Raw genomic sequence first — 72,089 nt, 5'->3', positions numbered from 1 at the left:
AGGGGACTCTTCTAATAGCTTACGACTATTAAACTGCGAGTCCAGCGCAGATAGGAGATCATCAGCTCGGCGAAAACTATCTCTAGCCACTCCGAAACAGCTAATCAGTCCCATCAGGCCGCCTTTAGTTTGGCGCATGAACGATTTCATCTCGTTCGCAACCTCGACACAAGCGTCACAACAAAACTGCAAATTGGGCCCCTTTGAAAGGTCATCACTTGTCCGGCCAGTAAAACCGGCGCACTTGGTGTGCACCATATTTTCACACAGCCAGCAAGTCATATTAGACTGGTCAGCCCTGATTACGAGGCTGCATTTTTGCAGAAGCAGACTAAATTTTTATTATTCATTTTATTTATTTACCACTGTACCAAGAAAGCGAAATTGAAATTTATAAGCGAGCAGTTATAAGTACCGCAAGAGCGCAGAAACTGCACGCTTAGAACTTTCAAAAGCAAAGAGAGCAAGAGAGCGGGAGCGTAAATAAGTTAAAGTGCATGCACAAAAGAGAAACAGCGTGGATATAAATAGGATAGAAAACACAGATAAGAATTACGAAAAACTAAAACAATTTATTAGTATCAATACAAAGTGCACTCGCGAAGCGAACGGAGTTTAAATTTATGTTTAAATAACCGAAAGAAAATTTAATGTGGTTTTTATAAAACCCACCGATGGGAATAAACGAAAACAAAATACAAAATTCGAAGCGCAGAAAAAAAACACGACCGTTCACTTTAAAAGTCAAAGACGATCCCATTCGCTTGACATATGTAGCACTTTGAAGATGGTGTTTCACTTAAGGCATTGCAAACACTGCCATCAACCATAGTGACTTGAAGAATATGAATATGAATATGATCTGAATCTCTATTGAGCAATTGAGATTTCAAAGCACAAACCAATATGACGAACACAACAAAACACAAAATATGCACTTTCAAAAAAGACCGTATAAATCAGAAAGTTGCAAAAAGTTGCAGCTCATATTTATAACATAAACTAAGAAAACATTCACTAGTATTTATAAATTAGTTTCATTAAAGGGTGAGACGGGATTCACAACTTTTTCTTTATCTGAAAAATACACCACTCGACAGGTCACTGATAAAACACTAATTTTAAAACAATAACACAACACATAATGACATCAAAATTACTCAGTTTTATAGTACATACCTTTATTTTCAATATTAATTTTATATGTCGATGATTGGACGCGATTTAGTAGTAGAAATTAATTTTTTAGTGGAAGCTATTTTTATACCCGTTACTCGTAGAGTAAAAGGGTATATTGTATTCGTGCAAAAGTATGTAACAGCTAGAAGGAAGCGTTTCCGACCCTATAAAGTATATATATTCTTGATCAGGGTCACTAGCCGAGTCGATATAGCCATGTCCGTCTGTCTGTCCGTCTGTCTGTCCGTCTGTCTGTCCGTATGAACGCTGAGATCTCGGAAACTATAAAAGCTAGAAGATTGGCATTTGGCATGCAGATTCTAGGAGTTCCTACGCAGCGCAAGTTTGTTTCAAAAAGGTGCCACGCCCCCTTTAACGCCCACAGTCGCTTATATACGATTTTAAAAAGTTAAAAATTTCGGAAAAGTAAAAATGCAGTTTTATTGTGTTTATCAATACCTATCGAAATGTTGAAGAAATTTTTGAAATCGGACCATTCGTTAAAAAGTTATGCGTGATCAAAGTTTCTATCTCCATCTCCCTCGCACTCCCTTCACCTGAGTAACGGGTATCTGATAGTCGGGGCACCCGACTATAGCGTTCTCTCTTGTTCAAGCTGCGTTTGCTATAACGTGCGCGTGTTTTTATACCCTTGCAGAGGGTATTATAATTTTGGTCAGAAGTTTGTAACGCAGTGAAGGAGACGTTTCCGACCCCATAAAGTATATATATTCTTGATCAGGATCAATAGAGGATTCGATATAGCCATGTCCGTCAGTCCGTCTGTCCGTCTGTTTCAATACCGTTTTCGAGCTCAGTTTAAAAGCTAGCGATCTGAAAATTTCACAGTCGTCCTAAAACATGTGTACGCAGATATAGTTTGAAAACCGCCCCGAGCGGATGTCTATATGCTATAGCTCCCATAGGAACAATCGAATATAACTTGCAAGAATGGAAGTCTATATCCTATAGCTCCCATAGGAACAATAGGGTAAAATCGGTTAAAATTTAATGATTTTTAGGATATTTCGCACAGTATATAAGGAATTGACATTAATCTTTCCATATCGTATTTTTTTGATGCATACCTTGATTTGGATAAAAGCGCGTGACGATCGGACGTCTATATCCTATAGCACCCATAGGAACAATAGGGTAAAATCGGTTAAAATTTCATGATTTTTAGGATATTTCGCGCAGTATATAAGCTATTGACATGAATCTTTTCAAATCGAATTTTTTTATGCATACCTTGATTAGGGTAAAAGCGCGTGATGATAGGACGTCTATATCCTATACCTTCCATAGAAACAATATACCTTATTCCATTCGCTACTTTTTTATTTTTAGCAATTTCGGCAAAGTCTGCAAGGGTATTAAAACTTCGGCTTGCCGAAGTTAGCTACCGTCCTCGTTTTGTCTCACTTCTCTCGCTATTCGTAGCGCGTACGAATTAGAGAGACCAAAAATGAAATTACCGTACGATTTTTTGCTCTGTTAAGCCTAGTAATCAGATCGACAAACGAGTACGCTAGCGTAAAAACTTTAATCTTTACAGTGTGGCTTGGCGATGAGTCAGAACGTAGTTCTACCCGCTAGACGATACACCTGTCCAATCATCGACATATAAAATTAATATTGAAAATAAAGGTATGTACTATAAAACTGAGTAATTTTTATGTCATTATGTGTTGTGTTATTGTTTTAAAATTAGTGTTTTAAAAGTGACCTGTCGAGTGGTGTATTTTTCAGATAAAGAAAAAGTTGTGAATCCCGTCTCACCCTTTAATGAAACTAATTTATAAATACTAGTGAATGTTTTCTTAGTCTATGTTATAAATATGAGCTGCAACTTTTTGCAACTTTCTGATTTATACGGTCTTTTTTGAAAGTGCATATTTTGTGTTTTGTTGTGTTCGTCATATTGGTTTGTGCTTTGAAATCTCAATTGATTAATAGAGATTCAGATCATATTCATATTCATATTCTTCAAGTCACTATGGTTGATGGCAGTGTTTGCAATGCCTTAAGTGAAACACCATCTTCAAAGTGCTACATATGTCAAGCGAAACCTACGGAAATGAACGACATTAAGAAACGCCTACAAAAAGAAATCAGAACCGATCGATACGAATTTGGATTGTCTCCATTACATGCCTATATTCGTTTCTTTGAATATTTTCTTCACGTTTCCTATAAACTCGAAATTAGACAGTGGCAAGTAAGAGGTGAAGAAAATAAAACACTACTTCAGAAAAGAAAACAAATTATTCAATCTGAATTTCGAGAAAAGTTGGGTCTTATTGTCGATAAACCAAAATCAGGTGGCAGTGGAAATTCAAATTCCCACTTATCTGCAGAAATAACTGGCATTGAACAAAATTTGATTGAAAATTGTGCAACATTACTGCAATCCTTGTCCTCCGGATATAAAATTAACATAGAAAAATTTCGAAAATTAGCGCTAGATATAGCAAAAGAACTGACATCAAAATATTCCTGGTTTTATTAGCCTTCCTCAGTGCATAAAATATTAATACATGCTCTAGATGTTATTCAATATGCTTTAGTTTCAATTGGAGAGCTGTCAGAAGAAGCTGAGGAGTCAAGAAACAAGGACGTTAAGATGTATCGACTCAATCATACACGTAAAACCTCACGTCTTGCCACTAATAAAGACCTTATAAATCGGTTGTTATTAACTTCATATCCTTTCATAACTGGGCAACGTAATTTACCCAACAAGTGTAAAACGATTCTTTCGAAACGTGTTTTTGATTTGTTAGAATAAAGATATATATAAAAAAAAGGGCCGAAGAAAAGTTAACGCCAGCTGTTTGCCTCTCGCTCTCTCTCATGACTGGCGTACGGTTTTCGTCGATCTGAGTACTAGGCTTATGAAATCAATCACTGTGCGACGGGCCCGCCAAGGAGTATCACCTAGCAGAAACTACGTTATGCCTTAAAGCCTAGTATCCACTTCGACGTAAACCGTACGCCAGTCATGAGAGAGAGCGAGAGGCAAACAGCTGGCGTTCACTTTTCGTCGGGCCTTTTTTTCACGTCGGTCTCCTGATCGACGAAAAAAATACCAGAAAATTCCATAGCGTTGCCAGTCTGCGGAAATAAACTTTGGGTGAACCCTAGCGAAAAGATTAAAAAATTTAATCTTTTGGCGTGCGCTTCTCACTGAACATTATAAGAAATGAAGTGAAAAACTCAAAAAACTCACAAAAGTCGAGTTGTTTACATGTGAGGACAAAATAACATTAATACTATCTGGGGTGCCTCTTGTCAGAGCAAAATGTTTTTTAGGTCCAGAATGTACGAAAAAACACAATAAAAGTGCAGCTATGAACTTTAAATTAGCAAATAATTATCAGTAAATTAAAAAAAAGAACTGTTAATTTTAAATTGTATTGTTTTTTAATTTCTTTGTACAGCGGTAGACTTTTCTTGCCAAGGTATTTGATAATATCTTTTAAAGGCTCTTTCCCGCAAATACGATATTTGAATTTTAACTGTTTGTCAACAAACCCAGCTGATTGACAGTACGACCGTAGCACGCTTAAATCTGATAAGCTCTCGAAATTTTGGTCACACTGGAAAGATTAAAGTTTCTATGGTAGCGTACTCGTTTGTCGATCTGAGTACTAGGCTTTATCGACAAGCCATCCTTATTGCAGGCTCCCGATGTACGGTCAGGAAGTCGTCGTCAAGGTGTATCGTCTAGCGGGTAGAACTAGGTTCTGCCTCATAGCCAAGCCACCTTCATCAGCCAGACTGCACCCGAAGCCTCCTTGAGTTCGATTTAACCACTATCTTGCACCGTTGGATCACAGCCGTGTAGCCTTAGCCTTGTATAACATTTATTGGTTGCATGGAAACGAGCATTAGTCACATTGGTGGCTTAAAAAGGAAAAGACCCATGTTGCACAGAATCTTATAGGCCGATTAGTTTGCTGTCCACTTTCTCCAAGATTTTTGAGCGGATAGACTTCTAGCTATTAACGCCAAACCACCAGTTTGGTTTCCGTAGTCGCCATAGTGCTATCGAGCAAGTGCACAGAGTAATTAACCATGTTCTGGGGGCTTTCGAAGACCACAAATACTGCTCAGCCGTTTTTCTCGACGTTCGACAGGCTTTTGACAGGGTTTGGAACGAAGGACTGTTCTACAAGCTAATCCCGCTTTTGCCTGTAAGGCTCTGGAATCTCATTGTATCGTTCTTATTCGTGGACACCGTTCTGGACTTCGCCCAATTCGTGCTGGTGTCCCGCAGGGAAGCGTCCTTGGTCCGGTCCTGTATGCAATTTACACTTCGGATCTTACAAACCCAGTTGCTCGTGGTACACTCCTGGCCACATATGCAGATGACACTGCATTTCTTGCAGCTGGTAGCACCACTACGTCTGCGTCCCGACGTGTCCAGACATTCTTAGACGAATTTGAGTGTTGGGCCTCTCGATGGAACATTGCGCTTAATGTTGACAAAACGCAGCATGCCACTTTTGCTCTCCGCAGTAGCCGTTCGCGTAGCCTTTACATTGATGGGAATAGGCTCAGGCACGAAGATAAGGTAACGTACCTCGGAGTTACCTTATACCGTCGCCTTTGTTGGAAGGGACAAATTGACAAATTGACAAGAACAAAACTTGACAAAATCCTTTGTCCAGGTAGCGGACTTATGGATTCTCGGCCGTGACAGACAAGGTCGTCTTCTGTAATAACACATCTTGATTAACTTTTGACCGGCTATGACCACACCTGATTTGCTCAAGAATGGAGCGCCCGCTACCCGCTTTTTTTGGGATCTTTAGAAATAATTCGACTGTGTTACCTGAAGAATTTAGTATAAAAGTACTCTGCAATTTTTTAAAACGATTCGTCCAGTACATTTAGCAAGAAAGTGTACACCGACTTTGAAAATGGCAACTTTTCAGAAGAGCGTTTTAAAGTTGTGTACACCCAATAGCTTAACTACTTTCAACTGCCCATAGCTTTGGAAGTTTTATTCGGTTCGAAATTATAACACAATATTCGTAAAATGTGCATTAAAAAAAAATAAATAAATACTGCACCCCCAAAAATTAACAAATTGAATTTCAGAAAACTGCTATATTTTTGTTGTATTGTTTTTCAATTGCTTTGCATACTGCAAGAATCATCTTATCAAGATACTTAAGAAAATTTTAAAGGAAACATTCCTACAAATAAGTTTTTACACTTTTAACTGCTTCTCAGTTGACAGTAACTGATGAGGCAAAACTGACCCTGAAAAAGTTGCTTTTGTATTAATTAAAATGATTTTAATCTTAATTTTATATCTCTTAGAACCTATGTATGTTAACCTAAGGGGCGAAAAACGGGTCAAATTTGCAAGAGCGAATGAAAGCTTTATATTTATGTACATTTATTAATAGAAATTTAAATTAAAATAAAAGCTCAAAGTGTTGTGCAGATAATTTTAACACATTATTACCTTTAAATCCAGACAAACACATTGGCATACAAACCAATGCTTAATTTTTTGGGATCGCCACTATAACTTCAGCTTAACATAATAAAGACGTTCACAAAATAGACACAAAAATGTATAATTTCAAAGAAATGTAATAAGTAAGTCGACTTACAGAAAATACCCGGCACTTCAAAATTCCATTCAAATAATTTCAATTTGGAAATATGATTAATAAACTGACGTCTTTAAAGTAGTTTTGGTTGTATATTCGCGATGCGCGCAGTTGCGCTTTTGCAAATTCACAAGTTTAAATGTGTTTCTTTAAAGTCCCGTTAGATTTCTAGAAAAATCTGGCTTGCCATTATGAAGCTTGGACATTTAAGACACAATTTGTTTATTTATCGCCTATTTTTGGTTTTGTCGATTTTTTGATTTGATGGAAAACCAAAGTTAGCTTCATACATGTCTCTTAGCAAAGCTTGTGCAGAGGATCCGGCAGAGCAAATGAAACCTCTGTACGTATTCTTACCAATTTAATTCATTTCCAATTCTGGAGAATTTAATGTCTTTGACTTTCAAAGTGAACGGTCGTGTTTTTTTTTTCTGCGCTTCGAATTTTGCATTTTGTTTTCGTTTATTCCCATCGGTGGGTTTTATAAAAACCACATTAAATTTTCTTTCGGTTATTTAAACATAAATTTAAACTCCGTTCGCTTCGCGAGTGCACTTTGTATTGATACTAATAAATTGTTTTAGTTTTTCGTAATTCTTATCAGTGTTTTCTATCCTATTTATATCCACGCTGTTTCTCTTTTGTGCATGCACTTTAACTTATTTACGCTCCCGCTCTCTTGCTCTCTTTGCTTTTGAAAGTTCTAAGCGTGCAGTTTCTGCGCTCTTGCGGTACTTATAACTGCTCGCTTATAAATTTCAATTTCGCTTTCTTGGTACAGTGGTAAATAAATAAAATGAATAATAAAAATTTAGTCTGCTTCTGCAAAAAATGCAGCCTCGTAATCAGGGCTGACCAGTCTAATATGACTTGCTGGCTGTGTGAAAATATGGTGCACACCAAGTGCGCCGGTTTTACTGGCCGGACAAGTGATGACCTTTCAAAGGGGCCCAATTTGCAGTTTTGTTGTGACGCTTGTGTCGAGGTTGCGAACGAGATGAAATCGTTCATGCGCCAAACTAAAGGCGGCCTGATGGGACTGATTAGCTGTTTCGGAGTGGCTAGAGATAGTTTTCGCCGAGCTGATGATCTCCTATCTGCGCTGGACTCGCAGTTTAATAGTCGTAAGCTATTAGAAGAGTCCCCTAAGCGCAAAAAGGCCGCTGGTGGTAAGGAGCAAAAGGGGAACACCCCGCAACCGAAATCAAAAGAACAACAGAGCATTCCGGCGGATCAGCAGCTGATTTCAGCAAACCCTCAAATGTTGCTAAGATCAGCAGCTAAAAAAGATTCGGTATCCGAACAATCCGTTACAGAATGCATGCAACCAGGGACTTCTAAGAATTCCGATTTGTCCGTAGTGGTTTCACAATTAGTGGATCCACCTATCTCTCAGAATGTAGTATCACCACCACATGGGACTACTGAGTCCGGACAACCGGCTCAAGTTGGTTTTGCAGAAACAATGTCTGCTCCACCAAAATCCCTTTTAGTGGTTCCACTAAAGAAACAAATTTTCGTTTCTCGGCTTTCCCCTGATCAAACATCTTCTGATGTATTGTCTTATATACAAGACAAAACTAAAGCCGATTGTAATAGTGTAAAGTTGGAAAAGTTTAAGTTTTCTTATGCTAGAGACATTTCATCTTTCAAGATAACTGTCCCTAACGAGCTTTTTGAAGCCATATGCTCGGGCGACTTTTGACCGGATGATATGGTTGTAAAAGAGTTCGAGGCTAAGATAAAGAAGAAGGGGCCCGTAGGAGTAAAACTTCCTAGTCGAGGCCAAACCAGTGTACCAATTTTAAAAAACTAACTTCTAACCTCCTTCTTTCCTATCAGAATGCAAGAGGTTTGCGTAGCAAACTCACTAAATTGTATTCTGATAGCCTTTCCTTTGCATCTCATATTATTGTGTTCACAGAAACCTGGTTAAAGCCGGAGATCTTTAGCTCCGAAGTTTTTCCAGGTAAGTACACAATATATAGGCATGACCGTCCCTCTAGACGGGGAGGTGGAGTCTTAATTGGAGTTGATTCAAACTTCCCGTCTGAGGAGTTATTTTTTGATGAATTCAATACCATTGAATTTATTTGTGTAAAGTTATCGCTTCCTGGTAACTTTATATACATAACTTGCTCTTATATTCCGCCGTTGTCTGAACTTCCTGATTATTTAAATCACCTATCCGTTATTAAGTCCGTTGCAAATAAGCTTTCCGATAGGGATCAGTTGATAGTTCTAGGTGATTTTAATATACCTGGAGTTACTTGGTCCACTGAGGATGGATCGAATGTCTTACTACCTATAGCACAACATGATTTTATTGATGGCCTGCTTGACATATCTCTATCTCAAGTAAACCATGTTCGAAATTCATTAGGTCGCCTACTTGATTTGTGTTCTGTATCAAATCCTGAAGGTGTGTTTCTGTCCAGAGTAGCACCACTCACGCAACCTGAAGATCCATATCACCCAACAATCGAACTTTCATTTGATACGGGTAGAGTTATAGAAGAAAAATCAGAAAAATCCAAACGAATACATTGTTTTCGCAAGGCAGACTTTCTGAGGCTTAATAATTTTATTTCTGGCTTTAATTGGTCTGATCTTTACTTATGCAATAATATGTCCGATGCAGTTAATGTTTTTTATACTGCAATAAACTCATTTTTTAATTCCTGTGTTCCGTGGTACTATCCGTCAACTTCCAATAAATCACCTTGGTTTAGCAAAGAGTTGACACACTTAAGAAATGTAAAGTCCAGACTTTTTAGGAAATATAAAAATACCGGTTCTCAATCTGTTTTTACTAGATATTTAAGTGCTCGGTCAAGATTTACCGTGCTTAATGCTCAGTGTTATAATAGTTACTTAAACCGTTGTAAGGTCCAGTTCTCTCAGGACCCGAAACAGTTTTATAATTTTGTTAACACCAAGCGTAAATCTAATTCTTTTCCTTCCTCGCTGTCGTTCGAAAACATGACGGCAACCACAGATCAGGCAATAGCCGATTTATTTGCCCAATTTTTTCAAACGACTTACTCTACTTTAGATTATTCATCACAGCCTTATTCTTACACCATGTCCAAGTCAAACCTCATATTCTGTCCCACTTTAACAGAAAGCTCTCTTCTTTTGGATCTTCTTCGTATTAAGCCTGTTTATTCGCCAGGGTCGATGGTATTCCTGGGTGCGTGCTTAGGTATTGCGCTAAGGCCCTGTGCAAACCTCTTCACAAGTTGTTTACTTTATCTCTAGAAACCTCCCAATTCCCAAATATTTGGAAGGAATCATTTGTTATTCCTCTTCTCAAAAAAGGTAACAAGTTAGAAGCCCGTAACTACAGAGGTATTTCTAAGTTGTCAGCTATTCCTAAGCTTTTTGAAAAAATTATTACTCCTCATTTGCAGCACCTTTGCAGATCAATCATTTCTCCGTGTCAACACGGATTTATAAAACGTAGATGCACAACCACAAACCTTCTAGAGCTCACTTCATTTGTGATAAAAGGCTTTAATAGTAGTTTTCAAACAGACGTCATTTACACTGACTTTAGTAAAGCATTTGACTCTGTAAATCACTTACATCTCATTCAAAAACTTGACCTTTTAGGTTTTCCAGTTGATCTGCTTAAATGGATTTCAAGTTATCTAAATGACAGGTCACAAAGGGTCCTTTTTAAAAATTCAATTTCTAAAATTCTCCGTGTTACCTCCGGTGTCCCACAAGGGAGCCATCTGGGTCCGTTACTTTTTACATTATTTATTAACGATCTTCCATCAATTATAAGTCATTCTCGCGTACTTATGTACGCAGATGATGTTAAGTTGTGCCTGCAGTATAAGGACATTTCCTGCCATTTAGACTTGCAATCCGATCTAGATAATTTTCAGAACTGGTGCCGAGATAATTTACTAAATTTAAACGGTTCCAAGTGCAAGCTGATGACTTTTTATCGGGCCAATCCGATATACGCGACTTACACGTTAATTGGCAGCTCTTTGGATAGAATAACTCTTGTAAACGATCTTGGCGTTCTCTTGGACCCTAAACTAAAATTTCCTAATCACATTTCGTCCATGGTTAATAAAGCCAGAGGAGTGCTTGGATTTATTAAAAGGTGGTCAAAAGAATTCGATGATCCTTATTTGACTAAAACTTTATTTATTTCGCTAGTCCGTCCGATTCTGGAGTATGGGTCTCCCGTCTGAAGCCCACAGCACGGAATATATATTGGTCGTATTGAATCTGTACAAAAAAACTTCCTTCTTTTTGCTTTACGGCGCCTAAACTGGGATGCAAACCTTATCTTACCTTATTATTCTAGTAGACTTCTTTTGATTAATTTACCATCCCTAGCCAACCATAGAACGATGCTTGGTACTATCTTTATTTTTAACCTTATACATGGTGATATTGACTGCCCCGACTTGTTAAGTCGGCTAAACTTTTCTGTGCCAAGTAGATTAACTAGAAATTAATTTTAAATCATTGTAGATCTAACTATGCCTTGCATGAGCCTTTCAGAGTATTATGTTCTGACTATAATAGACTATTTCCTGTAATATCAAATCTTGACTCTCTGCCGCTCCTAAAACGATTGATACTTGCTTCATTGGCATAAGATTGATCTAACTATTACTTTTTTCCCCGGACCTTTACCTTTATTTTCCTATCTCGCGTCTATCTTATCGCGAATCGTGTCGTACGATACACGGCTGCGCCCCTCGGTCGGTTGGGCGGGTAAGTGGGCCGTGGGACTCCGCGCGAAAAAAAAAAAAATAAATAAAAATAAATTATTCATAAGTTTGGAGTCCACAGTGTGGTGTGCTCAACTTTCACGGGGATATAAACAGTCCAGAGTTACTGGGTCGTATAAACTTCTTTGTGACTAATAGAAAAATAGAAATATATTTTCGGATAATAAAATATATGACAATTCTTCTAATTGATTCCTGGTTACATTAAATTCAATCATTTCACCAAAATTCCCAACATTCTTGCTGAGCACAACGCTTACCCACTCCCTCTTTATCAAGAGTGGGGGTACAGTATTTAAATTTGTTTTTTTTTTTGCATTTTTTTCTGCATGCACAACACTTGCAGAATATTGTGTTAAAATTTAAGATTGATCCGAGTAAAACTTCCGAAGTAATAGACAGTTGAACGTAGGTAAGCTATCGCGTTTTATATTCGATTTTTTTTTTAAAAGGCTCTTCTGAAAAGTTGCCTGAACGAATCGTTTTGCAATTTTGCACAGTACTTCTTTACTAAAATCCTCGATTACGTTGTTGATTTTTTTTTTGTTTTTGGGAAAATTTATTATTTTTACAACAACAAATAACTCAGATTTCAAAAGGTTAAAAAATAAAAACTAGACAGCGTTACTTGGGAAAGTTTGTCCTTTAAATAATGACATTTTTTAATTCAGTTGATTCTATGATTAGTTTCGATGTAAACCGCAAATTACCCTTTTTTCAAGGTGCCGCCAAAGATAGCCTATATGTCACTATATTCAAATATTGTTTAAATGTTGTAATATCACATGGGAAAACAAAAATTTTTCTGAGACTATTACGAATAGCCAATCAAAATTCGTTATAAATGTCAGATTTTTGCAGCGAATTAACTATACATCCCTCTTAAGAATTCTATATATGTAGATTACACGAGGAAAGGTCCAACCCGGTCGAAACTTGAATTTGGAAAATCAAAAAAAGTAATAATAAAATCGTGACGAAATTCCAATTAAATAATATAAGTAAATTCGTCAGATTTTTATAAAGATAAAACCGTATTTCAACAACAAAGTTATAATTTCATTTCCCTTTTTCCCGGTTCTTCCTAAGCTATATAATATACCGGGCAAATCTGTCCCGTTCCGACTTATATCTTAGCTGCAACAGAAAGAATGCCTTTTGCAAGGTTACATCCAATAAGCTTTGGAAGGAGTTTGCGTAGAAACGTAAATACGGACAGGTGGATCGGGTGATGCTGAATATATATACTTTATGAGTTGCGTTGCGTTGCCAAATTTTTAATGAAAGGGTATAAAAATACAAAAAACATTTTAATTGCCTATATTAACTGAGTAAAGAAAATAAAAAAGAAAGACTTCCAGCGATCGTATCTTTAGCTCTTATTAAAGAAAATTATTTTCCAAATTAATGTCCGTATATCTATAAATCCGATTCGAATAAAAGTGCATTTAATTATTCGCCTACTCTCCAAATGCCTCGGAAAACAAAAGAAGCCGGTACTATTGCAAGGACCGTGAAAAACTCCGGTACTGAATAATATTTTTACACCTTGCAGAGCGTATATAAAACTGGTCAGAAGTTTGTAGCGCAGTGAAGGAGACATTTCCGACTCTAGAAAGAAAATATATTCTTGATCAGCATGACTAGACGAGTTTAGTTTTTACAGCGTCCGTCCTCTAGAGTTTATATACCGTTTGCGAGCTTAAAATCTTACAATTTGTAACTTTATAGCTATAGCTTAGGTCCTAAGAACTATCAGTTAAATTAGGTTTTTTTAGTGTTTTTTTTAACGGCTTGAGTACTTCGTCAAAGCGCTCACCTTTTCGATAGCCTCCAATTGAAAAATTTTTTACAATTCGATATATTTAAAAACTAACGTACATCTGTTGTACCCTTTTATTCAAATTTCTTTAGTTTTATCCGAATCCTATAATGTTCGTAAAGTTAACAGTGTAAATTTTAAAATTATAACTTTTTTTATCCACAAGGTGGGTTGATTTTAAATACATCCCTACTAATCTTGATCTTTTCAAAAATTGTCATTAATTAGCAGTAAGCTATTCGTGATCGAATAAAATTTGTCACTCCTATAATTCTTTTTCCAAAATATACTATTTCTTCTGCTAACTTGATATAGCTTGTAGCTCTTGTTTTAATATTTTTGTTTTCTAATTTTAAACTTTTTCAAAACCTTTTTTTACAGGAAATTAGTCCTCAATTACTCGTCAAAATGTACTGCAAGTATGTAAAACATCGACGCCAACAGAGCTCTGCTGTAGATTTTATATATGGTTGTCATACATATATCTCGTCAAAATAACATTTTATGTATAATTGCATAAAAATAAGGTTTGGGTCAAATATAGTTTTAAGAGTCTGAAACCTGAATCACTTGTGAATTTGAATGGCATATTAAATCAACAGCGATTTTGTCTTAAATGACGCTAAGAAATCGTGTTGATCGGATTACTATTTATTAAAGGTGTTATAGAACAATCATGAATGAATTTGATAGATTTCGTATGTTTTAAAAATTGTACGTATACTTTAAAGAACAAATTTCACATACTAATGTGTTCTGTTTTTAGTTCTGCGTTATTATAACTTCTGTTGGCGAGTAGTCAAATTTTGATTTTACCTCTATCTACTTTTTTCGATTTTTGGGCAATTCATCGCCTCACGATGTTTTTTATGTTATTTGCCATTCCGCTAGAGCTCTTGAATTAAATTGTGGCGCCATCTATTGCCAATACATTTTTTTGTATCTATTGCTGCAGCCATCTTTTGACTTTTATTACGTATATCGACTTTTATTTTTAACGATGATAGTTAATCTCCGGCAATTAAAAATAAATTCGGTGAAATTTGTTTAAAACGAGGACGGAAGCTAACTTCGGCAAGCCGAAGTTTTAATACCCTTGCAGACTTTGCCGAAATTGCTAAAAATGAAAAAGTAGCGAAAGGAATAAGGTATATTGTTCCTATGGGAGCTATAGGATATTGACGTCCGTTCGTCACGCGCTATTACCCTAATCAAGTTAAGCATAAAAAATACGATTTGGAAAGATTCATGTCAATTGCTTATATACTGTGCGAAAAATCATTAAATTTTAACCGATTTCACCATATTATACTTTATTATATGGGAGTTATAGGATATAGATATCCGATCGGGGCGGTTTTCAAACTTGATCTGCGTACACATGTTTTAGGACGACTGTGAAAGTTTCCGATCGCTAGTTTTAAACTGAGCTCTCAAACGGTATTGAAACAGACGGACAGACGGACATGGCTATATCGAATCCTCTATTGATCCTGATCAAGAATATATATACTTTATGGGGTCGGAAACGTCTCCTTCACTGCGTTACAAACTTCTGACCAAAATTATAATACCCTCTGCAAGGGTATAAAAATGAAATAAGAGGATAAAAATAATTTTTATTTTTGAAAATAAATCTGCTTATTTAGAATCCTCCGTTTTTAATCTATAATTTTTTATAATAAGTTAATTTACATTAAAATTCATTTAATGTTATTTAATTAATCTTAGCCTCAAACTGTTTGCTAAGAAAAATATTCGGATTTTCATTTAATACAGCTGGAAATTTTGCCATAGTCGTTTGCTTAAAAATATATAAAAACGGAACACAACTTCGACAAGCCTATGTTTTAATATCAGTGAAGATTTGTCAAAAATAAAAACAAATTTCGTCTTCTCACTATAAGGAGAGCTCATATTACGCCGCTATCAGAAGCTACAACTAATGCATTCTACCTATTTTATGGTTTTTAAAAAGGGATTTGCGGAAGCAATGGGTTTCGCCAAGGTGTACAGTTTATTTGTCCTGTATCCCAGATTTCGGCCAACAAAAAAGACCTGTGCTTTTTCTATATCTAAAAAACCGGACCTGCATACGCACAGATAGGGTAACGGAATTTCGTTAACCTCTGTGATTTAAAAATAGAAACTGTCTTGATGGGAGAGACGGAGAGAGAGGAAGAGAAAGTCTCTCTTCGAAATATTTGAGCATTTAAACTTGTGAGGGATTCCTGTAATAAGGAAAACAACCTTCACGTTTGAGTTCTGTATTAAAACTGACTTTATTTTTCTAAGTCTTCGCTTACGTAACTAACATGAAATTCTTATAATATCCTTATCTATGGTCTACACAGAGACCACATCAGCTCAGGCTTACAGCCTTATCAACGGTCTCCCGCAAGGCGAGAACTATATTTATGGTCAGGCTCAAGTGGCCTGTACTTAAGATTACAATTGTTCGGCTCTTGTCCCTTGTAGGTTCTGCCAAGGGCCGGCAAGTTGAGGTGTACAGGTTATTAATACATCAATTCTTTTCGTTAACAATGCAAACATAAAATTAGTGGACTGTATTTTTTAATTCGATATATTTATTTATTTGATTTTAACTTATTATAAGATACCTTGCAACGGTCCGGTGAAAGTAATGGCTTGCAATCGTTGCCTCGTAGTACATTTTCTTATGGCATATATTACCATTGTTTGGGGGAAGTCAACAAAAATGCCACGTATATTATGTAATAATAACGCTTTTTAATTTTATCAGTTTATGTACGTGTCGTGTTTATTCTGCCAGTCGAATCAGCACTGCTGCAGCCGAAAGCCTGGCTTCATATTTTAATTCGGGTTTTATAAATGTAGTCGCTGAATAGGTAGCGCGACAGCTTAGCGAGATAAGGCAAATATAAAGAGGAGAGCGCAAGAGCGCTACAGGTTCAGCCGTACACCTATGCGCACTAGACTAGGCGCTGGCGGGCTGCTCCGAACATACTCCCCCCGTTGGAGGAAGTAGGGCTCCAACTGAATGGGAATCGATGGGCAGAACGGCTAACTTGGCGACGGCTCTCTTGACTAGACCCGTAGCTGTACGGACCATTGCTACTCTGACGACGCCGTCCTCGCCTGGAACGACTCCTTGGATGCACCCCAGCTGCCATTTCAAGGGTGGAAGGTTGTCCTCCTTCAGCAACACGATGCTTCCGACATTGATGTTGGATCTTTCGATGCGCCACTTACTCCTTTCTTGGAGCAAGGATAAATACTCGCTGCTCCACCGCTTCCAGAATTGCTGCTGCATCTGTGTCACCCTATGCCATCTGCTGAGGCGGCCTTCTCGGAGATGCGTGATATCAGGCTCAGGAAACCTTGTGTAGCTGGGGCCTTTCAGGAAATGGGCCAGCGTTAGCACCTCAAGACTTTCAGCGTTTTCTGAAATTGGACAGAGTGGACGGGAGTTAAGGATGGCAGAAATCTCATAAGCTAGAGTTCTCAATTCATCGAGGCCCAAGATGGAAGCACCGACGACTCTATAAAAGTGAAATTTGGCCGATTTAACAGCCGCCTCCCATAAACCACCGAAATGTGGGGCACGCGGAGGTATGAACTTTCAATCAATCCCATCAGCTAAGCAGGAAGAAGCTATCGCAGCCGTGTGGGGTTCGCTCAGAAATAGATTCTTCAGCTCGGTTAGCTCGCTCTTAGCGCCGACAAAATTCGTCGTATTGTCACTGCAAATAGTGCGCGGAGTGCCTCTCATGCTGGTGAATCTTCAGACAAAGACGGCGATGTAGCACTTGTGAGGCACCTTGTTGCGGGCCTCTGCCTAATGATAAAATGGTCCACAATAATCCACTCCCGTGGTTTGAAATGCTGGGTTAGGCTGAACTCGATTTGCTGGCAGGCTGCCCATAACGTGCTCTCAAGTGACAGGCTTTATCCGAAAACATCTGACGCATTTGTTGATGACGGTAGCCACGAACTTTCGTCCTCCAATTGGCCAATACCTTTGCCTTAAGTGAGCCATGAGTGTTCTTGGCTTTATAAAGCGTTGGTCAAAAGAATTTGATGACCCTTATACACCCAAGTTATTATTTACCTCCCTTGTCCGTCCTATTTTGGAATATTGTTCGTCGGTTTGGAGTTTACAATATCAAGTGCACATTGACCGTATTGAGTCGGTACAAAAAAAATTTCTTCGATTTACTCTTTGTAGTTTGAACTGGGATCAAAACGTAAGGCTACATTCCTACCAGAGTAGATTACTGTTGCTTAATTTACCTACACTTCTAAATCGTAGAAAAATGCTTGGTACTATTTTTATGCATAATCTTATAAGAGGTGATATTGATTCTGCAGAACTTGTAAACCGCCTAACTTTCAATGTTCCTGTTAGACTAACACGAAATTATATCCCTCTAAATTTGCCACGATGTTCATCAAATTTTTGTCTGCACGAGCCTTTCGCGTTCTATGTAATACTTATAACAACCTTTATCATCTAATTTGCATTTCCACTTCTATCCCGTTATTAAAAACTAATATTTTAACTCATTTGCTCTTCCCCTAATTGTGCCTTTTATTTTCACTTGTGTCATCAGAATTAAAAAATTAATGTGGCAAGTAACGCTTGCGATCCTGCGTGCAAGTATCTATATATGAAAATGGTGCAAAAAATGTACGCCATCGCAAAACAAGAGAACGGCTGGGCCGATTTGGCTCAAATTTTTTTTCAGTTGTTTGTAATTGCCAGAAGAAGGTTAATACATAAGAAAATTTTGGGAAAACCTGCCGGGAAAGTCGCTATCGGCTTAAGAGATGTATTCATTGCTGTACATAAAACTGTTAAAACATCAGTCTTTGGAAATATTGACTTCATTGTTGTACATAAAACTGTAAAAAATCGAGTTAACGAATCATTGCCAAAGTTTTAATTTGAAATAATGCCTGCTTTTAGATCAAGACTTGGACGGCGTTCACGTAATGCTATACATTCTCAGAATGTCCGTAATAATCGAACGCAAGAGGTACGTGCAGAAATAAATGTATCGGCACGTGCCCGAATTGCACAGCTTCGCGCTGCACAAAGAAAAGCCCGACGAAATTAAAACTTGAATCGCGCTGCATTTGCATACAATTCCGAAACATCCTACAAAGATCATAGCTGCGTTGTTATTGGTTCATTGTCTGTCGTATGTCAGCATAGCAATGCACTGAAGTTTCGATTGGAAACCCCCGGCTTATGCAGTGCAGGTGCAAAATTGGTGCCCGTTTTGGCTCATCCACCAGAGCCATTGTATTCGCTACTATATGGAAATTCAGCCCAATCAAACAGTTTCCTAAAGCTTGCACAAAAATATAACGAATGCTTTCAAATGACGTCATTTGGAGCGGAGGTTGTTCATCAACCAGGCTACAATCCGAGTTAGGAGGTAATGGCGTCTCTTTATTATCTCAATTGCATCCCAACATTCAGATTCAAGGGCAAATTCACCATCGAGCGGGCGCTTTGTTACCACCACCAAACAAAGATCATAAATTCCTTCAGATCTAGTTCATTGGTGATTCGGAAGATGAACTAAATCAGCGTTGTGCAATTTTCACTACAACTAAACGTGAAATTATACAACAATCGCAAAATCTTCTGTATGGGCGTAATAAATTGGTCAGATTGTTCAAAACCGCATTGGATACAATGCATTCTGATGACCACAAAATCATTATCAGCGCTGACAAAAGGCCCACTGGAAGCCATGCAAGACAATTTAATGCTCCCACTATTAATAAAGTCGCAGTGATTGTTGGCGAGATTGTGGAATCACGCGATAATGTTCTCAAGCGTCGGGATGATGGCCAATTGCAGCGAGTTTATGAGACTCATCGGTCATATGATGCACCTCAATACCCGTTGATGTTCTGTCGTGGAGAAGATGGGTATCACTTCAACATAAGGATGGTCAATCCAACGACAGGTTTGTTTACAAGTCATCACATTTTTTTGTATCTACAACTAAGTTTGAATTCAAATTTTAGGAGAAGAAACTAATAAGAAGGTCAGCTCTATGAATTTTAATGCGTATTGATTGATGATTCGACTAGATGTTGACAATCATCTGTTGAGATACCGCCGTTTATTTCAACAGTACTGTGTCGACATGTAAGTCAAAGTAGAAACGGAGCGTCTCAATTTCATTCGTTTCAATCAGTCGAAGTTGCGCTCAGACGAGTACATCCACTTGCGTGACGCCATCGCTACTGAAGGACACGCGGCCAACATCGGTTGTTTGACCATTCTTCCAGCTACTTATGGTGGAAGCCCGCGCCATATGCATGAGTACGCTCAAGATGGGATGACGTATGTCCGTAATTACGGACGCCCGGATTTATTCATCACGTTCACATGTAATCCGAAATGGCCCGAAATTACGAATCTGTTGCTTCCAGGACAAACATCTAGCGATCGACCTGACATCACTGCACGAGTATTCAAGCAAAAGATCACAGTACTTATGAATTACATCGTTAAACAGAAGGTTTTTGGCGCAGTTCGTTTTTGGATGTACTCGGTTGAGTGGCAGAAACGTGGCTTACATTCGCAAATTCTGCCTTGGATGTTCGACAAGATCCGACCAGATCAAATTGATTCGATTATTTCAGCCGAAATACCAGATAAACAAACTGAACCCGAGCTGCATTCCATTGTGACAACGAGCATGATACATGGCCCTTGCGGAGTCCACAGCCAGAATCAGTATGTATGGATAACGGAAACTGCACAAAACGATATCCATTGTATAAGCATCGTTCTCCAGATAACAACGGCAAATGGATCGAAGTAATGGTGAAACAAACGTAACAGTAATCGTGGATAACCGCTGGATCGTTCCATATTGCCCGCTTTTGTCGAAAACGTTCTCAACGCATTGCAATGTTGAGTACTGCAACTCTATCAAATCCTTCGAATACGTTTGCAAATCATCATTTGAACATCATTTGGACCCAAAAATATTACGTCATTTTCACTGATTAGTCAAAATTTAATATTTTTGATCCGATGGACGTTATTAGCTATGGCGTAAAGCCAATACAGAGCTGCAGGACAAACATATAAAACCCACCGTTAAGCATGACGGCGGACACGTTATGGTTTGGGCCTGTAAGTCCGCAGCAGGAGTCGGAAACCTAAAATTTATTGAAAGCACAATGGATAAAAATGTTTATCTTAATATCCTTAAGGATAATTTACTCCAAAGTGCTGAGAAATTGGGAATAAAACAGGGTTTTCGGTTCTACCAAGACAATGACCCAAAGCAAAAGTCGGCTATAGTTCAATATTGGCTGGGTTATAATTGTCACCATATAATGAAATCGCCAGCTCAGTCACCCGATTTTAATGTTATTTTATTTCCAATAAAAATGACTTAAAGACGGCTTTGCTCGAAGAATGGGCTAAAATCACCCCAGGAACCACAAAAAAATTGCTCGAATCTATTCCCAATCGACTGAAGTCAGTTGTGGACCAAAAGGGCGGACATACCAAATACTAAAAGTTAAAAAAATATTTTTTTTGCAATTTTTTATAATTAATTTGATGAACTGGGTCAAATAAGCTGTGACATTGAAAAAGGCAGTATTTTTAGTTTTTATTGTTTAATTAAGAAGTTCCTTGCTAGAATAAATAAATGAAAACATATTTTTGAAGTTAAAACAACAGTTTCTGCGTTTTATTTTTATGGGTATCTCTTATGGTTCTGGAGTTATACCTGTTTAATGTTAAAAATTAGGTGTGGGTCAAATAAGCTGTGAGCCACTGTACGTTAAAAGGGGTACTTAGCAGCGAGCGCAGCAACCAGCCCAGCAGCAAACAACGGCAGCGACGTCGGCAGCAAATCGGAAGAGGCAGCAACAACTCGCGACCGCGTAACAATTTGTTTACAAAATTTACGTTAGTTTTAAGCACAGAAAAATGAGTTTAATGAAAAATGAAAGTAAAAATGGATTCTGGTTAGTTTACGTTAAGGGAGATTTGTTTAAAGATAGGCAAAACTGACAAAAATCGCAATCGCAGACGAGAAGAGAGATCACATACGATGGTTAGTCGTAGACTAAAGCGAGAGCAGAATAGTTTGCAGCTCTGCAAAGTTCATAACCGCCAATTTACTTGCACGGATTCCCGCCCTTTTTGCTAACAGCGAACAGTGCCTTCTAGAACTTTCCATTCTGCCTAGCACATCTTCCGTCTCTCTCTAGCGCAGGTGAATGCACTTGTGAAAAAACGAATAGGAGCAAAAAGAGACAAAATGCGCGCCCCATTTCAAATGATTTAGATTTTGCATTAACATGATGTTAATTAGAGTGACCACAGGAAAAAAGGATAAAAAGTTCAAGTCCTGCACCAGCATACACACATACGCCATTGTTTGACTCAGACCTCCAATTTGGTTAACTTGATTTGATTTGCATAGTTCTTGGGATATAGTTCGGTATTGACAAATGAAAACCATCGCAATTTCCTTTAATAGAAATCCTTATCGAGAATTAACGTTGACTCTGTTGAGCACCCTGGCCAGCTGTTCCAAAGTCATCCGTTAGATGGCGTCATGAAAGGCGGAAAAGTAGGCGCTAGCCAGGCTTAAGCGTTTAATGGGTTTTTGGGCGTTAGAGTGGGCGTGGCAAACTTTTATTAGGCCAATCGATAGGTATTGACGAAACAAATACATATCAATTTAAATTTTCATAATAGCATCAAAACTGTGGTCACAGCTTGTGGCTTGTGGGCGTCAGAGGGGGCGTGGCACCATTTTGAAACAAACTTGCGCTGCGTATGAACTCCTAAAATCTACATGCAAAATGCCAATCTTCTAGCTTTTATAGTTTCCGAGATCTCAGTGTTCATACGGACAGACAGACGGACAGACGGACATACGGACATGGCTAGATTGACTCGGCTAGTGATCCTGAATAAGAATATATATACTTTATAGGGTCGGAAACGCTTCCTTCTACCTGTTACATACTTTTGCACGAATACAATATACCCTTTTACTCTACGAGTAACGGGTATAATTAATTTAAACAAACACGTAAACCTTAATAAGTGAAATCAAAAATAAACTAAAACAAATTTTTAGTTTACTATAACAACAAAATTTACTATAACAATGGCACAACCAGTTATCGCCGCACCCCAAATCGTTGCGCTAAACGACAACAACCTTGCTGAAGCTCGTCGGCAGCTAAAAGACATCATGCCATTTAAGGGAAATCCAGAAACTCTCTACACTTTCGTCAGCAGAGTGGACTATGTAATTTCACTCTACCCAACTAATGATGTGCGACAACAGAGGATTCTTCTTGGAGCCATCGAAAGGAACTTGGACGGACACGTAACACGATCATTGGGCCTTCCGAACATTGAAGATTGGCCTACCCTTAGATCGAGACTAATTGCAGAATTTAAACCCCAAACACCGAACTACAAACTACTGGAGAACTTCAGGGAGACACCTTACAAAGGAAATCTAAGAGCATTCTGCGAAGAAGCAGAAAGACGACGTCAAGTACTGATTTCGAAATTGCATCTAAAAGGTAACCAGCCAGATTTTCTTATTTATGTTCAGGCAATTAAAGATTTCATTAAAATATTGATCAGAAAATTACCAATACAATTATTCACTATTTTGGTTCATCATGACATTACAGACTTAAGATCATTAATCACTATCGCACAAAATGAGGGAATTTATGAAGAACATATTAATTTTGAATTAAATAAAGTTCCAGAAAACCGTAATAAAAACTCAAACCCTCAGAAATCAGAAAATCAGAATTCTAAACCATACAAATTCAACACAAATACTCAAACCCAATATCGACCAAGTTACCCAGAATGTTCTCAACCATTCCAACCTAATCAATACACGCAACCATTTACACCCACCTATACACACCAAGCTATGTGGCACGCACCAAATCATTTCGGACCCAACCAATACATGAACACACAACCATTTACTCACAAAAATGCTTTTTCACAATATTCAAATAAAATTCAAAATCCTCAAACAGCATATTTTAAAGGAAATACATACCCTCAACAACAACAACCCTCCACATCTAAAAATACTAACTTCCCAGTTCCCAAACGACTAAGACCATCGGACAGTGATCAAACCGAAATGTCTATTGACGAATTGAGATTTCCAGACGCACATGAATACGAACAAATACAACCTAATTATTATGAACAACAGTATTATGACCACAATCAATACCATGGGTTGATTAATGAACAACAACAGCAACAACAGGTACAATACACCCAAAATAAAGATGAACAAAATCAAAATAGCTCAGAACCAAACGAAAAGCCCCGGACAACACCAATACATAGAAATAGCATACAAAGGCTGCACATACAATTGCCTTATAGACACAGGATCCACAATAAATATGATCAATAAAAATATATTTTGTCTTCCTATTCAAAATACTATATGCGAAGTTTTGACATCAAATGGTCCTATTACATTGAAGAATTTAATTATGTTACCAAGCAATAGTATTTTTAAAACAAATTACTCTTTTTGATAAAACATACAAATTAATAACTTTAAAATCAGAAACAAACCCAGACGAATTAAAAAATCACCTCAGGAATCAATAAAAAAAATAGATTTTGGATTGTTTCGATTGTTTCACCTGAATCAGGAGGAAAATTTAAGGTTAAAAGGTTTACTAAATAAATTCAAAAATCTTCAATATGAAGAAGGAGACAATCTAACATTTACAAATACCATTAAACACGTACTAAATACAACACATAACTCCCCAATTTATTCAAAACAGTACCCACTTGCTCAAGCGCACGAAATTGAAGTCGATAACCAAGTACAGGAAATGCTTAGTCAAGGATTAATTAGGGAAAGTAATTCACCATACAATAGTCCTACCTGGGTAGTACCCAAAAAAACTGATGCTTCTGGTAAAATTAAGTATAGAGTAGTAATTGATTATAGGAAGCTCAATGAAATAACTATTCCTGACAGATATCCAATACCAAACATGGACGAAATCCTTGGTAAACTAGGTAAATGCCAATATTTTACAACTATCGATTTGGCAAAGGGATTTCATCAAATAGAAATGGACCCAGAATCAATATCTAAAACTGCAAAAAGCAGTCATTACGAAAACCTTCGAATTTGGCCTTAGAAATGCACCTGCTACTTTTCAAAGGTGCATGAATAATATCCTTCGACCGTTACTCATTAAACACTGTTTAGTTTATTTAGATGATATCATCATTTTTTCCACATCCCTTACCGAACATTTAAATTCATTACAGCTAGTTTTTTCTAAACTTGCAAAAGCAAATTTAAAATTGCAGGTAGACAAATGTGAATTCTTAAAAAAGGAAGCTAGTTTTCTTGGTCACATCGTAACCTTTAATGGTATAAAACCAAACCCCCTTAAAGTTAAAGCCATAGTTTCATATCCAATTCCAACAAAAGTAAAAGAGATCAGAGCTTTCCTTGGATTATTATCGTAAATTTATCCCAAACTACGCAAACATAGCAAAACCAATGACCAAATGTTTAAAAAAAGGAGCAAAGATAGATATACAAAATCTCGACTACATAGAAGCACTCAAAAAACTTAAAGCTTTAATAATTAGGGAACCAATTCTCCAATTACCCGATTACGAAAAAAATTCACTTTAACCACAGATGCCAGTAATCTAGCCCTTGGGGCCGTACTTTCTCAAAATGGTCATCCTATATCCTTTATTAGTAGAACACTTAATGAACATGAATTAAATTACAGTGCTATCGAAAAGGAATTACTCGCCATAGTTTGGGCCACTAAAACTTTTCGACATTATTTACTAGGACGACATTTTCTCATTGCTAGTGACCATCAACCTCTTAGATGGCTGCATACCTTAAAAGAACCGAATGCCAAATTACAAAGATGGAGAGCCAAGTTAAACGAATACCAATTTAAAATCGACTATATTAAAGGGAAAGAAAATTCAGTTGCCGATGCATTATCAAGAATTAATAATTGAAGAAAATCACCACAGTGAAGTTAATCAACATAGTGCAGAAGAAGATAATAGTAACTTAATTCATTTAACAGAAAAACCAATAAATTATTTCAAAAAACAAATAATTTTCATTTAATCCGATAACAATAAAGTAGAGCATTCAACAATATTCGGTAATTCCATCACCATCCAATGTAATGACACTCGACAAGGCCAAACAAATTTTACTTGATCATTTTATTCATAGAAACATTACCATTCATATTGAAAGCGATATAGATTTTGAAATCATTCAAAGAGCACACAGGGAAATTATTAATACCACTTACACTAAAGTAATTCGCAGCCTCCACCTATTAAAGCCTAGTATCCAGATCGACAAACGATTACGCTAGCGTAAAAACTTTAGCCTTTCGAGTGTGACCAAAATTTTGAGAGTTCATCAGATTTAAGCGTGCTACGGTCGTACTGTCAATCAGCTGGGCTTGTTGACAAGCAGTTAAAATTCAAATATCGTATTTGCGGGAAAGAGCCTTTTAAAAATATTATCAAATACCTTGGCAAGACAAGTCTGCCGCTGTACAAAGAAATTGAAAAACCATGGTATTTTTTTCGTCGATCAGGGGACCGACGTGAAAAAAGGCCCGACGAAAAGTGAACGCCAGCTGTTTGCCTCTCGCTTTTTCTCATGACTGGCGTACGGTTTTCGTCGATCTGGATACTAGGCTTAAACAAAAAAAATCGCAAATCGGCATACATTTAAAAAATACATTTATTCCAAAAATTAGAGGAAATTCCCCATAGTGTACTGTAAGGAAAATCGGTGATGGTGTGTCTGTGTATGTCTTTGAGGGTGGAAAATATCTAGAAAGACAAGGTCGTCAAACAATTGTGATGTTGACTGAACAGTTGTGCGTATGTATATGTTTACTTGGGGTGGATCAAACCCAATATCCTAGAAATCAGATGGATGTGGGGTATCTTGTAGAGATTTTATACCATTAATTAAATGACTTTACAAACTGAAGTCTAGGGTATGAATACAACTGCAGCTTAAAGTAGCTACAACTAATGCATTCGACCTATTTTATGGTTTTTAAAAAGGGATTTGCGCAAGCAATGGGTTTCGCCAAGGTGTACAGTTTATTTATCCTGTATTCCAAATTTCGGCCAACAAAAAAGACCTTATATACCTAAAAAACCGGACCTGTGTACGCACAGATAGGGTAACGGAATTTCGTTAACCACTGTGATTTAAAAATAGAAAATGTCTTGATGGGAGAGAGAGGAAGAGAAAGTCTCTCTTAGAAATTTTTGAGCATTTAAACTAGATCTGAAATTTTGTTGATTTGACCAAGTTAATTTTAGAATACAAAGTTGTATATTATTAATGTCTGGCTTGAACAGTTTAAATTGGTCGAAAATAAAATTCTATATTTGAAGAGTTTAACTTAATAAAAATTATTTAATTTATAATAAATAATTTTAGTAGTAAAAAATATATGTTAATAATATGCGGCCCCTACACTTTAACTAAAATGTTATAAAATAATATATTGTTTAAAAGCAGTATACAAATTATTTATATACCATTTTTAATTTCCAAAGTAAAATTATCCACATAGGCATGAATAGAACATTAAACATTTTTTAAAATGATTGACATGATTGATTGCCAGAAAATTTTCCGTAAATGTTATACAAAACTTCCATGCTGTTATTTCAATGTGCTTAAACCTGTTCGCGCGCACTTGCGGTTCAAAAAGGTTATTTTACGGCACCCGATTCCTACATTATTTTACGTGTTTTTCCGCAAGAGGGCGAGAATGAGAGGTAGGATATATGCAATCCCCTTTTTTAAATGTATTTTGTTCCAATCCTAGTCAAGACGCCACCCAAAAATAATGACTCTTAGATGACGCTTTACGAGCTAAGCCGCGCATACTAATTTATAGATGTCGCTTTGGCCATTTGGCGGGTCGCATATGTAATAATAAAATCGTGACGAAATTCCAATTAAATAATATAAGTAATACAAAATAAATATTTAATATTGGACCTTACTAAACAATATGTCAAGTGCATTTGTGCTGAAAAATACAAACTATAATATCCTATTCTATATTTGTATATATAGTGTATGCAGATAATTTGAACTATTTTTTTTCAAAGCCAATCAACAAGAACAAGAAAGGAAGAAAGTTTTAGCAAGCCGAACCTTGCAGCTGCTACAGAAATACAAAATTCTTTATTTCGATTTCGATGATTTCGAAAACAATGAAGAGTCCGATATATTTTTCAATCGTTTCTATGGCAGCTATATGATAAATTCGTCAGATTTTTATACCCTTGCAGAGGGTATTATAATTTTGGTCAAAAGTTTGCAACGCAGTGAAGGAGACATCTCCGACCCTATAAAGTATATATATTCTTGATCAGGATCACCTCCTGAGTTGATATAGCCATGTCCGTCTGTCCGTCTGTCTGTTTCTACGCAAACTAGTCTCTCAGTTTTAAAGCTATCGAGTTGAAACTTTGCACACACCCTTCTTTCCTTTGCACGCAGTATATATGTCGGAACGGCCGGGATCGGCCGACTATGTCCTATAGCTGCCATATAACTGATTGATCGGAAATGCCATAACTTTGGTGTTTGTAAAGTTAGGAAGTTAGAATTTTCTATGGGTTTTATATTTGGCCAATCAATCCGACCTACCAAATTTCATTAGGATCGGCCGACTATATCCTATAGCTGCCATATAACTGATTGATCGGAAATGCCATAACTTTGATGTTTGTAAAGTTAGGAAGCTGGGATTTTCTATGGGTTTTGTAGTTGGCCAATCAATCCGACCTACCAAATTTCATAAGTATCGGCCGACTATATCCTATAGCTGCCATATAACTGAACGATTGGAAATGCCATAACTTTGGTGTTTTTAAAGTTAGGAAGTTTGGATTTTTTATGAGTATTAAGAATGCATCATATGAATAATTTTGGAGAATATAATTTACAGAGTATTCTGCAAGGGTATATCAACTTCGGCTCCGCCCGAAGTTAGCTTTCCTTTCTTGTTATAAAGATAAAACCGTATTTCAACAACAAAGTTATAATTTCATTTCCCTTTTTTCCCGGTTATTCCTAAGCTATATACTGGGCCGATCGGTCCCGTTCCGACTTATATCTTAGCTGCAGAAAGAAAACCTTTTGCAAGGTTACATCCAATAAGCTTTAGAAGGAGTTTGCGTAGAAACGTAAGTACGGACAGGTGGATCGGGTGATGCTGAATATATATACTTTATGGGTTCACTGCGATGCCAAATTTTTAATGAAAGGGTATAAAAATACAAAAAACATTTTAATTGCCTATATTAACTGAGTAAAGAAAATAAAAAAGAAAGACTTCCAGCGATCGTCTCTTTAGCTCTTATTAAAGAAAATTATTTTCCAAATTAATGTCCGTATATCTATAAATCCGATTCGAATAAAAGTGCATTTAATTATTCGCCTACTCTCCAAATGCCTCGGAAAACAAAAGAAGCCGGTACTATTGCAAGGACCGTGAAAAACTCCGGTACTGAATAATATTTTTACACCTTGCAGAGCGTATATAAAACTGGTCAGAAGTTTGTAGCGCAGTGAAGGAGACATTTCCGACTCTAGAAATAAAATATATTCTTGATCAGCATGACTAGACGAGTTTAGTTTTTACAGCGTCCGTCCTCTAAAGTTTATATACCGTTTGCGAGCTTAAAATCTTACAATTTGTAACTTTATAGCTATAGCTTAGGTCCTAAGAACTATCAGTTAAATTAGGTTTTTTTAGTGTTTTTTTTAACGGCTTGAGTACTTCGTCAAAGCGCTCACCTTTTCGATAGCCTCCAATTGAAAAATTTTTTACAATTCGATATATTTAAAAACTAACGTACATCTGTTGTACCCTTTTATTCACATTTCTTTAGTGTTATCCGAATCCTATAATGTTCGTAAAGTTAACAGTGTAAATTTTTTTTCAAAAAGGCATGGGTTGACGCTGGTCGTAAAAGGTAATTTAGGTTTTAAGGGTTTCAAAATCCTTATTCATTATTTTTTATTTCCATACAAAAATTTCGTGTGTTGGTGGATCGGAGGATTGGACAAAATAGACAAATTTTTGGAAGTAAAAGGTAATTAATTCGGTATGAGCCACATGCTGGCAGTCTGGTGCTGCCATTTTAGTATTTTGTTTCAAGTTCCAAAAAATAGCTGTTTCTTGGAAATTGAAAAAAAGCCTGTTACTTATAATAAGTGCTTTATTTGCAATTTGTTATTAATATGTATAACTTTTTATTATAATTGATTAGGAAACAGATGAGGAGTTAAACAGCGGAGCGGAGCGTAAAAGAAAATGTCACAGGTCCAATGTCTGGAATTATTTTAAAGGATTACAAGGTGGAGCGGCCCAATGCCTAACCTGTGGGAAGGTGTACAAGACCTGTGGCAACACCACTAATCTTTTGCTAGAAGAGTTTTACGACTCCACACAGCCAAGGAAATACGAAAGTGGCTCGTCCTGGAAAGATGCGCTTGATAAGGCTTTGATAAGAATGATCGCAACTGACTTTCAGCCATTCCGAATCGTTGATCACATAGGCTTTCGCTATTTTGTCCACTGCCTAGATCCGCAGTACTCATTACCTAGCCGAAGAACACTAAATTATGTTTTTTTAACAAATATGTTCAATAACATGGAGAAAAAACTAATGGACGTACTAAGAAATGTAAGGTACTGTGCATTGACAAAGGATGGCTGGACATCAAGGGCAAATGACCACTATTTGACGGTCACATGTCATTTTCTTTTGGAAGACTTTGAGATCAGAACCGCAGTTTTGTCGACAAAAAAACTTTTAAGCGATCAGGATCAGACAAGCGAAAATATCGCCATCTCTATACATACGGTTTTGTCCAAATGGGAATTGACAAAAGTATCTGCCATTGTTACAGATAATGCTGCGTCCATGATCAAAGCCTGCTCCATTCTTCAAAAGAGGCATATGCCGTGTTTTGCTCACACGCTAAATTTAATTATGCAAGACACTCTTTTGTTGGAAAACATAAAACCGATCGGTTCCAAGTGTAAACGTATTGTAACCTTTTTAAAAGTAGCTCGATAGCTTATTCAAAGCTAAAAACTTCTCAGGGACCCGATTCCTGTTATGGATTGACACAAGAAGTTCCAACACGCTGGAATAGTTGCTACAAAATGATGAGCAGGATCCTGAAAATAAAAGACGCTGTTTCTCAAGTCCTACTAGACACAAAAAAGGCACCTCCACCGCTAACAGCAGATGAGGCTTCTTTTCTCAATGACCTGGAACTTCTTTTTGAGCCTTTTGATTCGGCCACAAACAGGGTTTCTGGAAGCACCTAAGCGACTATATCATTAGTTATACCACTCTCTGCTGATCTCCACCACCGTGTCAGCGACATGCACAAGACATTGAAAACTTTCAAGGGCATAGAGACTTGCAACTTTTTGCTGGAACAAATAAACAAACGGCTTTTTCAATACGAAAATCGAACAGTTCCAAAAATCGCCACCATACTGGATCCGAGATTCAAGAAAGAAGGTTTCCGAAGCAGCAGTTGTGCTGATTCAGCTGCTGAATTTCTTCGAAATGAAATATCCGAACTTGCCAAAAATTTTAATTCCGATTCTGTTTCAACACCGGATCCACCAACACACGAAACCCCAGCCCGAGATTCCGGAGGAGATGCTGCCTTTTTTCGTTTATGAAAGCGAAGTTGTCAAACAGAGCCAAAACTCCAAAATCGGATTCAATAATTGTTCTTCGACAATATTTGGAGAAGCCACTTGATAGTCCAAATATTAGTGTCCTGCACTATTAGAAGGTTTGTTCATTTATTTAATCTTATTTCACTGCTAAGATCATAACTACGTTTTCTTTTTCGTCAGACCCACGCCACTGAAATGGAGTTTTTAAAGAAGTGTGCGTATCGATATTTGTGTATTCCAGCTTGCTCGACGGAGTCTGAGCGAATTTTCAGCAGAGCCAGCTACATAATTTCGGACAGACGAGCAGCTCTCAAACCGGATACGGTTAATAGACTGATTTTTGTGGGCAGAAATCAATGGCTTTTAGAAGCTTAAAAATTGTTGTTTTTATTATGAATATTTTTAATTTTCTTTGTTTTTAGTTTTAAGTTATATGATAAGATATATGAATGAAGTAAATGATCTCAATATAAAAAAAATATACATTAAAAAAAAAAAATCGATTTAATCGATTTTATTTCTTAAAAGATCGAAAAGAATCGATGCACTGAGAATCGATTTTTTCGCAGCTCTATTAAGTACTGTAAAATCGTATAAAACTTTCAATTACCTTTAATCTGCGATGCCTGCATCATACAGTTGGCCTTCTATATCGATGTCCACCTGTTGCTTCTCCTTCCAAACAGCTTTTAAGTCGAGGCGGGCCTGTTTTGCTCCATCACTCAATGATTATTCTGCTTTTTTGATGCGGTTCTGGTCCACTGCCTGGCAAAACTCGAAACTTTTCAAGCCGATTGTCAAGCCCATGATATTACATGTAGTCAAAATTGATATGAAGCCATCGTTAAAAACACATGTAGCAATATTGGCAGCAATATCAATTATTTTTTTACCGAAATTCATCGTTTTTGGAGCCATCGCCCACACAGTCGAGTTGAAACTCTCATTGTTATTTTGCGTGTATCCTCCAATGCAGCGGGTATACCGGCTTTATGGCTTGGAAAACATCATCTTCTTGTGCTGCATTTGACATACTGCTCTTGAAAACTACTTCTCTTGCAGACAAAATGTGTGCGATAATACTGTCATAAGTCGCTTGAAAGACGGGGCGGGGCAATTCCATAAACGCGCGAAATTTTCTTATTCCATGCAGACCGATTCCAAGCAATCGCATGGCAAAAATAATTCTTCGATTATTCGTAGGCATTCTTGATGTATGTGCTATTCGGTATTTCTTTTTTCTCGCATTTATCACAGGATACAACAAGTTTAAATCCCAATCCTCGTTTACTGCTCTCTGAGAATTTTACTTCAGAATGACACACTTTACACACAACGACGTTCGAAAGGGCATCAAAAACTGTTACAAAAGTGACGAAATGATAGCCGAACGAAAAATCCACTTCAATGACTTCAAAATCACGTTGTTTCAATTTCCTCGCCGATGCGCTGACATTTAAATCTTAGGGAGTTTCCACTTCATGAAAGATTCAACAGTCGTTTCGCCTTCAGTCATTTCTCGTATGAACTATCTCTTTTTGTTTCTTGAAAGTGTCGTGAAAAATGCGTTGTTTTCAACAGTCTACCGGCGGTTTACTGACGCTATATAACTAATGGTGACCCCTATATAGATATTTTTAGCATACTAGATTTTCGGAGAAAGGTTGTAGCTTGTAGCTCTTGTTTTAATATTTTTGTTTTCTAATTTTTAACTTTTTCAAAACCTTTTTTTACAGGAAATTAGTCCTCAATTACTCGTCAAAATGTACTGCAAGTATGTAAAACATCGACGCCAACAGAGCTCTGCTGTAGATTTTATATATGGTTGTCATACATATATCTCGTCAAAATAACATTTTATGTATAATTGCATAAAAATAAGGTTTGGGTCAAATATAGTTTTAAGAGTCTGAAACCTGAATCACTTGTGAATTTGAATGGCATATTAAATCAACAGCGATTTTGTCTTAAATTACGCTAAGAAATCGTGTTGATCGGATTACTATTTATTAAAGGTGTTATAGAACAATCATGAATGAATTTGATAGATTTCGTATGTTTTTAAAATTGTAAAAAATTTCACTTACTAATGTGTAATTTGTTTTTAGTTCTGCGTTATTATTACTTCTGTTGGCGGTAGTCCAATTTTGATTTTACCTCTATCTACTTTTTTTTCGCAAAAACTGTAAGTGGCTCTGTGAGGACCGTATAATGTGCCATCTATCGCCATCGATTTTTGGGCAATTCATCGCCTACCGATGTTTTTTATGTTATTTGCCATTCCGCTAGAGGTCTTGAATTAAATTTTGACGCCATCTATTGCCAATACATTTTTTTTAATCTATTGCTGCAGCCATCTTTTGACTTTTATTACGTATAGCGACTTTTATTTTTACCGATGATAGTTATTCTCCGGCAATTAAAATACGTTTAATATTATTTAATTAATCTTAGCCTCAAACTGTATGCTAAGAATAATATTCGGAATTTCATTTAATACAGCTGGAAACTTTGGCATAGTCGTTTACTTAAAAATATATAAAAACGGAACACAACTGTCAAAAATAAAAACAAATTTCGTCTTCTCACTATAAGGAGAGCGCATATTACGCCGTTACCAGTTCCAAGGATCTACACCTAAAAAAAAACGAAAGTGTAATTTTAATAAACGTGTATTAAAAAGAAATTATCGACAGTATTAAAGTATACGTATTAATTCAATACCTAAGAATATGAATAATAATGCCTATACTTTTTAGTGTCAATTCTATACCGTAGAGTCTACAATTCTAATATGTGGTGTAATTTTTATACCACATAAAAATAAGTTTAAAATTAATACTTCTGGCTTCAAGAAAAAACTACAGGCAGTATACAGGAAATCAGAATTAATTTATTACCAAATAGTATGAAACCTATACTTAGTAGTAATTCAACACCACATATTATAAGATTCATACTCTGTAGTTTAAAATTTAAACCCAAGTTTTGATTCTTGTCCCTGTTGTGAAACTAGGACAAATGAAACTGTTCGAACTTAAAACGCGTTACCACATTTTAGTGGTTTTTGTCGCTTTAGTGCGTTATTGCCGTCATCGGGTTCCTGCATTCTGGTGAAATTCGTGGAGGTACGTTTTAATAATAAGGGCCGTAACATTTGGTCCTAATTGGTAAATTGAACATAAATAAACGTCTGAGTAACTGGAAAAAAGCGAATTTTCTGGCCAAATGAAAAAGCCAATCGAAAATTTGTAAAATAGGTTTTATAATATAGATGCGAAGTACAAAATAAATTTTTTCGAATAAATCGAAAACAGCAGCATTTCTTCGTAGGCCTTTTTTTGTTGAAGGGGGTCCATGGCCGGACAGCTAACGTCCTTAATTTTTTAGAACAAAAAAGTTTGGTTAGTTTCTATACATCAACAGCTATCGACACACGTAGGATTTTTGCGATATATTGATTTTTTTCAAAATGGTGACGGATTGAAAAAAAGTTATAATGTTCACGAATAAAAAAGTCACAAAATTGTTGATAAAAAAAAGTAAACAATATAAAAAAATCCTACGTGTGTAAAATAATAAAGGTATTTTGAATATACTGTCCAAATTTCAGATCGATCGGTTAATATTTGTTCGAGTTATGTATGTGTCCGGCAGTCTCAAAAAAAGTGGTTTCGAGAAAAACGCGTTTAAAGTTTTAGGTACTAGTGCTGCGAAAAAATCGATGTCAACATCGATACTATCGATTTTTTTTTAATTTCGTGAAAACAACGATTTCTTTTTCAAAGAATCGATCTTTTAGGCCAAGTTTCATGACATTCAAAAAGGCATGGGTTGAAAAGGTAATTTAGGTTTTAAGGGTTTCAAAATCCTTATTTATTATTTTTTATTTCCATACAAAAATTTCGTGTGTTGGTGGATCGGAGGATTGGACAAAATAGACAAATTTTTGGAAGTAAAAGGTAATTAATTCGGTATGAGCCACATGCTGGCAGTCTGGTGCTGCCATTTTAGTATTTTGTTTCAAGTTCCAAGAAATAGCTGTTTCTTGGAAATTGAAAAAAGCAAGTTACTTATAATAAGTGCTTTATTTGTAATTTGTTATTAATATGTATAACTTTTTATTATAATTGATTAGGAAACAGATGAGGAGTTAAACAGCGGAGCGGAGCGTAAAAGAAAATGTCACAGGTCCAATGTCTGGAATTATTTTAAAGGATTACAAGGTGGAGCGGCCCAATGCCTAACCTGTGGGAAGGTGTACAAGACCTGTGGCAACACCACTAATCTTTTTAACGAGATGACGCGAGCGTATCCCACTTTGCTAGAAGAGTTTTACGACTCCACACAGCCAAGGAAATACGAAAGTGGCTCGTCCCGGAAAGATGCGCTTGATAAGGCTTTGATAAGAATGATCGCAACTGACTTTCAGCCATTCCGAATCGTTGATCACATAGGCTTTCGCTATTTTGTCCACTGCCTAGATCCGCAGTACTCATTACCTAGCCGAAGAACACTAAATTATGTTTTTTTAACAAAATATTAAGAAATATTAAGAAATGTAAGGTACTGTGCATTGACAAAGGATGGCTGGACATCAAGGGCAAATGACCACTATTTGACGGTCACATGTCATTTTCTTTTGGAAGACTTTGAGATCAGAACCGCAGTTTTGTCGACAAAAAAACTTTTAAGCGATCAGGATCAGACAAGCGAAAATATCGCCATCTCTATACATACGGTTTTGTCCAAATGGGAATTGACAAAAGTATCTGCCATTGTTACAGATAATGCTGCGTCCATGATCAAAGCCTGCTCCATTCTTCAAAAGAGGCATATGCCGTGTTTTGCTCACACGCTAAATTTAATTATGCAAGACACTCTTTTGTTGGAAAACATAAAACCGATCGGTTCCAAGTGTAAACGTATTGTAACCTTTTTAAAAGTAGCTCGATAGCTTATTCAAAGCTAAAAACTTCTCAGGGACCCGATTCCTGTTATGGATTGACACAAGAAGTTCCAACACGCTGGAATAGTTGCTACAAAATGATGAGCAGGATCCTGAAAATAAAAGACGCTGTTTCTCAAGTCCTACTAGACACAAAAAAGGCACCTCCACCGCTAACAGCAGATGAGGCTTCTTTTCTCAATGACCTGGAACTTCTTTTTGAGCCTTTTGATTCGGCCACAAACAGGGTTTCTGGAAGCACCTAAGCGACTATATCATTAGTTATACCACTCTCTGCTGATCTCAACCACCGTGTCAGCGACATGCACAAGACATTGAAAACTTTCAAGGGCATAGAGACTTGCAACTTTTTGCTGGAACAAATAAACAAACGGCTTTTTCAATACGAAAATCGAACAGTTCCAAAAATCGCCACCATACTGGATCCGAGATTCAAGAAAGAAGGTTTCCGAAGCAGCAGTTGTGCTGATTCAGCTGCTGAATTTCTTCGAAATGAAATATCCGAACTTGCCAAAAATTTGAATTCCGATTCTGTTTCAACACCGGATCCACCAACACACGAAACCCCAGCCCGAGATTCCGGAGGAGATGCTGCCTTTTTTCGTTTATGAAAGCGAAGTTGTCAAACGGAGCCAAAACTCCAAAATCGGATTCAATAATTGTTCTTCGACAATATTTGGAGAAGCCACTTGATAGTCCAAATATTAGTGTCCTGCACTATTAGAAGGTTTGTTCATTTATTTAATCTTATTTCACTGCTAAGATCATAACTACGTTTTCTTTTTCGTCAGACCCACGCCACTGAAATGGAGTTTTTAAAGAAGTGTGCGTATCGATATTTGTGTATTCCAGCTTGCTCGACGGAGTCTGAGCGAATTTTCAGCAGAGCCAGCTACATAATTTCGGACAGACGAGCAGCTCTCAAACCGGATACGGTTAATAGACTGATTTTTGTGGGCAGAAATCAATGGCTTTTAGAAGCTTAAAAATTGTTGTTTTTATTATGAATATTTTTAATTTTCTTTGTTTTTTAGTTTTAAGTTATATGATAAGATATATGAATGAAGTAAATGATCTCAATATAAAAAAAATATACATTAAAAAAAAAAATCGATTTAATCGATTTTATTTCTTAAAAGATCGAAAAGAATCGATGCACTGAGAATCGATTTTTTCGCAGCTCTATTAAGTACTGTAAAATCGTATAAAACTTTCAATTACCTTTAATCTGCGATGCCTGCATCATACAATTGGCCTTCTATATCGATGTCCACCTGTTGCTTCTCCTTCCAAACAGCTTTTAAGTCGAGGCGGGCCTGTTTTGCTCCATCACTCAATGATTATTCTGCTTTTTTGATGCGGTTCTGGTCCACTGCCTGGCAAAACTCGAAACTTTTCAAGCCGATTGTCAAGCCCATGATATTACATGTAGTCAAAATTGACATGAAGCCATCGTTAAAAACACATGTAGCAATATTGGCAGCAATATCAATTATTTTTTTTACCGAAATTCATCGTTTTTGGAGCCATCGCCCACACAGTCGAGTTGAAACTCTCATTGTTATTTTGCGTGTATCCTCCAATGCAGCGGGTATACCGGCTTTATGGCTTCGAAAACATCATCTTCTTGTGCTGCATTTGACATACTGCTCTTGAAAACTACTTCTCTTGCAGACAAAATGTGTGCGATAATACTGTCATAAGTCGCTTGAAAGACGGGGCGGGGCAATTCCATAAACGCGCGAAATTTTCTTATTCCATGCAGACCGATTCCAAGCAATCGCATGGCAAAAATAATTCTTCGATTATTCGTAGGCATTCTTGATGTATGTGCTATTCGGTATTTCTTTTTTCTCGCATTTATCACAGGATACAACAAGTTTAAATCCCAATCCTCGTTTACTGCTCTCTGAGAATTTTACTTCAGAATGACACACTTTACACACAACGACGTTCGAAAGGGCATCAAAAACTGTTACAAAAGTGACGAAATGATAGTCGAACGAAAAATCCACTTCAATGACTTCAAAATCACGTTGTTTCAATTTCCTCGCCGATACGCTGACATTTAAATCTTAGGGAGTTTCCACTTCATGAAAGATTCAACAGTCGTTTCGCTTTCAGTCATTTTTCGTATGAACTATCTCTTTTTGTTTCTTGAAAGTGTCGTGAAAAATGCGTTGTTTTCAACAGTCTACCGGCGGTTTACTGACGCTATATAACTAATGGTGACCCCTATATAGATATTTTTAGCATACTAGATTTTCGGAGAAAGGTTGTAGCTTGTAGCTCTTGTTTTAATATTTTTGTTTTCTAATTTTTAACTTTTTCAAAACCTTTTTTTACAGGAAATTAGTCCTCAACAAGAGAGAACGCTATAGTCGGGTGCCCCAACTATCAGATACCCGTTACTCAGGTAAAGGGAGTGCGAGGGAGATGGTGATAGAAACTTTGATCACGCATAACTTTTTAACGAATGGTCCGATTTGAAAAATTTCTTCTACATTTCGATAGGTATTGATAAACACAATAAAACTGCATTTTTACTTTTCCGAAATATTTAAATTTTTAAAATCGTATTTAAGCGATTGTGGGCGTTAAAGGGGGCGTGGCACCATTTTGAAACAAACTTGCGCTGCGTAGAAACTTCTAAAATCTACATGCAAAATGCCAATCTTCTAGCTTTTATAGTTTCCGAGATCTCAGCGTTCATACGGACAGACAGTGATCCTGATCAAGAATATATATACTTTATAGGGTCGGAAACGCTTCCGTCTAGCTGTTACATACTTTTGCACGAATACAATATACCCTTTTACTCTACGAGTAACGGGTATAATTACTCGTCAAAATGTACTGCAAGTATGTAAAACATCGACGCCAACAGAGCTCTGCTGTAGATTTTATATATGGTTGTCATACATATATCTCGTCAAAATAACATTTTATGTATAATTGCATAAAAATAAGGTTTGGGTCAAATATAGTTTTAAGAGTCTGAAACCTGAATCACTTGTGAATTTGAATGGCATATTAAATCAACAGCGATTTTGTCTTAAATGACGCTAAGAAATCGTGTTGATCGGATTACTATTTATTAAAGGTGTTATAGAACAATCATGAATGAATTTGATAGATTTCGTATGTTTTTAAAATTGTAAAAAATTTCACTTACTAATGTGTAATTTGTTTTTAGTTCTGCGTTATTATTACTTCTGTTGGCGGTAGTCCAATTTTGATTTTACCTCTATCTACTTTTTTTCGCAAAAACTGTAAGTGGCTCTGTGAGGACCGTATAATGTGCCATCTATCGCCATCGATTTTTGGGCAATTCATCGCCTACCGATGTTTTTTTATGTTATTTGCCATTCCGCTAGAGGTCTTGAATTAAATTTTGACGCCATCTATTGCCAATACATTTTTTTTAATCTATTGCTGCAGCCATCTTTTGACTTTTATTACGTATAGCGACTTTTATTTTTACCGATGATAGTTATTCTCCGGCAATTAAAATACGTTTAATATTATTTAATTAATCTTAGCCTCAAACTGTATGCTAAGAATAATATTCGGAATTTCATTTAATACAGCTGGAAACTTTGGCATAGTCGTTTACTTAAAAATATATAAAAACGGAACACAACTGTCAAAAATAAAAACAAATTTCGTCTTCTCACTATAAGGAGAGCGCATATTACGCCGTTACCAGTTCCAAGGATCTACACCTAAAAAAAACGAAAGTGTAATTTTAATAAACGTGTATTAAAAAGAAATTATCGACAGTATTAAAGTATACGTATTAATTCAATACCTAAGAATATGAATAATAATGCCTATACTTTTTAGTGTCAATTCTATACCGTAGAGTCTACAATTCTAATATGTGGTGTAATTTTTATACCACATAAAAATAAGTTTAAAATTAATACTCCTGGCTTCAAGAAAAAACTACAGGCAGTATACAGGAAATCAGAATTAATTTATTACCAAATAGTATGAAACCTATACTTAGTAGTAATTCAACACCACATATTATAAGATTCATACTCTGTAGTTTAAAATTTAAACCCAAGTTTTGATTCTTGTCCCTGTTGTGAAACTAGGACAAATGAAACTGTTCGAACTTAAAACGCGTTACCACATTTTAGTGGTTTTTGTCGCTTTAGTGCGTTATTGCCGTCATCGGGTTCCTGCATTCTGGTGAAATTCGTGGAGGTACGTTTTAATAATAAGGGCCGTAACATTTGGTCCTAATTGGTAAATTGAACATAAATAAACGTCTGAGTAACTGGAAAAAAAGCGAATTTTCTGGCCAAATGAAAAAGCCAATCGAAAATTTGTAAAATAGGTTTTATAATATAGATGCGAAGTACAAAATAAATTTTTTTCGAATAAATCGAAAACAGCAGCATTTCTTCGTAGGCCTTTTTTTGTTGAAGGGGGTCCATGGCCGGACAGCTAACGTCCTTAATTTTTTAGAACAAAAAAGTTTGGTTAGTTTCTATACATCAACAGCTATCGACACACGTAGGATTTTTGCGATATATTGATTTTTTTCAAAATGGTGACGGATTGAAAAAAAGTTATAATGTTCACGAATAAAAAAGTCACAAAATTGTTGATAAAAAAAAGTAAACAATATAAAAAAATCCTACGTGTGTAAAATAATAAAGGTATTTTGAATATACTGTCCAAATTTCAGATCGATCGGTTAATATTTGTTCGAGTTATGTATGTGTCCGGCAGTCTCAAAAAAAGTGGTTTCGAGAAAAACGCGTTTAAAGTTTTAGGTACTAGTGCTGCGAAAAAATCGATGTCAACATCGATACTATCGATTTTTTTTAATTTCGTGAAAACAACGATTTCTTTTTCAAAGAATCGATCTTTTAGGCCAAGTTTCATCACATTCAAAAAGGCATGGGTTGAAAAGGTAATTTAGGTTTTAAGGGTTTCAAAATCCTTATTTATTATTTTTTATTTCCATACAAAAATTTCGTGTGTTGGTGGATCGGAGGATTGGACAAAATAGACAAATTTTTGGAAGTAAAAGGTAATTAATTCGGTATGAGCCACATGCTGGCAGTCTGGTGCTGCCATTTTAGTATTTTGTTTCAAGTTCCAAGAAATAGCTGTTTCTTGGAAATTGAAAAAAGCAAGTTACTTATAATAAGTGCTTTATTTGTAATTTGTTATTAATATGTATAACTTTTTATTATAATTGATTAGGAAACAGATGAGGAGTTAAACAGCGGAGCGGAGCGTAAAAGAAAATGTCACAGGTCCAATGTCTGGAATTATTTTAAAGGATTACAAGGTGGAGCGGCCCAATGCCTAACCTGTGGGAAGGTGTACAAGACCTGTGGCAACACCACTAATCTTTTTAACGAGATGACGCGAGCGTATCCCACTTTGCTAGAAGAGTTTTACGACTCCACACAGCCAAGGAAATACGAAAGTGGCTCGTCCCGGAAAGATGCGCTTGATAAGGCTTTGATAAGAATGATCGCAACTGACTTTCAGCCATTCCGAATCGTTGATCACATAGGCTTTCGCTATTTTGTCCACTGCCTAGATCCGCAGTACTCATTACCTAGCCGAAGAACACTAAATTATGTTTTTTTAACAAATATGTTCAATAACATGGAGAAAAAACTAATGGACGTACTAAGAAATGTAAGGTACTGTGCATTGACAAAGGATGGCTGGACATCAAGGGCAAATGACCACTATTTGACGGTCACATGTCATTTTCTTTTGGAAGACTTTGAGATCAGAACCGCAGTTTTGTCGACAAAAAAACTTTTAAGCGATCAGGATCAGACAAGCGAAAATATCGCCATCTCTATACATACGGTTTTGTCCAAATGGGAATTGACAAAAGTATCTGCCATTGTTACAGATAATGCTGCGTCCATGATCAAAGCCTGCTCCATTCTTCAAAAGAGGCATATGCCGTGTTTTGCTCACACGCTAAATTTAATTATGCAAGACACTCTTTTGTTGGAAAACATAAAACCGATCGGTTCCAAGTGTAAACGTATTGTAACCTTTTTAAAAGTAGCTCGATAGCTTATTCAAAGCTAAAAACTTCTCAGGGACCCGATTCCTGTTATGGATTGACACAAGAAGTTCCAACACGCTGGAATAGTTGCTACAAAATGATGAGCAGGATCCTGAAAATAAAAGACGCTGTTTCTCAAGTCCTACTAGACACAAAAAAGGCACCTCCACCGCTAACAGCAGATGAGGCTTCTTTTCTCAATGACCTTGAACTTCTTTTTTAGCCTTTTGATTCGGCCACAAACAGGGTTTCTGGAAGCACCTAAGCGACTATATCATTAGTTATACCACTCTCTGCTGATCTCCACCACCGTGTCAGCGACATGCACAAGACATTGAAAACTTTCAAGGGCATAGAGACTTGCAACTTTTTGCTGGAACAAATAAACAAACGGCTTTTTCAATACGAAAATCGAACAGTTCCAAAAATCGCCACCATACTGGATCCGAGATTCAAGAAAGAAGGTTTCCGAAGCAGCAGTTGTGCTGATTCAGCTGCTGAATTTCTTCGAAATGAAATATCCGAACTTGCCAAAAATTTGAATTCCGATTCTGTTTCAACACCGGATCCACCAACACACGAAACCCCAGCCCGAGATTCCGGAGGAGATGCTGCCTTTTTTCGTTTATGAAAGCGAAGTTGTCAAACGGAGCCAAAACTCCAAAATCGGATTCAATAATTGTTCTTCGACAATATTTGGAGAAGCCACTTGATAGTCCAAATATTAGTGTCCTGCACTATTAGAAGGTTTGTTCATTTATTTAATCTTATTTCACTGCTAAGATCATAACTACGTTTTCTTTTTCGTCAGACCCACGCCACTGAAATGGAGTTTTTAAAGAAGTGTGCGTATCGATATTTGTGTATTCCAGCTTGCTCGACGGAGTCTGAGCGAATTTTCAGCAGAGCCAGCTACATAATTTCGGACAGACGAGCAGCTCTCAAACCGGATACGGTTAATAGACTGATTTTTGTGGGCAGAAATCAATGGCTTTTAGAAGCTTAAAAATTGTTGTTTTTATTATGAATATTTTTAATTTTCTTTGTTTTTTAGTTTTAAGTTATATGATAAGATATATGAATGAAGTAAATGATCTCAATATAAAAAAAATATACATTAAAAAAAAAATCGATTTAATCGATTTTATTTCTTAAAAGATCGAAAAGAATCGATGCACTGAGAATCGATTTTTTCGCAGCTCTATTAAGTACTGTAAAATCGTATAAAACTTTCAATTACCTTTAATCTGCGATGCCTGCATCATACAATTGGCCTTCTATATCGATGTCCACCCGTTGCTTCTCCTTCCAAACAGCTTTTAAGTCGAGGCGGGCCTGTTTTGCTCCATCACTCAATGATTATTCTGCTTTTTTGATGCGGTTCTGGTCCACTGCCTGGCAAAACTCGAAACTTTTCAAGCCGATTGTCAAGCCCATGATATTACATGTAGTCAAAATTGACATGAAGCCATCGTTAAAAACACATGTAGCAATATTGGCAGCAATATCAATTATTTTTTTTACCGAAATTCATCGTTTTTGGAGCCATCGCCCACACAGTCGAGTTGAAACTCTCATTGTTATTTTGCGTGTATCCTCCAATGCAGCGGGTATACCGGCTTTATGGCTTCGAAAACATCATCTTCTTGTGCTGCATTTGACATACTGCTCTTGAAAACTACTTCTCTTGCAGACAAAATGTGTGCGATAATACTGTCATAAGTCGCTTGAAAGACGGGGCGGGGCAATTCCATAAACGCGCGAAATTTTCTTATTCCATGCAGACCGATTCCAAGCAATCGCATGGCAAAAATAATTCTTCGATTATTCGTAGGCATTCTTGATGTATGTGCTATTCGGTATTTCTTTTTTCTCGCATTTATCACAGGATACAACAAGTTTAAATCCCAATCCTCGTTTACTGCTCTCTGAGAATTTTACTTCAGAATGACACACTTTACACACAACGACGTTCGAAAGGGCATCAAAAACTGTTACAAAAGTGACGAAATGATAGCCGAACGAAAAATCCACTTCAATGACTTCAAAATCACGTTGTTTCAATTTCCTCGCCGATGCGCTGACATTTAAATCTTAGGGCGTTTCCACTTCATGAAAGATTCAACAGTCGTTTCGCTTTCAGTCATTTTTCGTATGAACTATCTCTTTTTGTTTCTTGAAAGTGTCGTGAAAAATGCGTTGTTTTCAACAGTCTACCGGCGGTTTACTGACGCTATATAACTAATGGTGACCCCTATATAGATATTTTTAGCATACTAGATTTTCGGAGAAAGGTTGTAGCTTGTAGCTCTTGTTTTAATATTTTTGTTTTCTAATTTTTAACTTTTTCAAAACCTTTTTTTACAGGAAATTAGTCCTCAACAAGAGAGAACGCTATAGTCGGGTGCCCCAACTATCAGATACCCGTTACTCAGGTAAAGGGAGTGCGAGGGAGATGGAGATAGAAACTTTGATCACGCATAACTTTTTAACGAATGGTCCGATTTGAAAAATTTCTTCTACATTTCGATAGGTATTGATAAACACAATAAAACTGCATTTTTACTTTTCCGAAATATTTAAATTTTTAAAATCGTATTTAAGCGATTGTGGGCGTTAAAGGGGGCGTGGCACCATTTTGAAACAAACTTGCGCTGCGTAGAAACTTCTAAAATCTACATGCAAAATGCCAATCTTCTAGCTTTTATAGTTTCCGAGATCTCAGCGTTCATACGGACAGACAGACGGACAGACGGACATGGCTATATCGACTCGGCTAGTGATCCTGATCAAGAATATATATACTTTATAGGGTCGGAAACGCTTCCGTCTAGCTGTTACATACTTTTGCACGAATACAATATACCCTTCTACTCTACGAGTAACGGGTATAATTACTCGTCAAAATGTACTGCAAGTATGTAAAACATCGACGCCAACAGAGCTCTGCTGTAGATTTTATATATGGTTGTCATACATATATCTCGTCAAAATAACATTTTATGTATAATTGCATAAAAATAAGGTTTGGGTCAAATATAGTTTTAAGAGTCTGAAACCTGAATCACTTGTGAATTTGAATGGCATATTAAATCAACAGCGATTTTGTCTTAAATGACGCTAAGAAATCGTGTTGATCGGATTACTATTTATTAAAGGTGTTATAGAACAATCATGAATGAATTTGATAGATTTCGTATGTTTTTAAAATTGTAAAAAATTTCACTTACTAATGTGTAATTTGTTTTTAGTTCTGCGTTATTATTACTTCTGTTGGCGGTAGTCCAATTTTGATTTTACCTCTATCTACTTTTTTTCGCAAAAACTGTAAGTGGCTCTGTGAGGACCGTATAATGTGCCATCTATCGCCATCGATTTTTGGGCAATTCATCGCCTACCGATGTTTTTTATGTTATTTGCCATTCCGCTAGAGGTCTTGAATTAAATTTTGACGCCATCTATTGCCAATACATTTTTTTTAATCTATTGCTGCAGCCATCTTTTGACTTTTATTACGTATAGCGACTTTTATTTTTACCGATGATAGTTATTCTCCGGCAATTAAAATACGTTTAATATTATTTAATTAATCTTAGCCTCAAACTGTATGCTAAGAATAATATTCGGAATTTCATTTAATACAGCTGGAAACTTTGGCATAGTCGTTTACTTAAAAATATATAAAAACGGAACACAACTGTCAAAAATAAAAACAAATTTCGTCTTCTCACTATAAGGAGAGCGCATATTACGCCGTTACCAGTTCCAAGGATCTACACCTAAAAAAAAACGAAAGTGTAATTTTAATAAACGTGTATTAAAAAGAAATTATCGACAGTATTAAAGTATACGTATTAATTCAATACCTAAGAATATGAATAATAATGCCTATACTTTTTAGTGTCAATTCTATACCGTAGAGTCTACAATTCTAATATGTGGTGTAATTTTTATACCACATAAAAATAAGTTTAAAATTAATACTCCTGGCTTCAAGAAAAAACTACAGGCAGTATACAGGAAATCAGAATTAATTTATTACCAAATAGTATGAAACCTATACTTAGTAGTAATTCAACACCACATATTATAAGATTCATACTCTGTAGTTTAAAATTTAAACCCAAGTTTTGATTCTTGTCCCTGTTGTGAAACTAGGACAAATGAAACTGTTCGAACTTAAAACGCGTTACCACATTTTAGTGGTTTTTGTCGCTTTAGTGCGTTATTGCCGTCATCGGGTTCCTGCATTCTGGTGAAATTCGTGGAGGTACGTTTTAATAATAAGGGCCGTAACATTTGGTCCTAATTGGTAAATTGAACATAAATAAACGTCTGAGTAACTGGAAAAAAAGCGAATTTTCTGGCCAAATGAAAAAGCCAATCGAAAATTTGTAAAATAGGTTTTATAATATAGATGCGAAGTACAAAATAAATTTTTTTCGAATAAATCGAAAACAGCAGCATTTCTTCGTAGGCCTTTTTTTGTTGAAGGGGGTCCATGGCCGGACAGCTAACGTCCTTAATTTTTCAGAACAAAAAAGTTTGGTTAGTTTGGTTTGGTTTTGGTTTTGGTTTCTATACATCAACAGCTATCGACACACGTAGGATTTTTGCGATATATTGATTTTTTTCAAAATGGTGACGGATTGAAAAAAGTTATAATGTTCACGAATAAAAAAGTCACAAAATTGTTGATAAAAAAAAGTAAACAATATAAAAAAATCCTACGTGTGTAAAATAATAAAGGTATTTTGAATATACTGTCCAAATTTCAGATCGATCGGTTAATATTTGTTCGAGTTATGTATGTGTCCGGCAGTCTCAAAAAAAGTGGTTTCGAGAAAAACGCGTTTAAAGTTTTAGGTACTAGTGCTGCGAAAAAATCGATGTCAACATCGATACTATCGATTTTTTTTAATTTCGTGAAAACAACGATTTCTTTTTCAAAGAATCGATCTTTTAGGCCAAGTTTCATCACATTCAAAAAGGCATGGGTTGACGCTGGTCGTAAAAGGTAATTTAGGTTTTAAGGGTTTCAAAATCCTTATTTATTATTTTTTATTTCCATACAAAAATTTCGTGTGTTGGTGGATCGGAGGATTGGACAAAATAGACAAATTTTTGGAAGTAAAAGGTAATTAATTCGGTATGAGCCACATGCTGGCAGTCTGGTGCTGCCATTTTAGTATTTTGTTTCAAGTTCCAAGAAATAGCTGTTTCTTGGAAATTGGAAAAAAGCAAGTTACTTATAATAAGTGCTTTATTTGTAATTTGTTATTAATATGTATAACTTTTTATTATAATTGATTAGGAAACAGATGAGGAGTTAAACAGCGGAGCGGAGCGTAAAAGAAAATGTCACAGGTCCAATGTCTGGAATTATTTTAAAGGATTACAAGGTGGAGCGGCCCAATGCCTAACCTGTGGGAAGGTGTACAAGACCTGTGGCAACACCACTAATCTTTTTAACGAGATGACGCGAGCGTATCCCACTTTGCTAGAAGAGTTTTACGACTCCACACAGCCAAGGAAATACGAAAGTGGCTCGTCCCGGAAAGATGCGCTTGATAAGGCTTTGATAAGAATGATCGCAACTGACTTTCAGCCATTCCGAATCGTTGATCACATAGGCTTTCGCTAATTTGTCCACTGCCTAGATCCGCAGTACTCATTACCTAGCCGAAGAACACTAAATTATGTTTTTTTAACAAATATGTTCAATAACATGGAGAAAAAACTAATGGACGTACTAAGAAATGTAAGGTACTGTGCATTGACAAAGGATGGCTGGACATCAAGGGCAAATGACCACTATTTGACGGTCACATGTCATTTTCTTTTGGAAGACTTTGAGATCAGAACCGCAGTTTTGTCGACAAAAAAAACTTTTAAGCGATCAGGATCAGACAAGCGAAAATATCGCCATCTCTATACATACGGTTTTGTCCAAATGGGAATTGACAAAAGTATCTGCCATTGTTACAGATAATGCTGCGTCCATGATCAAAGCCTGCTCCATTCTTCAAAAGAGGCATATGCCGTGTTTTGCTCACACGCTAAATTTAATTATGCAAGACACTCTTTTGTTGGAAAACATAAAACCGATCGGTTCCAAGTGTAAACGTATTGTAACCTTTTTAAAAGTAGCTCGATAGCTTATTCAAAGCTAAAAACTTCTCAGGGACCCGATTCCTGTTATGGATTGACACAAGAAGTTCCAACACGCTGGAATAGTTTCTACAAAATGGTGAGCAGGATCCTGAAAATAAAAGACGCTGTTTCTCAAGTCCTACTAGATACAAAAAATGCACCTCCACCACTGACAGCAGATGAGGCTTCTATTCTCAATGACCTGGAACTTCTTTTTGAGCCTTTTGATTCGGCCACAAACAGGGTTTCTGGAAGCACCTATGCGACTATATCATTAATCATACCTCTCTCTGCTGATCTCCACCACCGTGTCAGCGACATGCACAAGTCATTGAAAACTTTCGAGGGCATAGAGACTTGCAACATTTTGCTGGAACAAATTAACAAACGGCTTTTTCAGTACGAAAATTGAACAAATCCAAAAATCGCCACCATACTGGATCCTAGATTCAAGAAAGAAGGTTTCCGAAGCAGCAGTTGTGCTGATTCAGCTGCTGAATTTCTTCGAAATGAAATATCCGAACTTGCCAAATATTTGAATTCTGTTACTGTTTCAACACCGGATCCACCAACACACGAAACCCCAGCCCGAAATTCCGGAGGGGATTTAGCCTTTTTTTCGTTCATGAAAGCGAAGTTGTCAGACAGAGCCAAAACTCCAAAATCGGATTCAATAATTGTTCTTCGACAATATTTGGAGAAGCCACATGCTAGTCCAAATATTAGTGTCCTGGACTATTAGAAGGTTTGTTCATTTATTTTATCTTATTTCACTGCTAAAATCATAACTACGTTTTCTTTTTCGTCAGACTCACGCCACTGAAATGGAGTTTTTAAAGAAGTGTGCGTATCGATATTTGTGTATTCCAGCTTGCTCGACGGAGTCTGAGCGAATTTTCAGCAGAGCCAGCTACATAATTTCGGACAGACGAGCAGCTCTCAAACCGGATACGGTTAATAGACTGATTTTTGTGGGCAGAAATCAATGGCTTTTAGAAGCTTAAAAATTGTTGTTTTTATTATGAATATTTTTAATTTTCTTTGTTTTTTAGTTTTAAGTTATATGATAAGATATATGAATGAAGTAAATGATCTCAATATAAAAAAAATATACATTAAAAAAAAAAAATCGATTTAATCGATTTTATTTCTTAAAAGATCGAAAAGAATCGATGCACTGAGAATCGATTTTTTCGCAGCTCTATTAAGTACTGTAAAATCGTATAAAACTTTCAATTACCTTTAATCTGCGATGCCTGCATCATACAATTGGCCTTCTATATCGATGTCCACCTGTTGCTTCTCCTTCCAAACAGCTTTTAAGTCGAGGCGGGCCTGTTTTGCTCCATCACTCAATGATTATTCTGCTTTTTTGATGCGGTTCTGGTCCACTGCCTGGCAAAACTCGAAACTTTTCAAGCCGATTGTCAAGCCCATGATATTACATGTAGTCAAAATTGATATGAAGCCATCGTTAAAAACACATGTAGCAATATTGGCAGCAATATCAATTATTTTTTTACCGAAATTCATCGTTTTTGGAGCCATCGCCCACACAGTCGAGTTGAAACTCTCATTGTTATTTTGCGTGTATCCTCCAATGCAGCGGGTATACCGGCTTTATGGCTTGGAAAACATCATCTTCTTGTGCTGCATTTGACATACTGCTCTTGAAAACTACTTCTCTTGCAGACAAAATGTGTGCGATAATACTGTCATAAGTCGCTTGAAAGACGGGGCGGGGCAATTCCATAAACGCGCGAAATTTTCTTATTCCATGCAGACCGATTCCAAGCAATCGCATGGCAAAAATAATTCTTCGATTATTCGTAGGCATTCTTGATGTATGTGCTATTCGGTATTTCTTTTTTCTCGCATTTATCACAGGATACAACAAGTTTAAATCCCAATCCTCGTTTACTGCTCTCTGAGAATTTTACTTCAGAATGACACACTTTACACACAACGACGTTCGAAAGGGCATCAAAAACTGTTGCAAAAGTGACGAAATGATAGCCGAACGAAAAATCCACTTCAATGACTTCAAAATCACGTTGTTTCAATTTCCTCGCCGATGCGCTGACATTTAAATCTTAGGGAGTTTCCATTTCATGAAAGATTCAACAGTCGTTTCGCCTTCAGTCATTTCTCGTATGAACTATCTCTTTTTGTTTCTTGAAAGTGTCGTGAAAAATGCGTTGTTTTCGACAGTCTACCGGCGGTTTACTGACGCTATATAACTAATGGTGACCCCTATATAGATATTTTTAGCATACTAGATTTTCGGAGAAAGGTCCCTTGTATACTGCCGATATACCTGCTTCCATACCCATAAATCACAGCGCGCGCCGGTAACACTAAAGGTGCCCGCGAAATACATACCTGTGAGGCATCGCCGCAGAATGGAAAATTTCGACACTTAGACGCTTTTGCCGGACTCAATCATATGGTACATATGTTATTTTTAAGACCCTAAATAATTTTTTAAGCGAAAAAAAAAATGTTTGATTTTTTCAAAATTTTAAATAGATGTCCCCCCTTAACGTTATAATTGAACTGTGCAAAAATCGGGATCAAATAGTGGTGTTTACAAGTAATTTGCGCAGTCGTACATACATATACATACATATGTATGTTTGTATGTGCTCCGCCAACAGACGTATGTATATATATTCACATGTTTGTATCTATACGCGTGCGCAAATCACTAAGGTGAAAACAATTCTTAACAGGGGAATAGTCCAGCTATATTTATCATCAAGATATACGTTTCTTTATGCACAACATTTTGGGAGATTATTAAAAAAAAAAATAAATTTCTATATTTACAACAACAAATTTATTTTTTTTCAGATTTTTAAAAACTAAAGTTATTTTGCTATCTAAGTAAGAAACAAAATTATACAAATATAATTTTTTATAAATAAAAACAAATACAAATTCGGAAATTTCCGGAGGGTGCAAAATGTATACTACAGCTCGCAGCCAATAGTATACGGGTTATACGAAATAATATGAAATGTATACTACGTGCCGGTAGCACAGTATTTTTGTTATACTAAATAGTATGAAAAATAAACTAGGAGTATAAAATTGATAACATCGAAAGTTGTATTTTAATACTATGGAAGTGCACATCACAGTCGGTGTCTGCGCTTAGTGGTTCAGAAAACTTCAAACCAAATCAGCTTTGGTTGTTGTTCTGCGAGCGGATGGTGCCTGCATACCCTACCGACGATTGAATTTTAGGGGTGGGGACAGATACGTTTTTTAAGACACTTGTTTTGAATGTTATGTTTAATGATAAATAATTTTATAATTTTTTTTGTATATTAAAAATCATTAAAAGTTTACTTCTTGATTTAAAATAGTAATATAAATTTAAGAAAATCAATGGTTAAACAATTTGTTATTTTCCAAGATTAAAATTATAAAATTATTTTATGTACATACATATGTATATATACCGGTAACTAATTCGAGCAGCGACTTTCAAGAATAAGCAAACATAAAAATATATACAACTAGATCATTAAATAACAACATTAAACAAAATTACACTGCGAATCAAAAAAAATAAATCAACCAAAACTCATTAAACATATCACTTAAAACAAGTGTCCTAAAAAATGTAAACAAAGCAAAAGCCAAACAGCCGTTCTTGTTTCTGTCCGCACCCCTAGAATTCAATCGTCGGTAGGGTATGCAGGCACCATCCGCTCGCAGAACAACAACCAAAGCTGATTTGGTTTGAAGTTTTCTGAACCACTAAGCGCAGACACCGACTGCGATGTGCCCTGTTCCTACCTCATTAGATTGATTTATATTATTTGGAATACATACATATGTATATGCAATACATTCTTCTGCTACCACTGATTTAAATTTGTAAACCAAGATGAAATATATGCTGAAATATTAAAAAATATACTATAACATATAATATTCTTATTTTTATCATTAAAGCCTAGTATCCAGATCGACAAACGATTACGCTAGCTTAAAAACTTTAATCTTTCCAGTGTGACCAAAAGTTTGAGAGTTCATCAGATTTAAGCGTGCTACGGTCGTACTGCCAATCAGCTGGGTTTGTTGACAAGCAGTTAAAATTCAAATGTCGTATTTGCGGGAAAGAGCCTTTAAAAGATATTATCAAATACCTTGGCAAGACAAGTCTGCCGCTGTACAAAGAAATTAAAAAACAATACAATTTAAATTTAACAGTTGTTTTTTTTTTTAATTTACTGATAATTATTTGCTGATTTAAAGTTCATAGCTGCACTTTTATTGTGTTTTTTCGTACATTGTGGACCTAAAAAACATTTTGCTCTGACAAGGGGCACCCCAGATAGTATTAATGTTACTTTGTCCTCACATGTAAACTCCTGCAATCGACTCTTGTGAGTTTTTTTAAGTTTTTCCCTCCATTTCTTATAATGTTCAGTGACGCCAAAAGATTAAATTTTTTAATCTTTTCCGCTAGGGTTCACCCAACGTTAATTTCCGCAGACTGGCAACGCCATGGAATTTTCTGGTATTTTTTTCGTCGATCAGGAGACCGACGTGAAAAAAAGGCCCGACGAAAAGTGAACGCCAGCTGTTTGCCTCTCGCTCTCTCTCATGACTGGCGTACGGTTTTCGTCGATCAGGATCAGTGTTCCCAGATCAGGGGTTTTCCCCCTAGATTTAGGGGTTTTTTGACGTACTAGGGGGAATTTTAGGGGGGAGCAATTTTTAGGGGGAAAGTTTAGGGGTTTTTTTTTGGAAATTGTATTACCCAAATGTTTTGAAAAAAACACAAGAATATGTGATTTCGTAAAATATTGCCACGCATAAAAACAACCTAAATATGGCAAAAATATCAAAAAATAATGGTCACGAGTACAAGTGTTACCAGCTGATGCTGGCGGTTTCTGGGAACCACTTGATATACATAATAAAAAAACGATGCAGGGACTGCTTGATTAAACCACTAACCATACAACATATAGACTGGTCATTTCATACAACGAATTTGGTCACAAAATTTTTCACTCGGGGAGCCCCAGTGCTGGAATCGGCAGGCCCCGACACTTCGTGTGCCTTCGGGTTTTTTCGCTCTCGTTCTAATCATGATACAATAACATAAGGTAGTCTCGTCGGCAAATTTTGGAACCCTACTATTAAAACAATGAGTGCGAGTGAAATGGCAACTGTTTAGTAAGTGCGAGCAGAGCGACAATAGAATGTGTGGGGTTAATCAGTGAAAAATTCATCACTCTTTAATCAGTAATTCATCACTCTTTTTTCAGTTTTTCATCACTCTTTAATCAGTAATTCATCACTCTTTGAACAGCGTTTACTGATGAACATGCGATGAACGAGTGATTAAAATGCGATGAAATAGTGATTAACGAGTGATGAATTCATCAGTAATTCATCACTCTTTAATCAGTAATTCATCGCTTTTTCATCTCATTTTCATCGCTTTTTCATTCATTTTCATCACTTTTTCATCGCATTTGCATCGCTTTTTGATCGCTTTTTTTTCATCAGTAAAATTCATTCAGTAAATTTTCATATAAATTTCATTTTTTATTTTATTACATTATTTCATTATTATTTCATTTATTTCATTACATATAACTAATTAATTTAACTTAATTCAATCTACATATGTACGTTTTCAGTTGTCTCGGAGGTGTTGAGGATGTTTCCGTTTCGGTGCCCTTTTTTGACTTCGTGCTTTATGTACTGGCTCTTCCTGACCAAGTATATCTAAAATAAAAAAATTATTATAAAATATATAAAAACTTACTGCGTTTTTTGTTTTGCCGCCGGCCAAGTCCAGCTTAGTTTATGCTGGCCCAACAGTTTTATTATAAGCTTCGCCTTAAATAATGAATAAATATATTAACAGTATATTTAGGTACAGTTCAAAATAATTAATAAAATAACTCTTACCTAAATTTCTGATAAATTTAGTTAAAACATTTCACAAAAAATCTCAGCTTCGATCTTTTCTCTCCGTTCTCTCAAATGCAAGTGCATGTAAAAACAGCGAAAACAACTTCGGTTGAGATCAAGGGCAGCGTTAATCCTATTGTTCTTTCCTTTACCTAATTTGTCTTTACATGTTTCGCTTCGCGTCAAAGCAGGGTATATAAAAGCATGTCCGACTATGCAAAATAATCACATAACTTAAATTCACTTAAAAAGGAATCCATACCTTTCAAAACTATCATAATAATTTTATTTTTAAAAAGTATTTCCCTAAAATAATATAATTAATAAGAATCAACAACTACAATACAAAAATTATGCTAATTTATTTTCAAGGGTGTATAAAGGTCGATCTGATTTTAATACATTGTCCTCCACCTCTCAGCTTATTTTATGGTGAGAGAGACAGAGTAAGAGAGGGAGATGGAAATTTTTCTGCGTTGCCTACGATCGGAGACTGAGAGTTTCGGCTCTGCCTGCGTCGCACTCGGCTCTGCCGACTTTGCCTTTGGCTCTGCCGGCGTCGCAGTCCGCTGCTGATTAAACAGTGATGAATTGTTGTAGTGATGAATTTCGGAACTGCAGGGTAGGCTTAACCCAATAGTGAATACGTCCATATTGTTAGGGTACCAAGTCTGAAAAGTAGCAAAAGACAAAATATTCTTGCTGCATCGAAATGAAATGATCGCACACATGCACCCCTGTATGAGAATGCTTGAACACGCATACATACAAAGCCCAATTCAATCGCAGGTCAAGCTTCTTCAAAAGGCTCGTCTCTGCGACTGAACGACCGAACTCGATCGCGAGCGTCAAAATAAGAATTAGAACGAGAGCGAAAAAAACCCGAAGGCACACGAAGTGACCGGGGCCTGCCGCTACCAGCACTGGGGCCTCCCGATTGAAAAATTTTGTGACCAATTTCGTTGTATGAAATGACCAGTCTATATGTTGTATGGTTAGTGATTAAACTCACGGACGAATTGCAAGCACGATTTCCTAAGAACACAAAATGCCTTGAAAAAATATGTGTTTTTGCACCGAAAGCAGCATCCTTCTTCGAATAAGATTAACCTTACCAAACAATTGCAATAGCTTTGAACCATCCCCTCAAATGTATAAGCTATTCAATAGCTACGAAGTATACAAGACCAATTTCTCAAATGAAGTTCTCGAGGTGATCTCTTAAAATTCGATATCGTTTTCTTGTTTTATTGTATAAGTTCGAAATTAACTGATTTTTTTAATTTAGGGGGAAAACTGGATTTTTTAGGGGGAAATATCGCCTGTTTGAGATTTTTTAGGGAGAAAGCAAAATTTTCATCTGGCAACACTGATCAGGATACTACCCTGCAGTACCGTTCATCACCTTTTAATCGCTTTTTCATCACCAAAAATTCATCACTGCTGATTAATCAGCGATGAAAATTCATACAAATTAGTGATGAATTTAACATTGGCATGTCCTAGGAGTTAATCAGTGATAAATTCATCACTCTTTAATCAATAATTCATCACTCTTTTTTCAGTTTTTCATCACTCTTTAATCAGTAATTCATCACTCTTTGAACAGCGGTTACTGATGAACATGCGATGAACGAGTGATTAAAATGCGATGAAATAGTGATTAACGAGTGATGAATTACTGATTAAAGAATGATGAATTCATCACATTTTCATCAGTAATTCATCACTCTTTAATCAGTAATTCATCGCTTTTTCATCTCATTTTCATCGCTTTTTAATCGCTTTTTCATCGCTTTTTTTTCCTCAGTAAAATTCATTCAGTAAATCCCTATCCCTAAAGATTATAAAATGAAAGACCGATTTTTAAGGGGATACGGCCACAGCCCAAACCGTAAGAGCAAGAGCAGCCAAATTTTTTCACAGTATTCCATTGGGGGCGTGGGCGCCCACTAAGATCTGATATGTCCCCCCAGTGGCCCCAAACAGCTCCAACATCCATTATTCTGAGCAAAAAAAAGTTGATGTATTTAAGCTTAACTTCTAAACTGGTTGGAATTTCGATATTTGTTTTTTTTCCGAATTTTAGGTTTTGAAAAGGCCTAATTAGAAATCTAAAAGAAATTTTGATATCCCCCATAATTTGGGGGCTATATTTAAAATTAACTTTTCGATTTAAAAAATCTAAACCGCTGCTCCGATCAAGATGATTTTTCAATAGTTATTCTACGGCCCAAATGCTTAAGTTTTAATTTTTCAAGTTTTTAACATTTTTTTAAGTATTTTTAACGAATTTATTTAGATTTTCTAAGTCATTGCGTTGTATTTTGCGGGAGCCTGTCGAGAGAACGAACCCCAGAAGCCAAGAGAGCGACGGCCGAGAGAGCAACAGCCAAGAAAACTGATGAGGGGGAGGGGTAGTGCTGCAGGGAAAGGGGGAGGGGAAAGAGGCAATTTAAGTTAAATTTGTTTAGGATTTTAAAAACTTAAACTGCTGCTCCGATCAATATGATTTTCGATCAATAGTCAGTCCTGTGGATCAAATGCTTAGGTTTTTTTTTTCATTTTGTAGCAGAAGTAAGAGCCTTATTTAATTTCCACCATGGAAGAAAATAGAAAATTACTACAAATTCTGTAAGCAAAGCCAAAATGTTTCCAAGTTAAATATTAATCTTAAGATTCGAACTTTTGACCAAATACGTATGTACATATGTATATTTGGATATGTTTTGATTTGCTTATATGTACAATACATGTACATACATACAATGTGTGTGTATGTTTCTATTCGAAAGTAGATAATGTGCTTACCCTGCAGTACCGTTCATCACCTTTTAATCGCTTTTTCATCACCAAAAATTCATTAATCGGCGATGAAACTTCATACAAATTAGTGATGAATTTAACATTGGCATGTCCTAGGGGTTAATCAGTGAAAAATTCATCACTCTTTAATCAGTAATTCATCACTCTTTTTTCAGTTTTTCATCACTCTTTAATCAGTAATTCATCACTCTTTGAACAGCGTTTACTGATGAACATGCGATGAACGAGTGATTAAAATGCGATGAAATAGTGATTAACGAGTGATGAATTCATCAGTAATTCATCACTCTTTAATCAGTAATTCATCGCTTTTTCATCTCATTTTCATCGCTTTTTCATTCATTTTCATCACTTTTTCATCGCATTTGCATCGCTTTTTGATCGCTTTTTTTTCATCAGTAAAATTCATTCAGTAAATTTTCATATAAATTTCATTTTTTATTTTATTACATTATTTCATTATTATTTCATTTATTTCATTACATATAACTAATTAATTTAACTTAATTCAATCTACATATGTACGTTTTCAGTTGTCTCGGAGGTGTTGAGGATGTTTCCGTTTCGGTGCCCTTTTTTTGACTTCGTGCTTTATGTACTGGCTCTTCCTGACCAAGTATATCTAAAATAAAAAAATTATTATAAAATATATAAAAACTTACTGCGTTTTTTGTTTTGCCGCCGGCCAAGTCCAGCTTAGTTTATGCTGGCCCAACAGTTTTATTATAAGCTTCGCCTTAAATAATGAATAAATATATTAACAGTATATTTAGGTACAGTTCAAAATAATTAATAAAATAACTCTTACCTAAATTTCTGATAAATTTAGTTAAAACATTTCACAAAAAATCTCAGCTTCGATCTTTTCTCTCCGTTCTCTCAAATGCAAGTGCATGTAAAAACAGCGAAAACAACTTCGGTTGAGATCAAGGGCAGCGTTAATCCTATTGTTCTTTCCTTTACCTAATTTGTCTTTACATGTTTCGCTTCGCGTCAAAGCAGGGTATATAAAAGCATGTCCGACTATGCAAAATAATCACATAACTTAAATTCACTTAAAAAAGGAATCCATACCTTTCAAAACTATCATAATAATTTTATTTTTAAAAAGTATTTCCCTAAAATAATATAATTAATAAGAATCAACAACTACAATACAAAAATTATGCTAATTTATTTTCAAGGGTGTATAAAGGTCGATCTGATTTTAATACATTGTCCTCCACCTCTCAGCTTATTTTATGGTGAGAGAGACAGAGTAAGAGAGGGAGATGGAAATTTTTCTGCGTTGCCTACGATCGGAGACTGAGAGTTTCGGCTCTGCCTGCGTCGCACTCGGCTCTGCCGACTTTGCCTTTGGCTCTGCCGGCGTCGCAGTCCGCTGCTGATTAAACAGTGATGAATTGTTGTAGTGATGAATTTCGGAACTGCAGGGTAGGCTTAACCCAATAGTGAATACGTCCATATTGTTAGGGTACCAAGTCTGAAAAGTAGCAAAAGACAAAATATTCTTGCTGCATCGAAATGAAATGATCGCACACATGCACCCCTGTATGAGAATGCTTGAACACGCATACATACAAAGCCCAATTCAATCGCAGGTCAAGCTTCTTCAAAAGGCTCGTCTCTGCGACTAAACGACCGAACTCGATCGCGAGCGTCAAAATAAGAATTAGAACGAGAGCGAAAAAAACCCGAAGGCACACGAAGTGACCGGGGCCTGCCGCTACCAGCACTGGGGCCTCCCGATTGAAAAATTTTGTGACCAATTTCGTTGTATGAAATGACCAGTCTATATGTTGTATGGTTAGTGGTAGTATGTTCGGCATGTAGTATACATTTCGTACTGCTTCGTATAAGACTTATACTAATTTCTAAGAGTTGTAGTATAAAAACTATATAATACTATTTGGTTTCCTTGTAGTATACATATTCTCCCACACCCAAAAAAAAAACCGAAAGTGTAATTTTAATTTTTAGGTATTGCGCTAAGGCCCTGTGCAAACCTCTTCACAAGTTGTTTACCTTATCTCTAGAAACGTCCCAATTCCCAAATATTTGGAAGGAATCATTTGTTATTCCTCTTTTCAAAAAAGGTAACAAGTTAGAAGCCAGTAACTACAGAGGTATTTCTAAGTTGTCACCTATTCCTAAGCTTTTTGAAAAAATTATTACTCCTCATTTGCAGCACTTTTGCAGATCAATTATTTCTCCGTGTCAACACGGATTTATTAAACGTAGATCCACAATTACAAACCTTCAATAGTAGTTTTCAAACAGATGTCATTTACACTGACTTTAGTAAAGCATTTGACTCTGTAAATCACTTACTTCTTATTCATAAACTTGACCTTTTAGGTTTTCCAGTTGATCTGCTTAAATGGATTTCAAGTTATCTAAATGGCAGGTCACAAAGGGTCCTTTTTAAAAATTCAATTTCTGAAATTCTCCGTGTTACCTTGTGTGTCCCACAAGGGAGCCATCTGGGTCCGTTACTTTTTACATTATTTATTAACGATCTTCCCTTAATTATAAGTCATTCTCGCGTACTTATGTACGCAGATGATGTTAAGTTGTGCCTGCAGTATAAGGACATTTCCTGCCATTTAGACTTGCCATCCGATCTAGATAATTTTCAAAACTGGTGCCGAGATAGTTTACTAAATTTAAACGGCTCCAAGTGCAAGCTGATGACTTTTTATCGGGCCAATCCGATATACGCGACTTACACGTTAAGTGGCAGCTCTTTGGATAGAATAACTCTTGTAAACGATCTTGGCGTTCTCTTGGACCCTAAACTAAAATTTTCTAATCACATTTCGTCCATGGTTAATCAAGCCAGAGGAGTGCTTGGATTTATTAAAAGGTGGTCAAAAGAATTCGATGATCCTTATTTGACTAAAACTTTATTTATTTCGCTAGTCCGTCCGATTCTGGAGTATGGGTCTCCCGTCTGGAGTCCACAATACGGAATACATATTGGTCGTATTGAATCTGTACAAAAAAACTTCCTTCTTTTTGCTTTACGGCGCCTAAACTGGGATGCAAATCTTATCTTACCTTCTTATTCTAGTAGACTTCTTTTGATTAATTTACCATCCCTAGCCAACCGTAGAACGATGCTTGGTACTATCTTTATTTATAACCTTATACATGGTGATATTGACTGCCCCGACTTGTTAAGTCGGCTAAACTTTTCTGTGCCAAGTAGATTAACTAGAAATTATATTCCCCTAATTTTAAATCATTGTAGATCTAACTATGCCTTGCATGAGCCTTTCAGAGTATTATGTTCTGACTATAATAGACCTTTTCCTGTAATATCAAATCTTGACTCTCTGCCGCTCCTAAAACGATTAATACTTGCTTCATTGGCACAAGATTGATCTAACTATTACTTTTTTCCCCGGACCTTTACCTTTATCTTCCTATTCTCGCGTCTATCCTATCGCGAATCGTGCCGTACGATACACGGCTGCGCCCCTCGGTCGGTTGGGCGGGGACTCCGCGCGAAAAAAAAAATAAACGTGTATTAAAAAGAAACTATCGACAGTATTAAAGTATACGTATTAATTCAATACCTAAGAATATAACGCCTATACTTTTTAGTGTCAATTCTATACCGAAGAGTCTACAATTCTAATATGTGGTGTAATTTTTATACCACATACAAATAAGTTTTCAGTTTAAAATTAATACTCCTGGCTTCAAGAAAAAAGTACAGGCAGTATACAGGAAGTCAGTATTAATTTATTATTAAATAATATGAAATCTATACTCAGTAGAAGTAATTCAACACCACATATTATAAGGCCAATACTCTGTAGTTTAAAATTTAAACCGGAGTTTCGATTTTTGTCTTTGGTGTGAGACCAGGTCGAATGGGACAGTTCGATCTCAAAACGCGTTACCAAAGAGACGTAAGTAAAGTGAAATTATTAAAAAATAAAGGCAACCATATTTTATCCTTATTGTTTAATTGTGTGGAAATATGTAAGAGTAATCGAGTGGCCAGATTGATCTCGTACAATAATCATAATCGGAAGTAAATTATCGGACATTTATTTTAAAATGCTCTATTTTCCGTTTTCATCCCCCATGGTAAGAAGTGAATTGCGCAGTCGCATTTTCATTTTTACATATATGTATGTATGTATGTATGTACATATTTACATATTCGCATGCGCAAATCACTTGTTAAGCCTAGTACCCAGATCGACGAAAACCGTACGCCAGTCATGAGAGAGAGCGAGAGGCAAACAGCTGGCGTTCACTTTTCGTCGGGCCTTTTTTTCACGTCGGTCCCCTGATCGACGAAAAAAATACCAGAAAATTCCATAGCGTTGCCAATCTGCGGAAATTAACTTTGGGTAAACCCTAGCGAAAAGATTAAAAAATTTAATCTTTTGGCGTGCGCTTCTCACTGAACATTATAAGAAATGGAGGGAAAAACTCAAAAAACTCGCAAACGTCGATTGCAGGTGTTTACATGTGAGGACAAAGTAACATTAATACTATCTGGGGTGCCTCTTGTCAGAACAAAATGTTTTTTAGGTCCAGAATGTGCGAAAAAACACAATAAAAGTGCAGCTATGAACTTTAAATTAGCAAATAATTATCAGTAAATTAAAAAAAAACAACTGTTAAATTTAAATTGTATTGTTTTTTAAGTTCTTTGTACAGCGGCAGACTTGTCTTGCCGAGGTATTTGATAATATCTTTTAAAGGCTCTTTCTCGCAAATACGATATTTGAATTTTAACTGCTTGTCAACAAACCCAGCTGATTGACAGTACGACCATAGCACGCTTAAATCTGATGAACTCTCAAACTTTTGGTCACACTGGAAAGATTAAAGTTTTTACGCTAGCGTAATCGTTTGTCGATCTGGATACTAGGCTTTACCATGGAAACTGGGGGATGAAAACGGAAAAGTGCGCAGTTGTTTTGTTTTTTGTTGTGGTTTGCGATATAATAGTAAATATTAATTATTTTAATTATAAAATGAATTTATAGACTGTGGCTATACCTATGAAAAACTGCAATATATAGAAAATGATGATCAAAATTTTATTTTTCCAAATCGGGAAGACACCGCTTTGCGTTCCGAATTTAGGGCAAAGCTTTTTGAGTGGAAAGTCAAAAATGTGAGCATCCTTTTAAAAATGTTTAATGTTAAAGATTACATTTTCAATTATGTATTCAGAAAAATCACCTGCCGACTTTGGCTCAGGACATATCCTTGCCAGAAAAAACTTAGAGCATCAGGAAATAAATTTGAAAAGTGGTTCACGTGTTTGTAAGGTAAATATATCGAGTGCTTTGCAAAGGTCACAATTTTGTAACTTGGCCCTTACCGAGTAGCTTTGATAAGCCCAAAAATTAATACAAAAATAATATTATGTTTTCATTATGTGTATTAATTTATGAATTTTTTAAGAGCACAACTTATTATTTTTAATTTAAAAAAAAATTGTATGTGCACTACTCGTTAAATCCCAAATACTCCTTACAAGTTCCAAAGCTCTAATGATTTTTTATATTTTTTTTTATATATATTTTTTTTTTAAATAATATTTTTATTTATTAATCCATTACTAATCAAGGGTGCAATGGATATACTCCTGTCGTCAAATACCGGGAAAAAAATTATGGAACAGTATAATTTAATCAACGTTTTATCGCAGCAAAATAGGCGAAAAATAGTTAATTTAATTTCTGACCATTTTTATAACCCTCTTAACAATACATATGCAACTGTTAAGTTGACTGAAATAGAAAAGCTCGCCAACGAAATAGTCGGTATATTTCAGTCAGAAAAAAAAGAAATTTACTATATTGGACGCAGAGAAAGACTAGGAGGAGTAGCCCTGGTGGAATCCTATTTAATAGGCTTCACAACCATTTCAAAAGAAAGACGGCAGCCACAGAAATCATTTGCCCAGAACCAGCTGATAATACAATCTTCATAGCAAGCACTGATATGTTAGATTGCGTCCAAAAATTAAAGTTTTACGTTGGCAGCGAGGAGGATTCCATGGAGCTATGGGCCGCTACATATGAATTACGAAAAAACATCATCTGTAGTTCAGAAAATAGTTTGGATGCAATTATTAAGAAGTTTCCTTTGTTTAAGCAGGCCATGGGGCATAAATTTGTAAGCATGATGCCCAGTTTTGGGGTTTTAACTGTTGGGATGTTTCGTAATGTTAGTATATGTTTAAACCCATTTATATTCTTCTTTATTTATTAACGTTTTACTTTTACTTTTAGTTGGAACACGATTTTAATATACTGTACCCCAACAGAAAATATTGCTAAACAACTGAGTGGGAGAAAATAGTCCCGAAGCTTATATCGTACTACTCTATTTACGTCAAGGACAAATTTTACAAAAATCTCTTTACCTCATTAAGTCTTTCTGTTACTTCAAGTAAGTAGTTTTTATAATATTTTTCTGTTTGAAATTTAATATCTTAATGTTTGTATTGTAGGCTCAAAAGACTGCATAATATTTATGCTTTTGCACGCTGTTCTAAAGCCCTCCTTCCGATATACGGTAACACAAGGCAGCGATAAGTTTTGTCGTAAGGCAACAATTCAAGACAGCGTGAGCAGCACTATTTTGCATGTTGAAGCCATAAATGACTTGCAAAATAAACTGGAAGAGGTTAACAGGAAATACATACGTGGAGAATAATACGACTATTCAACCATTTATAATTGTTGTGGGTATAGAGATCCAAAACTTGACAGAGTTTTATGTAAGCTTTAATCTCTTTTTAATCTCTTTAGTTTTTATTATTTTTTAGTTTTTGTTTTATTACCATGTATTAAAATGCGTTGTTTTAAGTGTTTAAAGGAATTTGATAGTCTTCTCAATTTATCCTCTCATTTTAAGCATCAGCATTATTTAATGGAAATATACTTATATAAATGTGCGGAAGGCAATTGCGACCAAGAGTACTCTTGTTTTCATAGATATAAAGCCCACCTCAAAAGGCATGTAAATATTAGTATAAAATATAATATTAACAAGAGAGAACGCTATAGTCGGGTGCCCCGACTATCAGATACCCGTTACTCAGGTAAAGGGAGTGCGAGGGATCAAAAACTTTGATCACGCATAACTTTTTAACGAATGGTCCGATTTGAAAAATTTCTTCTACATTTCGATAGGTATTGATAAACACAATAAAACTGCATTTTTACTTTTCCGAAATATTTAAATTTTTAAAATATATAAGCGTTTGTGGGCGTTAAAGGGGGCGTGCCACCTTTTTGAAACAAACTTGCGCTGCGTAGGAACTCCTAGAATCTGCATGCAAAATGCCAATCTTCTAGCTTTTATAGTTTCCGAGATCTCAGCGTTCATACGGACGGACAGACAGACGGACAGACGGACAGACAGACAGACGGACATGGCTATATCGACTCGGCTAGTGACCCTGATCAAGAATATATATACTTTATAGGGTCGGAAACGCTTCCTTCTAGCTGTTACATACTTTTGCACGAATACAATATACCCTTTTACTCTACGAGTAACGGGTTAAAAAATATATAATAAAAGGACAATAAGAAAAAACAAAAAATTTCAGCGCATTTTTACTGGGAGAAATATGTATACTACAAGGAAACCAAAGAGTATAATTTTTATACTACAACTCTTAGAAATTAGTATAACTATTATACGAAGTAGTACGAAATGTATACTACATGCCGTATACTATGTATACTACTTGGTATTTTTGTTATACTAAATAGTATAAAAAATAAACCAGGAGATTCCGTATGAGTATACCGAGTGAGTTTAAATTTTATACTCGGCAGTATAAAATTGATAACATCGAAAGTTGTATTTTAATACTATCGATGTTATTTATTTAATACTCATCCTATAGAGAAATTTTTTATACTGAATAGTGTAGAATTCATGTAACAAATAGTTTCGTTTCTATGACTATTTTTTTTTGGTTGCAGAAAAATGCGCTGAATATTTTTTTTTACCTATTGTCCTTTTATTATATATTTTTAATATTATACATTATACTAATATTTTTATAATTAAAATTAGAATGATTTAATTCTTACATAACTAATAGTCGATTTTTTATAAATAGTAGTGGAAGTTCCTTAAAAATATTAAAAAATTAATAAAAACTAAAGAGCTTAAAAAGTAATGAATAAAAATATTATTTATGAATATGAGTAAAGATATTTCAAACTTAACGAAAATAATAAAAAAAGAGTTTTTTACATGTTTAGAGCTTCAATTAAACTAGATACACAAGAATATTTAACATCGTATGGAGTTTTTATTTAAAAAAAAATCCTGAAAGAAAGTCCATACCTTGTTGGACTCCTTTGGGTAATTTAGGCCGAATACCTGATAGACTTTAAAACATATATCTAAAGCCACTAAATTTATACAGGCTCTCCCCAAAGCTTACAAAAAACTTTGTCAAATTTTTGATATCTATGTCCACAACAATTATAAATGGTTGAATAGGCGTATTATTCTCCACGTATTTCCTTTTAAGCTCTTCCAGTTTATTTTGCAAGTCATTTACTGCTTCAACATGCAAACTAGTGCTGCTCACGCTGTCTTGTATTTTTGCCTTACGACAGAACTTTTAGCCGCCTTGTGTTACTGATTATTTTTCATTTTATAATAACAAATATATCGAACTTTTTAGGCTAAAATAACGTTTTTGACTTTAAAGTGTTACCAAAAATCCAAAAATTGATTAAAAAAAAAACTCAACGTACTTACCTCAATAAACATATTAACTAATAAACATTTTTTTTTGGTTTTTTCTGATGATCCAGTAACGAGTTATGCTGTTTACCGCAAAACCTTTTTTCTTAGAGGCGCCTATGGAGCTTTGCTGCGAACGGCTCATTTATTTTTTTTTGTAATGAAAATTTGCGAGAACGTAGTTTAAATGTTGTAATTTGATACGCTTATAAAATAATTAATCTGACACTAACCGTATCGTGTGACCAAATTCATGAAAATATACCCTTTTTTGGCCAAATTAACCATATTCCTCCCTTAACGAGGTAAACAGATTTCTGTAAAATTTGTCCTTAACGCAAATAGTGTAATATGATATAAATTTCGGGACTGTTTCCTGCCACTTTGTTGTTAAACAATATTTCCGGTTGGGGTACAGTATATTAAAATCGTGTTGTAACTAAAAGTGAAAGTAAAACGTTAATAAATAAAGAAGAATATAAATCGGTTTAAACATATAATAATATAACGAAACATCACAAACAGTTAAAACCCCAAAACTGGGCATCATGCTTACAAATTTATGCCCCATGGCCTGCTTAAACAAAGGAAACTTCTTAATAATTGCATCCAAACTATTTTCTGAACTACAGATGCTGTTTTTTCGTAATTCATATGTAGCGGCCCATAGCTCCATGGAATCCTCCTCGCTGCCAACGTAAAACTTTAATTTTTGGACGCAATCTAACATATCAGTGCTTGCTATGAAGATTGTATTATCAGCTGGTTCTGGGCAAATGATTTCTGTGGCTGCCGTCTTTCTTTTGAAATGGTTGTGAAGCCTATTAAATAGGATTCCACCAGGGCTACTCCTCCTAGTCTTTCTCTGCGTCCAATATAGTAAATTTCTTTTTTTTCTGACTGAAATATACCGACTATTTCGTTGGCGAGCTTTTCTATTTCAGTCAACTTAACAGTTGCATATGTATTGTTAAGAGGGTTATAAAAATGGTCAGAAATTAAATGAACTATTTTTCGCCTATTTTGCTGCGATAAAACGTTGATTAAATTGTACTGTTTCATAATATTTTTTCCGGTATTTGACGACAGGAGTATATCCATTACACTCTTGATTAATAATGGATTAATAAATAAAAATTTTATTAAAAAATATACATGGATATTTGAAAAACGGTGTTCAAATATTTGAGAGAGTGGATGAGCGAAAGAACTGTTATCTAGATGAAAAATTGACGGAAAAAAAACCAAGAAAGACAAATTAAGTTTAAGAAAATGCTTAATGGTGAAAAACTTAACTGCTAAATTTTAGTTATATTGTTATACCCTTGCAAACGGTATTATTATTTCAGTCAAAAGTTTGCAACGCAGTGAAGGAAACATTTCCGACCCTATAAAGTATATGTCGGAGAGCTGGTACATGTTCTCTGTAGGTCAGTGTGTGTTCGCTTAAGTGCATTTCCTAGAACGTCATTAAAAGTAGGCGACGCATAGGCGGGACATATTTTGGAACTTTGGATTGTAAATGCGCAGTTAAAGGGAAAGAAGCATAGTAGCGGAAATTGAGTGTCTGCTACTGAGTGAGGTCTGATCGTATGTCGCGAACTGAGTGAGAACAGAGGCAGGAGCAAAGAAGGAATTGATAAAATTGAGCTCTGCGTTCTCGGAGGTCAGTTCGATTTGCGGCATAGAGACGAGCAGAACTTGCTGTGCTTAGGAAATTAAATAAAAAATGAATCCGTCACCAAACGAGCCCCCGATATCAGAAGTGGGATCGGCTGAGCCTAGAGTTCAAGATTCAAACCAGATCCTCGCAGCTCTTGAAGCACAGAACCGGAGTCTAATGGACATTATCAAATCCATGCAGAATCCAAGGCCGGTAGCAGATGCAAAGCCTGTACATGTTGCTTTGCCGAAAGCGTTCTGACTGTGCGGGAGCAGGCATACTGGAGTGAAAGGATCGCATTATACGATGTTTTAAGTGCAACGAACTGGGGCATTACGCTAATTCATGTCCTAAAATCCGGACCAGCGGAAATGAGAAGATTTTCGAGAAGCGTGTGGACATTTGCACTGTTTCCCCGCCCAAGGGAATAATAAATGTATCCGGTGAGTCAATTCCATTTTGCTTCGACTCAGGAGCTGAATGTTCGTTGGTAAAGGAAAGCGTTGCAGACAAGTTTAAAGGAAAGCGACTAAACAATATTGTGAAACTAAATGGCATCTGTAACGACTCTATCTATAGTACAATGCAAATCCTTTCTAATATAAATATTGAACAGTATTGCGTAGAAACTTTATTGCATGTTGTAATGGACAAATACCTAAATTACGATGTTTTGATTGGTCGCGAAATATTAAGCCAGGGCTTTAGTGTAGCAATAGACGCTGAAAAATTTAGTATTTACAAAACTAAAAGAGTGAATGTCGTAAATTTTGCCAATTATAAAAACCTTGTAGATTCCGATGGCGACTTGAGTAACTCCGATAAGATGGCCTTGAAAAATATTCTGGAACGTTATTCTGATTGGTTTATAGAGGGAATACCAAGGACTCGGGTAACAACAGGGCACTTGGAAATTAGGTTAATAGATCTACAAAAGACAGTGCAGCGCCGGCCATATAGACTTAGCGAAGATGAGAAAGTGCATGTACGTTCTAAAATCGATGAGCTCCTTAAATCTAATATTATTCGTCCCAGCTGTTCACCTTTCGCTAATCCTATGATGCTCGTTAAAAAAAAAATGGCAGTGATCGTCTTTGTGTAGATTACCGTGCTTTGAATGAGAACACAGTCTCAGACAAGTATCCTTTGCCTTTGATTTCTGATCAGATTGCTAGGCTACGTGGGGCAAGTTATTTCTCATGTCTCGATATGGCCAGCGGCTTCTACCAAATACCGGTACATCCAGATTCAATTGAGCGCACCGCTTTTGTCACCCCCGAGGGTCAATATGAATTTTTGACTATGCCGTTTGGTTTAAAAAAACGCTCCGTCCGTGTTTCAGCGCGCTATTATTGCAGCATTGGGAAGTCTTGCTTACACTTACGCCATCGTTTACATCGATGATGTTTTGATTGTGGCCGAAACTAAGGATGAAGCCTTAGATCGATTGGAGATTGTACTAGAAACTTTGAGCAAGGCTGGGTTTTCATTCAATGTAACTAAGTGTTCCTTTCTTAAAACTAGGATAGAATATCTGGGGTTTGAAGTGAGCAAAGGACAGATTCGCCCTAATCCACGCAAAATTCAAGCGCTGACAGAATTGCCACCCCCAAAAACGGTTACGCAATTAAGACAATTTATAGGGCTAGCATCTTACTTTCGGCAGTTTGTGCCAAAATTTTCTGAGACTTTAAAAACACTGTATTCGCTCACTTCAAAGAAAAATTCAGATTTCGTTTGGCTGTTAGAGCATGAAAGAATTCGCTCGAAAATAATATCCGTTTTAACCCAGGAGCCTGTGCTAACCATATTCGACCCTCAACATTCGATTGAACTTCATACAGATGCCAGCGCAATTGGCTATGGTGCCATTTTGCTTCATAGAATCGACAAAAAGCCTCATGTTGTTGAATATTTCAGTAAATGCACGTCACCTGCTGAATCAAAATACCACTCATATGAGCTTGAGACTTTGGCAGTCGTCAACGCCATTAAACATTTTCGTCATTATTTACAGGGGCGTAAATTTGTTGTATTTACAGATTGCAATTCGCTAAAAGCTAGTCGAACAAAATCGGACCTTTCACCAAGGGTGCATCGATGGTGGGCTTTTCTACAGTCGTTTGATTTTGACATTCAGTACACGAAAGGTGAAGGAATGGCACACGTAGATTTTTTATCAAGGAATCCGATGATTAAAGAATGCAAGAGCATAGAGAAAATTGTTGAAAAGCGAATTGAATTGACTGAGGTAACTGACAATTGGATAGTTTCTGAGCAACAGCGGGACCCTGAAATAGCTGATTTATTAGCTAAGCTTAAAAATAACGAATTGCCGGAAAATTTAGATAAAACTTATGAATTGAGAAAAGGCGTTTTATATCGAAAAATACAAAGGAACGGCAAAAACAAGTGTTTACCTGTAATACCTAGGGCATTTAGATGGGCAGTGATTAATCACGTCCACGAATCTATTATGCATTTAGGTTGGGAAAAAACCTTGGATAAGGTATATGGGTTTTATTGGTTTGAAAATATGTCGAAGTACGTTCGAAGGTTTGTCGAAAACTGCATTACCTGTAAACTAGCCAAGCCACCGGTTGGGAAAATTCAGGTGGAACTACATCCGATTAACAAGGTCGAAATTTCGTGGCACACAGTGCACATTGATATTACCGGAAAGTTGAGTGGAAAGAACGACCTAAAGGAGTATGTAATTGTTTTGGTGGATGCGTTCACAAAATTTGTTTATTTTCATCATACCCTAAATATTGACACAGAAAGTTCTATTAAAGCCCTTAAAGCCGTCGTGTGTTTGTTTGGTGTGACTACTCGAATTATAGCGGATCAGGGCCGTAACTTTGCCAGCTCAGGATTTCGTGATTTTTGTTCTTCCCAAAAAATTGAGCTTCACTTAATTGCAACGGGCGCGAGTAGGGCAAATGGCCAGGTTGAACGTATTATGAGCACACTTAAAAGTATGTTGACCGCTGTCGAAACAAGTCAGAGATCGTGGCAAGATGCATTGGCCGAAGTACAGTTGGCAATGAATTCCACAGCTAATCGAGTCACCAAGGTCAGCCCATAAAAAATGCTTATCGGTAGGGAAAGCTAGACCTTTCGGCCTATTGCCAATAGGTGAAGAAGAGGATAATTTAATTAATAGAGAATCCGTAAGAAAACAAGCTAAGGAGAATATGGAAGTTAATGCTCGTTACGACAAACGTAGATTTGATAAGAACAAAGCAAAAATAATTAAATTTAACGTTGGAGACCATGTATTGTTGAGAAAGGAAGAGCGACACCAGACAAAACTTGACCCAAAACATAAAGGTCCGTTTGAAATCATTGAGTTACTAGATGAGTAAGAGAACATATAACATTCGGCATTGCCGAATAGACAAATAAGTGAAGAAGTTGATGAAGAATTCGACGACTCAAAAGGAGCTGAGTCTGATTCCCAAGTGGGAAATGAAGATATGGATGGCACTGTAGGTGCTTTGGAATCCCAAGAGGGGATTTAATGACCGCACCATAACAGATGGACATGTTATGGCGGGGGTCAGTGGTGACCGCACCATAGCAGAAGGACTTGCTATGGCGGGGGTCGGTAATTTGGTGTGAATGAAAATGCACAAGTTGATAAAGTTCATAAGTTAGTATGAATTGTTAAATATGGTTAAGAAATAAAAGTAATGTAAAGAATGTTATCAAGAAACTACACTAATGTTATTGTAATGTGTTAAAGGAACTACACAAATGTTAAAAAGTGTTAAAGGAACTACACTAATGTTATATAGTAAGATGTGTTAAAGGAATTACACAATTGTTAAAATGTGCCAAAGGAAATGCACAAATGTTTTATTTTACAAAAAGAGAATAATGTTATTAAAGAATAACTAAATGAATTAATGAGATTATGTTTAATTGAAGAAATGTTAATGAAATGTTTTAAAGAATAAAAATGAATAACAACTGACGTGTGAACATGGAGTGATTTAATGATAGCACACGAGGACGTGTGATTTGTCAGGAAGGCCGTGTCGGAGAGCTGGTACATGTTCTCTGTAGGTCAGTGTGTGTTCGCTTAAGTGCATTTCCTAGAACGTCATTAAAAGTAGGCGACGCATAGGCGGGACATATTTTGGAACTTTGGATTGTAAATGCGCAGTTAAAGGGAAAGAAGCATAGTAGCGGAAATTGAGTGTCTGCTACTGAGTGAGGTCTGATCGTATGTCGCGAACTGAGTGAGAACAGAGGCAGGAGCAAAGAAGGAATTGATAAAATTGAGCTCTGCGTTCTCGGAGGTCAGTTCGATTTGCGGCATAGAGACGAGCAGAACTTGCTGTGCTTAGGAAATTAAATAAAAAATGAATCCGTCACCAAACGAGCCCCCGATATATATATATTCTTGATCACCATCACCAGGAGAGTCGATTTAGACATGTCCGTCTGTCCGTCTGTCCGTTTCTACGCAAACTAGTCCCTCAG

At 36.2% G+C, this 72,089-nt stretch overlaps 1 protein-coding gene and 3 long non-coding RNA genes across 4 annotated transcripts; all 4 read right to left on the bottom strand.

Moving 5' to 3' along the window:
- Positions 1 to 15,926: 15,926 nt before the first annotated feature.
- On the bottom strand, positions 15,927 to 32,957 carry LOC123037913. Its single transcript, XM_044460764.1, has 3 exons — positions 32,114 to 32,957; positions 31,831 to 32,001; positions 15,927 to 16,823 (listed from the first exon to the last, which is right to left on the bottom strand). Exons 2-3 carry the CDS (start codon positions 31,853 to 31,855, stop codon positions 16,357 to 16,359), a joined length of 492 nt encoding a protein of 163 aa, XP_044316699.1. The 5' UTR covers positions 31,856 to 32,001; positions 32,114 to 32,957; the 3' UTR covers positions 15,927 to 16,356.
- Positions 32,958 to 33,041: 84 nt separating this feature from the next.
- LOC123037914 lies at positions 33,042 to 38,168 on the bottom strand. Its single transcript, XR_006417692.1, has 3 exons — positions 37,695 to 38,168; positions 37,411 to 37,581; positions 33,042 to 33,857 (listed from the first exon to the last, which is right to left on the bottom strand). It is a non-coding gene; the product is annotated as an uncharacterized LOC123037914 (long non-coding RNA).
- A 1,420-nt stretch (positions 38,169 to 39,588) lies between these two features.
- LOC123037907 lies at positions 39,589 to 44,627 on the bottom strand. Its single transcript, XR_006417687.1, has 3 exons — positions 43,775 to 44,627; positions 43,491 to 43,661; positions 39,589 to 39,914 (listed from the first exon to the last, which is right to left on the bottom strand). It is a non-coding gene; the product is annotated as an uncharacterized LOC123037907 (long non-coding RNA).
- Positions 44,628 to 45,603: 976 nt separating this feature from the next.
- Positions 45,604 to 50,606, bottom strand: LOC123037908. The gene is made up of 3 exons (XR_006417690.1): positions 49,927 to 50,606; positions 49,644 to 49,814; positions 45,604 to 46,029 (listed from the first exon to the last, which is right to left on the bottom strand). It is a non-coding gene; the product is annotated as an uncharacterized LOC123037908 (long non-coding RNA).
- Positions 50,607 to 72,089: the final 21,483 nt, after the last annotated feature.

This window comes from Drosophila rhopaloa, unplaced genomic scaffold (genome assembly GCF_018152115.1).
Source record: "Drosophila rhopaloa isolate 14029-0021.01 unplaced genomic scaffold, ASM1815211v1 contig_218, whole genome shotgun sequence".
NCBI classification, from domain to species: domain Eukaryota; kingdom Metazoa; phylum Arthropoda; class Insecta; order Diptera; family Drosophilidae; genus Drosophila; species Drosophila rhopaloa.
This window is presented reverse-complemented; position numbering and strand designations above follow the sequence as displayed.

What these genes read in the sequence shown, in the direction of transcription:
- LOC123037913 (XM_044460764.1), bottom strand. Translation starts at nt 31,855, where the DNA reads ATGATGCAGGCATCGCAGATTAAAG. An exon ending in GCAGGCATCGCAGATTAAAG is followed by an intron (nt 16,824 to 31,830) that starts GTAATTGAAAGT and finishes GTCCAATTTCAG; the next exon opens with AAAACGCTGAAAGTCTTGAG.